Below are 70,726 nucleotides of genomic sequence, written 5' to 3' on the forward strand. Positions count from 1 at the left end.
AGCAAACTCAAGGGCTTATTTCAGGTTCCAGCACGTACCATCTTAAAGAGAAAGATCTGTCTCTAGGGCAGGAGGAAACCATTAAAAGCCACCTCCTCCTCTTCCTCCTCTGACTCTACCCTTTCTCCACCTGACTGTGGACCTCTGGCACCACCACACTCTTGTGGCTTGGAAAGGTCAGAGAAAAGAAAGCAAAAAGCAGTGTTTCCCCAAGTTTTACAGACTGCTGCTGCTGCTCCCTGGCCTGAGCCCTGCCTGGGGATGGTGGCAGCGGTGGGGACAGAGGAGCTGCCTGGGGGTGGCCGTGGTGGGACCACCAGCCCCCCGCATGGCCTGGTTCTGGTGTGAACCGCTAAGTGCAACCCCACCAAAAATGAGTTTGGCCTCTCTTTCCATTCATGGAGCTCAGCAGTATAGGAAAAAAGAGAAAGAAAGAGGGAAGAGCCAGGCTGTGCTTGAGAACAAGTTGTTTATCAGTATTTTCCATGAGGCATCAGCAGTTCTTTAAGGAGGACAAAACCAGAGGGACTTTACAGAGAAATCCTTGTAGGGGCTCCGGTGGTATAATTAGTTTCTATATTTGACCAATGTAAAAGTTTATCTTTAAGTCTCCTGTATTTTTTAAATATGACATCAATGTCTTTGGCTTTGTTTTGATTGTCCTTAACTACCAGGTTTTATTATTATTATTTTTTTAAACTATTCCAAAAAAATTGAGAATATTTATTCAGGGCATAAAAATACCCCTGAATTCTGATGTCTTTGGCAGAGAAGTGGCGGTCCCATTTGTTTTGCATGTGATAAATACTCCTGCTGCCACGTTACTCCCACCACAAATTCAACGATTGTTTAATTTTCAGCTCAATTTTTAAAAACCTAAATGTTCTGAGCCGAGTTAATGTTATATTAATTTTTCAAACCAACAAGGCAAACTGGCTCGTAACATAAATATTTTACCAACCATTTATAAATATCGTGGCTGCTAAAAAAAACAACACAGTTGGTCAAAAAGCTTCAGAGGCTCTGTGCTTGGTGCGAGCCGTGCCGGCGGCAGTGCAGTCCAGCAGGATGGAGGGATCCGGCGCGGGAGATGGCGGCGGTGACTCGGACCTGCTGGAAGGTTTTCAGATCTGGAGGAGTTTTGTTCCTGTTTCTCCCCAATCTCTCTGTTTCCTGGAGCTGAATGTGGGGAAATCTGTGTTGCAGCTGCTCCCAACTGCGGGGAAATCCGTTCTCGACTTGCTCCCATCCCTATCCTGCCTGGTCGTGGGCTGGATCTGTTGGCACCGCTGGGATGGGCATGCTGCTTGGCACAGAAAATAGTGAAGGCACCACATCTCTTTTCTGCAGGGGTCGGTCCTCCAACCCCGACCTGGGGACCGGACAAATTCTTCTCCTGTTGATGCTGGATTTCTTTTTGGTCAGATCAGCAGCGCTGACAGCCTGCAGGGCAGCGGCAGCCCCCTCCACGCCGTACTCACCCTGGGACCTTCCAGTACAACCAGTGATGGGCTGGGGAGGATGAACTGGGAACCTTGCACAAAATCAAATCAAATTCCTGATCTTGGTGTGGTGTTAAGACCAGTGTTTCCAGCAGGAAAAACTAAAGGTGATCAGGGCTTTTCCTGTCCTTGGTGGGAACCCGAAGGGCTGGAGCCAGGAGGAGACGCAGGGAGAGAAACAGACTATAAAATTCACTTTCAAACAAGTGAAAACAGCGTTAAACAAACATGTAGCCTTTTGTAAAGGAGGATAATCCCTCCATTCAGATGTTAACATTAAGGAGTTATAACAAGGCTTTAGCTGTTTTCTCTTCAGAGCGGCAACAGTAATTCCGTAAGTACATCTTGGGAAGGTTTCCAAAGGGTTGGGAAGTGACAGTAATAAAACCGGACAGGTACCTTTGAGAACAAGCGTGGGATGTAATGGCTGTGAGCCCGCGCAGACCTGGCCGAGCACCCATCCTGGGCATCGCTGGTGGGCTTCTCCTCTTGCTGCAGGAGGAGAGCAAGGGAGAGATGCTATGGGGTGGGAAAATAATAATAATAACAGAAAAGTGCGTGGGATGGGATGGGATGGGATGGGATGGGATGGGTTGGGATGGGATGGGATAGGAAGCTGCTTCTCCACCAGGCTGAGTTCTGAGTGGGCCTGTGGAAACAGTGGGAGGTATGGGATGCATGGTGGTGGCAGGAGCACAACAGAGGGAATGGGACAGAGCCTTTGGAGTTTGACTAGCTGGATCAAAGAAGCTAAACCTCTGTCCCTGGCCCTCTCACTGCTTTCCTTGAGCTGGAGGCTGAGCTGATACTTTGCTCCCTTATGAAAAGACACCAGGAAGGCAGAGTTATTTCCTCTTCAGATTGGGCAATTTTATGGCTGTTTGCACGTTTCCCAGCTCACTTCGGCCAGGAGCCAGCCTGGAAGAGATCCCCACCTTTCTGGGAACACATGGGATAAGCAAATACAAGGAAATCTCCCTTCCTTTCCCTCCTCTTGCCCCGTGGGCAGCTCCTGCCCATGCTGCTGCGCTGCCGGGTGGGCTGGTTTCACCCAGCACCGCTGCAAGCCATGCACGGGCGATCGGAGGCTCAGTTTTGCTGCAGAGAGCCGAGGGGATCACAGCACCCAGGCGTCCTGTGCTCCCACCACCCTGCCCGTCTGCACGCTCGCCCTGCCTGCCAGGGTCCTTGTGGCTGCCTGCAAGTTCACCTGCCTTCTATCCCCATCCCCGCTCTGTAAGCATTTTGTTGGACATTTTGCTCCCCAGGCTTGTCGGTGCAATGTCTTTGCCATCACTGGTTTCGCACAGATGACAGTCCTTTGCAGCCCCAAATAGAAGAAAATGCAGTAGCCAGCCTGGCAGCCCAGGGAGCCCCCCTGGGGTGAGCAGGAAAGTGTCCCTGTGCCTGGCATGGGAGAGCCCCATAGGCTTGCCCAGGCTGGGAGCGGGGCTGGCTGTGGCCAAGCTGGCCAGCAAGAGCCTCCTCTCTGGACCTGAGGCTGGGCATCGACTGCAAGAGCTGCCCGGTTGCTCCTGGGAGAGCTCCAGGGGAAAGGCTGTGGTGGAAATGGCATCACGAGGAAGATGTCAGCCGATGACGGGAAGCACTGGGAAGCTCCACGAGTGTGGTCGAGGAGGGACAGTATCCAGGCGTCCCGGGATGTAAACACCAAACACACGCGAGGTTGCCAGAGGAGATGGGATGAAATGAAAAACGCAGGCTCGGTGCCAGGTTCCCAGTGGCACAGGGCGTTCGGCTCTAGCAGAGTGTCTCAGGGGGACGGGGCATGCTTGGAGGGCTGGGGGGGGGACTGGGAAATGTGCTTTGGGCCACTCAGGCCCCCCAGCCTCTGCTGCCTTGCCCGGGGGGGGTCTCGACCGGCCCCTCCAACCTGAGCAGTGAATGCCGGGGCAGAGGATCCCTGCAAAGCTTCCTGCCAACGTGCTGACAGCAATCCGGGCTCCCTCCGAAATGTGGCAGCAGCCTCATCCAGAGCAGCCGGGGCAGGAGCGAGTTTTCTGCTTCCTGACAATAGCCGAGCGGGGGCCAGCCCGCGTCCCCCGGGGCGTTCTTCCACCCCGCTGTCCCCCAGACATGCTGGGATGGTGGGACACGAATCCAAGCCTGGATGTTTCCTCTCCGCCTCTCTCCTCCCCTCCCGTCCCCCCGGCCTGTCTTGTCTGCATCCGATGCTCCAGCGAGTATTAATAGAGTTGCAACGTCTGACGTCTCAAAGGAATCCCCTGTTGGGAAAAAAGCTGCTCCGGGAGCTGGTGGTGGGGCTGGCACATCCCTTCCATGGTGGTGGAGAGCTCCGGCGCTCCCCGGGCTGCTCCCGGCACAGGACCCGGGCTTTACAGGGCTCCTGAATTTAAACCTAAATTATAGATCCCCGTACACCGGATCCGTATATTTAAGCATTTAATGGGGTTTTACGCAGGCTATTTTTACAACTTTAATGCACTTAGCACTAATTTGGGGAAGTTTAATGCAAAACACATAAATGTTGGATGGGAGACGGCCGAGGTGTTTTACAGCCTCTGGGAATTACACAAAGTATGTGGGGCTCATTTCGACTTCTGATATCACTCAGCACAAAATTACCTTTGCCTGGCCAGGTGCCAGGGAGCCGCGGGCTGTGGCTGGCAGGCGTGATGTATTACAATGTCACTCTCAGAGTGGTGACCGTGGCCATATATAAACCCGAGACCCAGGCAAGGGCTCAAAGCCTTGTTAATGCCTTCCCTAATCTGGCAGGATCAGATTTGCCCGATGCGCTCGGAGCCGCTCCGACTCACATCCTCTGGTTTGTGTGGTTACGTTATTACGTGTTGTGGGGAAAGTGGAGACATCTTTGGTGCAAAGAAAACACCCTGCAGCGCTGGGTGGCTGGAAGGGGGGAACCCACCGAGAAAACTGAGTAGGACGTGACAGACCAGGGACCAACCAAGCCAGCATCGTGTCTCTGCCCATCCCTTCACACCTCTTCCATCTCCACAAGTCCGTTCTTCTGCATCTCACTGTCTGAAGGATGGAAATGGCTGTTTTCACTTATCTGTCCTCTATATGGTGGCATGTCTCCCACGGCATGAGGGATTGCTTCACTGTCAAGGCCAAAATGAGCCATAATTAGGCTAATGTTAAGACAAACTGGCTGGGTCCTGGGCACAGCATGCCTGGAGCAACAGGGAGACCAAGAGGTACAAATGCACTGGGCTGAAGGACATCCAAAACCTGGGGGCAGGAGAATGGACCCACTGCTAACCATGTCCTCAGGAGGAGTTTTGAAGGAGTCTTTAAAAGTTGCTGGCTCTTTTGATGAAAGGATTTGGCCATGGGTTTGAGCCCAACCTCACTCACCGGTCTCTGAAATCTGCCTCGCTTAAATCGTTGCAGCCCGAACGCCCTGGGAAGCTGCATGGTAAAGCCAGTGGGAAAAGAGAAGGCTTGAGAAAAAAGGCTCTTAGCAAAGACCCTGATGGGCGTCTGGGTGTGGATGCAGAGATGAGACTGAACCATGCTGGCCATGTCCTGAGAGCAGGCAGCTTCCCCGGCGTGGGGCTGGCACGTGGTGGGCAGCGCTTACAGGAGCAGCTCACGTCGTGGATTCTCCTGTCTCCTAGGAAAGGAGAGGACCTTCAGCCCTTCCTCCACGCGAGAGGGATCGCCGGCTCCTACGTGGCCCCTGCACAGTCACAGCACAGCTCCTGGGTTCTGCTGAGCTATGAAAACACCCTGCATGGCTTGACCTGAGCACAAGCAATTAGCAGGATAAGTACCGTGTATAACAAAGTGAGAAATTACACCCCCCAAAATTGGTTTCTCAGTTAGTGCTTTAATTTAGCAAATGAGCCACTTGTCCCCGGGATGAGCAGACTTTCCCTTCTCCAGCTAATCCCCAGGAAGCTGCTATGGCTGTAGAAAGTTTTGTGTGTTCTTCCCTTCCCAGATTCACTTATTATGAGTCAGAAAAGTCTCATCTTTTTCCAACCTTGGCCTTCAGGTAACTACCTTGAACAGTATCTACCAAGCAGACACCAAGCATTAACTGATCAGGTCATGTCCATTAGATCTGTAGTGCTACTTCCAGGACTCAGAGGATGAGCTAAGAGCCAAAAGCATTAAATGCTTTATCCAGGGCCAGCAGCAAAGCCAGATGGGTCACTCGGGCCACCGATTCACAGCCCTGCGCTTACTCCAGGCAGCTCTTGCTGCAAAGGCTGGGATAGCTCCAATAACGAGGAACCTTCAGCCACGAGGTGAGGTGAAACCTGGGAAGCAGTCAGTGAATACGTGGGGTCTCGGAAAGCGAGCGACTGAAGTTGGGCCAGCCACAGAGGGACTGAGCTGGGAGTGCTCAGCTGGGGGTGTGGGAGGAGGCAAGGCTGGGAGCCGGGCAGCCGGAGTCCCAGAAGTGATGGGGGGATGCTGGGGGCAATGGGAAAGGGCAAGAGCATCTGCAGTAGCAGAGGCACGGCCAGCTGGCAGGAGCCTCCTGCCCCAGGTAGGATCCGTGCTGGCTGGCAGGGTGGCTCTGCAGGCAGGGCTAGAGGGAATCCAAGCAGTGCTGCAATGCAAACACCGGCAGCGCTGGGGGAGAGCCAGCACAGCCGAGGGAAGCGACTGTGAGGAACTGGGATGGGCTGTGACACGGGGTGCTCAGGGTCGGCTGCTGTGGCTGAGCTGGGTACAGCTCAATTAACATCAGTGTAGCTGCAGATGCCTCATTGCACCCTCCCACACGGCACGGCTGCTGCTTGGGACTCTCTGGTGCAAAGGGTGGGCAAACCTGGATGCTCAGGAGGACCGTGCTATAGCCACCAGCTTGCCAGGGAAGGGGAGATGGGATGGGATGGGTTGGCATGGCATGACATGACGTGACATGACATGACATGGCATGGGTTACGTAGCCAACAACATCTCTCTGTCTTTGTGAGCTGTCACAGAAGGCGTCAGTCGGGTCCCTGGGTACGTGTGCTCCTCCTGACATTGCAACGAGGTTTTCCCACCTTTCTTTTTGCTCCAGGTCGAACCTGCTGCTTTATCATAACAGGCCAAGGGGCATATCAGACCCACATCTCTGGCTTAGCAGTCATGATCTGTTGTCCCCACACAGCCTGGTTAATCTAGTTATCCTATAACTAAAGAGCTTATCTATTCCTGGAGTGCAGCCAGGGTCTTCTGCTTCCTCAGCACACAACCCCAGGCAAGAGACGGGCCATAGACTGTGCAGTGACCCCAGCAGCACAACTTGTCTGAGCGATCCTGGCACTGATTTTCATCAAGACACATCTCAGACACTCGTCCAAGCAGGGCAACTTCCCTGTTCCGGGCAGCCCTGCCAAATTCCACCAAAGCAGCCAACCTCACCGTGCACGGTGGTCTGCCGCCCACCAGGACTGCTGTCTCAGCTTCCATCCTTGCTCCTCAGCTCCAGAGGGAGTCCTGGCTTCTTTCCTGCAGGTGGAATTTGCTCCCTCTCCCAGCGTGAGGAGAGGCACACAGAGCTCTGGCAATGCCTTGTGCCTGGTACCTTGGACAAACTCTGGTTATGCAGACCAGTGTAAAAGCCACTTCTGTTTAGAGAAGATTTTAAGCCTATTGCACTGGGGCTATGCTCTCCCTGGGGCATTCCCTCACAGTGCTGGTAATTCTTCCTTTAATTTTTCGCCTTTTCTTCCTTCATCTCTTTTAATTACTTAAAAAGCACCCCAAAATGAAATTACATCAAATAAATTCATGCTCCCAGGAGAGCCCCAAGAAGCCATGTGGCTGCAGGAATTTCAGAGGAAATACAGACCACATCTCCGAGATGCTCCAGAGGCTTTGGCAGGAGGTGGCCGTGAGCCTCAGTGCTCGTCTTCCATTTCCTTCACCTCCTGAGCATCTCATCTACGCTCCCCGGGCTGGGGTGAGGAGGAGGGGGCTGAGCGGAGGATGCCTTCCTCTGGTCGGCCGCGGCACAGACACGAGGAGGTCAGTCTGAGGGAGACCCTCTGCCTCCTGAGAGCTGGGGGAAGGAGAAAAACATGGGACCCCCCTCTTGGGACACGCTCTGGGCATCACGGCAGACAGGCTTTGCTCCGTGTTGCAAGCACATACCCCTGTGCATGACACACACCACGCTCACAGGAGGCCAGGCATGCACTGCAACGCTTTGCGTGCCTGCCTTGGCACCTCCGAAGCAAACACCTCTCTTCCCCAGTAGCTGGCAAAGCTTTTTTGTTGGAGGGGAAGCAGTTAACACCGAGTCTTGCCCTTCCTGCTCTGCTGCTGGCTGTGACTCACAGCTACAGCAAGAGGCAGCAGGACCAGGCTGCCGGAGCCCAGGGGCTGGACAGACCTGCTGCACGAAGCGGAGGGCAGGCAGGCACACACATGCATGCCCGGTGCCGAGCCAGCCTGAGTACGTGTCCGCAGACAAGAATCAAGCAGAAATAAAGTTCACGGCGATACACCCCCGCACGCACAGATTGGCGGTGGCACCGGGAGCCCTGCAGCATCCGTGCTGCTCATCCTTCCCAGCCCTGCCTCTGCTCCCTCGCTGCCTCCTTACGAGGTGGCTGCTCTGGGGCTGTCAGCGTGATCAGTGTTCCCCGTCTCATGTCACCGAGCCGCAGCGGTGGGGGGGGCTTCCCTGTTGTCACCCATTCTCTTTCAAACCTAATTCTCCCATCAGCCACCGTCCCCTGGGAGCGGAGGGGAAGGGACTCTGGGGACCCTGTCCTCCCAGGCCACCGCTCCAGCGCTGTGGCTCATCCCTGCTCCATCCAGCTTGGCAGCGCCGTCCTGGCAGCGAGTAAAGGGACCTGCTGTGAAGAAAGACTTGGAAAACCCAAGGGGACCTCTGCAAGGGAGGGCTTGACCGGCACGGCTGGTGGGACACGGAGCTGGGACCTCCAGGCAGCCAAGCCTTGTTGCTCTGCTCCGGGAGGTGGGAGCGTCCTGCTCCCACCCTGCCTCTGTCCCCTCGGATGTGTCACCCCCAAGGGTAGGGAGCTCCCCAACCTGCCCCAGCAGCTGGAAACGAGCAAGGACCTACGCGTGGGCACGTGCCCTGTGGGGCTGTGCGTGGTCTGGGCACCCCGTGGGGCTGCCCTGGCAGTGGGGTCCCTGCTCCACCAGTCCTCCCCCCCTTAGGGAGCCCACCCCGGCCCGAGCCAGGCGGGGGGGCTGTCACACAGACAGGCACCTTGACAATCCCTGTGACAAGTACCAAGAGCGATGTAGACAAATACCCGCCTTGGGGACCGCAGTGGATGGCAGACGTGTATTTTTCACTGCGGCTGAGCTGAATGTTAAAGCAGGCATCCCTCTGGGATGGAGAGGCTGCTGGCTTGGCTCCTGGCACCGCAGACCCCCCAGGTCTATGGGTTTTGGTGGGGCAGAGTAAAGCCAGTAAAGCTCCAGTAAAGCCAGTGCAGTGGGCTCGGCTCAGCGGCCAGCAGCGAGGGGCTCAGGGACAGCCCGCTGCTCCATCCAGCTCCCAGCCCTGCATCGCTCCAGTCTTCCCATGCCACCTGCATATGAATGAAGGGAAAATAGGACATCAATTACTCTGGTCAGAAATGGAAATGGTTTTTCAGATGGGCTGGGAGGGCCCCTGGGTGCCAGTTAGGCACACCTCTAATAGCCGGTTAGCGCAGGAGAGCAAAATGCTAATTGAAAGGGCCCAAAGTTACAGCCCTGCTCACTGCTGCTCCCGAGCTACTTGCCGGGAAACGAGCAGGTGTCTAATTGCTGTGACAGGAGGGGAAAGGCCACCAAATTGCCTCCGCCGCGGCAAGTCACCGTCCCCCCGGGACTCGGTGCCAAGCTGGGGAAAGCCCCTACCTGCCCAGCAGGTATCACTGCCACGGCACGGCGGCACGTCCCTGCTGAGAGCCGGGGTCAAAGCCAGCCTGCGAGGGACCGGGCAGTCCCAGGAGGGGGGACGGGGCAATAGATACAGGATGTGACACCATGGACCCCGAGCCAGCTGTTGCTCAAATATGCATCAGGCCGTAAGTCCTTCCTCAGCATCTCCACATCATGCTGGGCCGATGGTCAGGTTCACAGTAAAGCTGAAGCTGGGAAGCCCTGACACCTCTTTATTCACTCCCTGGGCGAAGAAGTTCGAATCTGGAAATTTCACCTGATCATAAAATCTAGAAAAAAATTAGATCTAATAAATACAGAAATTATCTTTGAAAAAGTTCCTCTTGTGAAGTTTGGAAGTGTTTTTTGAAGCAGTTGGAGCATTTTGTTTTGATTTTGATGTTTCAACTAACAGGAAAAATGCTAAAATCGAAATTAAACTCCTGGACCTTGTAGTATGTTTTCATAATTATTCACAAAACACATTGATGAAATATATATGTTTCCACAAAGTCCTTCTGATGCCTTGAATCAGCATTTCCTGACAACAGCTTTCCATCGGAAAGTTTTCGGTCACCTCTCAAAAATGCCTGCGCTCCTCCGAGGCGAACATGCCCACCCTGCCCACGCTCACCCCTTCCCTGCACCCACCATCCTGGCAGGGTGCAGTCCCTGGATGCTGCAGCTCTGTGCAGAGCAGGGCTGGGACGGGCATCTCGCGGGCAAGTCTGGCAGCAGAAACCCCTCGGCTCTTTCCCTCCTGCCAGGCACGCTGCGAGGGCCGGGCTGGGGTGATTTTCCTCTCTTTGGGGTTTTTAGGGGCAAGGAGGGTGAGCGGGTGGGCTTTAGCCTAAGAGCGCAATGGGAAATAGTGGAGAAGCTCGAGGTAATGGTTTTTATTTCTTTCACTGCCAGGGAGCAGGAGGCTTGGGGGTCATCCCCAGGACGGGAGCCCTGTGTCTCGCCCAGCCGTGCGTGTTCAGGCTCCCCAGGCGCTGCCTTTCAGAGCCCGCAGACCATTGCGCCAGACGGAGCCTCCTGGGGCCGTGTTAGCACAGGCTGGGGCAGGAGCCCGGGCAGGAGTGGCCAGGGCAGGCTGATGTCGGGATGTCGGAAGGGATGAGCCCTCTTTTCTCCTCGTTCCAGGCTGGCACCTTTGGGCAGCTGCTCATCCATCCCTCCCACGCAGAGGTGCCCCCCATCCGCCCAGGATGCCTCGGGGCTGGGGGGCAGCAGCTACTCCACAGCTTAGTTAGCTAGGACAGGAGTTGGGAGCCTCCTTCCTTGCTGGTCTCTTGGATGGGAGAAAGGATCGGCTTGACTTTAGCCAAGGACACAGGCTGCCCACGCTCTCCAAGGGCAGGGATGGGTGGCTGTGCGCTGTGCCAGGGCTGGTCCTCGCTCTGCTCCTCAGGTGATGAGGTTGGAGGCAGCTTCACGTACGGCTCGGAGAGCAGCAGGAGAGGAGATGGGTGTGGGTCCACGCGGATCCCCTCTCCCGAACACCACGGCCAGGCGGAGGGAGCTGTTCCGCGACGTGCCCCAAATGCATCGTGCTCCTCCTTGGCAGCCGGGGAAGGGCCATGGTTACTGTAGCCAGGCAGCGTGTTTGTTTGGATTTAGTGCTTGCACGGGATGGGAAAAGGATGTGAGCTAATGTAGGATTGCAGGGTATCTCCATGGCCATTTCCAGCAGAGCTGTACCAAATGCAACTCTTGAGTTAACAAAAGCTCTTGCTCACTTGGATACAAAACACACTGAAACAAGACGACGGTAAAATTTCCAAGCAGAGGAGCTGAGACTGGGGCCTACAAGCCCTGCTCCTGGAAGGGCTTTTTTCTGGGACTGGAAGGACAACCTTGTAATTAAGTGGCTGGATGTCTCAGATGTTCTGGAAGGATAGTGCTTGCTGCTTGGGAGAAGCTGCATCCGGAGCTGTTCAACTCCGCACTGTCTGCACCAGACCCCCCTGCAGCCCCCAGAGGACCAGCATCAGGAAATGTCCCTCCCCAGCCCACCCTCCACCGCTCTCTGTTGGGGTGAGTTCACTGTTTCCTGGAACAGGTGCCCCAACGTTTTCCTTCCCTTCAGAGACTTCTCAGCCTCTTTACCTGGACCATTACCATAACTGGTTTGGGGATGTTAAGAGGTTTTTCAAATTACATTCTCCAACAGAGAGATGCAGTGGTGAAAGTCGGGCGTTTGGCACACTGTGCTGGTCTCAGCCTGCTGAGGGGACATGGAGGAAATTTGGGGTGACCCTGACAGTTGAGTTGAGTGGAGGAGAACACACAGCAAGAGATGGATGCATTCCATGCCAGCCTCCGCAGAGCTGCTTGGGAAGGATGCTTCTGATGCGGTGGGGGACCTGGCATGGAGGTGCAGTGTCCTGTGCTCCACAGGCGTGTGGCTCTGCCCAGGGCACGGCAGACACCCCAAAGCCCCACGCCAGCTCCCCAGGCCGCTCTCAGGGCTGGCGGTGGCCGGTGCCCTGCGAGGTCCGGCAGCCAGGAGCGTGCACTGGCACAGGGAGCTGGGGCATCTCACCTCTGGTGATTAATTATCCCCTGAGCCTGCTGACTCCTTCACCTCCAGACATAATTCAAAGTCTCTTAAAAAAATCTGTGTTTTTCTTCTCCCTGTACCATTTAATTAGTTACACATGTCCCCGGGACAATATTTTTTTGTGGTGCATTTGGAAAATTAAAAGAAAACGGTGATAAGGCTTCCTCATTACCTGCTGCTCTTTGTTCTGAGCTGCTGCTGGGTGTTCATCCCCTCGGTCCCGGGGAGCCGGGGGACCTGCGAGGATACCCGACCAGGCAAGGTCTCTGCAGAGCAGTTTGCCCCGGAGAGGGGGGACAGGACCCCGATCTCTGCCCTCAGCGAGGGGCGCGGGGGCCTGTCCCGCTGCACGAAGCGGGGGGCTCTGCCGGGGGTTCTGCAGGGTGGGTGGGATGCTCGAGGGCTGCCCGCAGCCCCTCTGCCCGCTCTGCGTTGCCAGGGCGACGGCAGGTAAAGCATTTGCATAACCTGCTCCTTCCCCATCTGTACCACGCCTTTGGAAAGAAAAGGAGGAAAAAAAAAAAACCAAACCCCAAACCCCAAACAAGCTAGAAGAAACGAAGACCGAAGCCATCTGGTCCTATCCTGCTCCTGCGGACGGTGCCAACATTTTCTCCTGTTGCTTTACACAGCAGCAGGATCCAACGCTGCTCCCAGTGAAAAGGAGGGGTCCCGTCTCCCCTGTATAAGTCCTTATGGCTTCAGTGGGTTTCCCGTGGGGGAACGTAACGCGGGGGCTGACCGGTGACAGAGCAGCCCCTGCGCCCATGCGCGCCGGTGGAGCGGAGAGCCCAGGGCACCCGAGGGATTTGGAGTCTTTTCTGGCTGTAAGTGCTGTCTCAGTGTCAGGTTAGGTCAGGATTATTGCTGGCATAAGAGACTGGGAGGGGGGGCAGAGGAAGGCTGGTCACCACTGCACTCCTCTCCCCCGATGGCAGCCCTCCTCGCTCGTCCCATCCCAGCCCATACCGACCCGGGGCAGGCTGTGAATTCAGCCTTCACCTCTGCTGCATCCGCACCTGCCCTCCTGCAGGACTTTTCCTATCTCACACTGGAATATATTTTTCCACAAACCTCCAGATCAAAACACATCCAACGCCTCCATCGATGCTGCCACTGTGATGAAAGGACGGCGAGGTGTCAAAGCCCGCACTGGCCTGAGTCCGCTGGCCCGGCTGGGGCACCGGCAGCCCGGGGCACAGCGCCTATGCGGTGGGTCGGGGCCGTGTGTGGTGGTGAGGGGGCTGCAAACCTCGGCCCCCACCCCACTGCAGCATGCAGCTCTACTGGTCCTGACTGGCAGCTGCTCCCAGCACTGGTGTTTCTACGTGCCCTCTTGGAAATTCGTCCTGCCTTGGTCTTCCTCCCAGGTCCACAGGTGGGACTGTGTGCTCCCACCATCTCTGATTACACTGTACCCCTCAGGACCAGCCGCAGAGGGCACGTTTGCCATCCCTAAGGAAGGCAGGATTCTGCTGACAGCCACGCTGGCTGCCCCGTCAGCCCCAAATCGCCCTTCCTTGGCTGTCACCAGGTGATGGAGACCCTCTCCCTTGAGGGCCCGTGACTGCTCCCCCTGATCCTGGCCAGAGCGTTTGGACCCAGCCCAGGCTCTGCTTGTTCAGGATATTCTGTTCTTTGCCAGTGCTCCAAAGACTTCTATTTCCATCCAAAAACACAAGACAAAATACAAACACGGGGGAAAGCGCAGACTGCCTCGCAGCCCGGCACTGGTGCGGGTGCCACGAATTCCTCCAGAGTGAAATCTCTGTTTGGAGCTTTTCTTGCAGATCATAAATGCAGGAATTCAGCCTATCAGGATGAGGAGTTTGCAAAGTCCCTGCAAGGAAATATTTGCTTTAAAGGAGGAGATCAAGGTCCCCCAGCCTGGATCTCTCCTTGTTGCCACCGACATGACCAGCTTATGCCAAGTGGCCTGCATGCTGCTGCTGGCATGTGGCACAGAGGACAGCGGGGTGGGTGGCCAGCTTTCTGCATGGCCCCCCCACTGCACACTCCCTCCCCACTTGGCAGCAACCTCTGTAACATGGTGCCACTTGCACCCTGTGCCGGGCATCCCCCAAACCTGCAGCCCTGGGGCGAGGGGACCCCGGTGCCGGTCACGCCGCACCGCTGCCGTCTCCCTCAGGGTCTTGCAGCTCCCAGCGTGGTGACGGGTTGCAGTGGGCGATGTTTCAGATGCTCATGGCTGTATCTGCTGCCTTGAGGCACCCCCAAAGCCATGCCTGCCTGGGAACCCAGCCTGGAAAGCCACGGAGGGATGAGCTCTGCCGTGCCCCCCTGCCTGGTGAGCTCTGGGTAAGGCTGGTTGCGGGGTCTGGCTGGGGAACCAGACCTCGCTGAAGCCCACCCAGTCCCGCTCCATGTGCTGCTCAGCTCCGGCAGAGCAAGGCTGGGTGCTCGCTCCCGGGAGGGCCACCACACCACTCCCCATCACTTGCCAGCCTGCAGCGGGAGAAAGGCAAGAAAAGGGGGAGGGAGAGAAAGGCCCCCACGAAATGGGGATTTATGGTCACCGGCGACAAGTGCGAAGGACTCGCAGAGACCTCCAGGTTTTATGAGCAGTGGTTTAGAGTTGACAGGCTGCTTAAATAAGTCTCTGCTAATCCCTGGCACAGTGTATCCAGCTCAAATTGGAAAAGAAAAAGGTTTAGCAGGAAGACAGGGGCAAAATGGGAGCATAAAATATATTTTACATCGTGTCAGAGGAATATGTAATTTACAGCAATATTATGTTAAACAAACACTAGAGGCAGCCAGAAAAGTGGGGGACGGAGCAGAGGAGCTTCCTTTTGAGAAGCAAAGGTGTGTTCTTCTCTGGTGCATGGAGAAAGGGCACGGCTGAGAGCGGTGCTTCTCCTGCACCTCTCCAGAGAGGTGCTGCCACCAGGACCGCTGCGTCCGGCCGTGCCAGGGCAAGGAGAGGGGACAGCCAGTGCCACCACATCTGTGGGAAGGCAGCACAGGAGGAGATCTCCCAGGCAGCCACGGGCTCTTCTTCATTTTTACCCTCCTGTACGACTCTGCCCTTCTCACCCGGCAAAGGAGGCAGAGCTTGCCGGACCCGGACCCCTCCTCGCTGGGCTCTGTGTCTCTGCCTCAGCCCCTCTTGCGCTGTCACGGCGGGGTGCATGGGACACAGCACCCCGTGGGACCCTGGGCGTCCTGCTTCGCAGCCCCACGCAGAGCCCAGGCAAGCGCAGGCAGGTCGCTGTGCTGGGGTACGTGCTCCCCTCGGGGCCAGCCGGCAGCGGCCCCGCAGCAGCGGCAGCAGCTCACACAGCTGCTCCCATCTCACCCACCCGTGGGAGGAGGTGGAAACCCTCCCCGGTGCAGCTGGGGGACCAGGCTTGGCGGCGGCGGCAGAGGCTTTGCTGCAGGGGCTCTCGGAAGTTGGGTTTGCTGGAGAAAGGGAGCTCCCTTCTCCAGCATCTTCTCTGTTGGCGTTGCTGAAGCAAAGGTAGGGTGTGTTTGGGTCCCTGGTTAGAAGAAGAGCAGCTCTGGCAGGATGGCGAGGCTGCAGGCGAGGCTATGCCTTCCAAGGGGTGTAGGAGCTTGGGGGTGATCCTGCTTGGTGGGGGAAAGCTTCCCCTCCCAGGGCCGCTCTGCCCTGTGTTCCCCCCAGGTGCTTACTGCTTTGGTGCCAACACCTCTGTAACCTCTCTGCCGTGACCCCTTTTCTAGCGGTGCTGCGTGAAGCGCAATTAAGATGCTCTTTTCTCGCCGTCTCCAGCAGCGAGCAGCCAGCTGCTTCCCTCCACACTGCTGGCACTGACCTTCCTCTTCTCCTCTGCCACCGACCAGCCCTGAAGCCGTCGCAGATGGGCAGAGCGAGGAGCGGGATGCAGGACAACCAGGGTCATCGCTGCCGGCTGCGCGCTGGCCTGCCGATGCGGTCCCGGTGCGGCACGAGGGATGCGGCTTCTCCGTCCCCACCGCTCAGCCCAGACGCAGAGCGGGCAGAGGCAGCAGGAGGGGGGTCAGACGAGTCAGTTCCCCGGCAGACAGACCCGTGTTGTGCCGGTGTGGCTTCCTGTCTTGAGAAATGCTTGCTTTCATTCACCGAAGTCTCTCGCCTGGCTCTCGCACGGCAGCCCAGCAGCCGGAGGCTACCAGGAAATTTATTAGACTTGTAAAACTTCAGGGCTCAAATCTAATTGTCTCCTTCTCCCCCAGATCCCTTGAGGGAAGCTCTTTGATTTAAGCCCCAATTCCAAACTGAGCCAGCAAGTCAGCACTCAACGCTTGAAGTCAAACGAGCAATTTGTGCGAGGGCCAAAGGATAATTACAGCCCCCGTTGTTTGGAGGTCGGGAACCAGTGAGCAGCTGGTGTCCTGGTGGAGGTGTACCCCTCGCTCAAGGACACCGGTCCATCTCACCTGCCCCAGACTGGGACACGGCTAAGAGAGATCCCAGTTCACCGTGGCAGCAGCCAAGGGCAGAAACGCGGTGCTTGTTCTCCAGCACAAGCATCACCCTGAAGGTGAACAAAAAGTCCATCTGACATGGACTCTGCTTGCATGGCTGCGAGCCCCAGGATTTTCAGAGGATCACAGAAACTATTGTAATGGGAGTGAAGTTGTTTTAATCTCATAAGGGCTTCCAGCTGAGCGGGGTTTTGCTCAGCCATACAAAGCAGCACCTGCTGGGTGGGAAATGGAGAAGTGGCCAAGTGCTGGGAGGTTGGATGAGAACAGAAGGTGCCTCAGAAATGAAGGGGCTGGAGGTTTGTTTCTTCCTTTTTGCAGGGAGAGATGGAGGTCAGGATCTGCAGGTGAGTTGAGGACCTTTCCCTTACGGAAGAAGAATGGTTTTGGAAGAGCTCTGCCTGGGACTGATGCTCTACCCATCGTGATGGAGGAGCTTCAGGAGCTGGCTGGGGGGGCTGGAGAGAGGATGAGCTGCTGCCAGGAGGAAAGTTTTGTCAGACTCAGGATCCCACAAAAGAAGGGGATGAAAAAGCAATCACTGCAGTGAGGGTTAATGGTTCTTATATGGAGAAGATAGACAAGCTTGACTGGCCAAAAATGAAAATACTGAGAAGGCTGAGATAGAAGCAGCCCCAAACTAGTGCTCAGCCCCCTGTGATGCTGTGCTGGTGGCGATGGTCTCCTTGCTGAAGGATCATCCCTTAATCCTGCTCAGCCCCTACGACAAACTGTCGGTGCTCAGGGCTTGGCATGCCCTCTGCAGCAGTGCTGGGTGACATCCCCTTGGGCACCGGTGCGAGGAAGGAAGAGACACGGGGAGACACGGGGGGGTCTGCTCAGTGGATGTTTCCTACCTATTAAACCAAAACAGATCTAATAAGCTGACGGCCTGCTCCTCTGTGAGCTGAGCGATCGGACGTGACAGGCAGGCAGTGCTTGTCTGGGCACAGCCGCCACCGACACCTCGGGTGGGATTGCTGTCACGCTCCGGCCGAGGCAGCAAAGCGTGAGCCACCCAAGGAGCCTCATCATCGGCACAACGTGCCCTGCCTGCCACGCAGGGAGCGGGCAGCACCTGGCTCTGCGCCTCTGCCAGTGGCCATTGGCCACCGGGGGACGTGGGGTGGCCAGTTGTCATCCCCCGGTGACTTCAAGGTAATCGTCCCTTCCGCTAACCTTTTTGGGGAGCGGGGATCGCCCCTGTGCATGAGCCTGGGGTGATGGCTGCCTGTGGAGGTGAGGGCTGTAGGGCTCAGGGAAGAGGAGAGCTGGGATGGATGTGGGATGTCTGAGATGCTCTCACATAGGGGAGGTTTCCAGCTGGACAAAAGCTGGTCGAGCCCTGGAGGGGAGGATGCTCCGTTGCAGCCTTGGGGTTGGCCCAAATGCTTTTGCCGCTGTAACTCTCTCTCAAATTCCCATGCAGCCGCCCTTGCTGACCCTCCCGAGCCTGTCGTGCCTCATGCCGCACTGACCAGCGGACTGAACCCTGCCTCTGACCCTGCCTGCTGTTGTGTCCCCATGGGAATAGGTGGCTGCTGATGGAGTGGCTTTTTTTTTTTTTGTGTGTGGGTAAAGTGCATTCGTCTGATCTGTTGACTGGAAAAACCATCCTGAGCTCACTAAATCCCTGCAGCCTTTCCAATGGCTCACAGCGGCTTCGCACAGGCTATTTAATCAGTCATTTTTTGTGATTATCTCGTGGGTTATCCTGGCGGGGGATAGGACTCAATGGACAGGCTGTAATCCCGGTGCTCCATGTCACCAGCTCCATCAGCTGTGGCCTCTGGGGGTTTGTTGCCTGAAGCAGCTTCATTACAGCAAATTATAAACCCGAGTAGATTTTGCAGCTCTGCTTGTGGCCCGCCTGGCACTAGCAAACATGCTTCCCTCAGCAGTCTCTTTCTTCCCTCTTTTATTCTCTGTTTAAAGACGAACTTTGTTTTCCCGTTCAACAACCAAACTTTGCATGAGCAGCGCTGGCCGCGGCAGAGCTGCCGGGCTGCGCACGTTCCTTCCCCGCATGCAGCGGGGTTCTCCATCCATCCCTGTCCCGGCTTGCAAGCGCTCGGTCCCGGAGAGGGAGGAGAAGGTGGGGAGCGATGCTACGAGGGTGCTGCAGGGCAAGGGCCAGCCCTGTAGCTCAGCCAGTCCTCTCCCCACCTGGGTCTCGCACGCTCTGGGCGCTTGCTCTGCAGCATATTGGCATGCCCGCGGCAACGGCTGAGCTCGAGGAGAGGCTGGAGGACGGTTGCCAAATGGGGATGTTGAGCGTGGAGGCCTGGGGAACGGGGCTGCTGCTCCTGATGGCTCTGGGCTTACCAGACCAAGGAAGGCTCCCACGTGGTGTATGCATCCAAACCTAAACTTGCAACCTTCCCTGACTTCTGGTTTCCTGATACTTGCAAGCTGCTCACAGGCAATTTGCAAATAAGAAAGGATGTTTAAATTCAGTCACCAGAAACAGCTTATTTCTGGGTTTGCAAGTTGTCTGGGAGCTGCTCACAATTTTGTCATTTGCAGTTGGGAGAAGGGAAAAAAAAAAAAAAGAAGGAGGAAAAAAAAAAAGAAGAAGAAAACATGAAATCCAAAGAGGGCAGAATTCTGGCTGCAGCCCAAAGCCATTTATTATAATAGGTGCCCAGGAGATGCTCTGAGCAGTCTAATGCACTTCTGAGCCATGGTCCCCAAGCACCATGCCATGGAGGGAGGTGACAACAGCCCCGTCCTGGACAACTCTGCCATGACCATCCGCCACAGTGCACTCTGCTGTGCCTCTCATTAACAGAAATAAATGAATACAGTGCAGGGAGTGCATCAGGGTAGATTTATGGGGAGGGATTAAAAGAACTAAATATACGTAGTTTGGTGGAGAGACGTTTAAAGGAAAGGGCATGTGTGTATAGGGAGGGAGTGAAAAGTATAATAACAGTCTATAAATATTTGAAGGTGTAGGCACCAAGAAGCAGATTGATTTATTCATGGCAATGTAAATGGGATGCAGGAGAGGGAGAGAGACATGACGGAGAGAAGCTGTAGATGTTTCCCTGCAGAAGGAGCAAGGATCCCATCGCCGGGACTCAGTACCCGGAGGGGGTACCGAGCGGGCAGGGGGAACGCTTGCTGCTCGGCTTTGGCCCGAGTGGCATCTTGTGCTCCGTTTCGCTGCCGATACGGCTGCAGACGTTGCCTGCTGAGATGGTCTGGGGCCTGGCCCTGTGGAACCCATCGAACTCGGCACCGTGAGACTTTTCCATTTTGTTTCTTCCCTAACGGAGCTCAGACGATGCCTGCGCTGCTCCTCCTCCTCCTCCTTCCCCCTGCCCCTCGTGGTGCCAAGCTGTTCATGTGTAAGGCGAACATCTTGGGCAGGACGCGAGCTCCAAGTCCTGCCCAGTTTCGCGGTGGACCCCCCCTCCTCATCCCACCACGATGTCACGTTCTCCCGCCTGAGCGTGCCACGCTGGGTGGCAGAGCCTGGCTGGCATCGCCGCCGCCGCGCTCGGCGCGAACGCGACAGATGGGAGCGAGGAAGGCTCGCTCTGCCTGTGCCAGGGTGAAAATGGCTCAGCTGCAAATGAATATTTCCAGAAACCTCTTCTTCCTTGGTTTATAATTATGAGCAGATTTTCTTGTGGATAAAAGGGAGGCTGGTTTCAAAAAAGAAATGACCCTGTGTGGGAAGAACTGATTCTTCTTGGAAAAATATGGTGCCTTGAGCAAGTTTAACTCTTCTGCTTCCTCCAGGCAGGAACAGATTTGCTGCATCTGAATTCCTGTCAGCCAGCTCTGAGCCTGAGGCTTGGCACCAGCAACCTCCTGGTGCAGGAACCGGAGTCTATTTTAAAATGAGTTCCTCTTCACAGGCTGCGGGGATGGGGGGCTGCCATCCCGGATGAAGCCCCTCCTGGAGCATCCGTGGCAAGCAGGATTCCACGCACCAAGGTCTCTGGCACCGTGACTGGGATGCACTGGTGGGAGGTGTGAGACGGTGGCGTTGCCTGTCTGGCGCTGGCCATGGGTGTCCCTGCTCGGCACGTGAGGGGCTAGCGGTGATGCACGCTGTAGCTATTCGATGGGGAATTTCTGCTGGGGAAACCACCATGAATTGGATTTGGTGTATTTAAACCCAAACCGTTATTTTCTGGAGGGCTGCTGGTGCTGCTCGCTGCTGCCCAGTGGGTACTGGGGGTGAGCACTGGCCCCGTCCCAGGCGCGGGTGCCTCTGCCCACACTCGCTCCCCAGGGAGAGCCGCTTTCGCAGCCCTCGGCGGGGAGGCAGCCGGGGACGAGCCAAGCGATGTCTGTGGTCATATCACCCGACCGTCCGTCCCATCCCTCCGCTAGCCGGAGCATCACCGTTGTGCGTTACGACTTCAGCAGCATCAAGTCGGGAGGGCTGGGAGACAGGATTCCCTTCCCTGTACAAATTATCTTCGAGATGTCAGAAATGGCAAGGAAAATTTGTGCAACAGACGTGAAAGGCAAAAGGGTCCTTGGAAGTTTTCCCCAGCGTGAGAGAAGCTCTTGAAGTTTATTCATATAACAACCATCTTATTAAAGAGCTTCTCAGAGAACTTTGAACAGCTTTCTATATGGAAACAAATCTGCCTCTATAGCAGCAGTTTTCTGTGTTTCTTTTGATAATGATAATGATCTTACATTTCTGTACAGCCTTTCATCTTGCCGGATCTTAATGAGCTTTACAGACAAATGTGCAAGCTATATGCAAAGATCAATTCACCCAACAATGCCAGGCAGCCGCTGCTGGGGTGGATGTGGCAGGTGTCTGCGCAGCCCACTGCAAAAGCAGTTCAGGCAGGAATGGGAGAGATTGGGTTTTGTTTTGATTTTTGTTATTTATTGAAAATGCAGGCAGCATTTTAGAGAAGCGGAATTTGGCAGGCTAGAATTTGGCCAGGACAACAAAGTTGTCTCTCTGTCTTTCCTTTTGGAGCCGTTCCTCTCCTCAATACATATTTCACCCTTCTCAGTGCCAGGGAAGGGATCGCTTCCCAATGGCTGAAACTCCTGCCTGGCGCGGAGGCGGACAGCTTCAGCGCTCTGCTCCACTAAATATTTAATGTATTTTATAGGAAGGGTGACGATGCCAAGAAGAGAGAGCTGTGCCAGAATAGCCGATGGCCCGTGCCCGCGGTGCTCAGCTGAGCAGAGAGCCTTGGATGGAGGTGCTTCATCCATCACAGCCATCCTCGCTGCCGGCTGCCCGGGGGTTGTGCTCCCATTTGTTCTCACTATTTCTTGCCGATGCCCCAAAAAATGAGGTGGGCCAGGACCTTGTCCCTCATCGGCAGCCTCTGTCCTAGCAGGATATTTCTAGCAACTGTTGTGTTCAAGGGTAGAGGCATCACCTTGAAAGCAAGGCTCTACGTCCCTGGAGCCTCATCTGTTCCCAGTCCATCAGGCCAAATTTAGCATTGCCGTGAGGAGCAGCGGTCCCTGAGCAGAGCACATCTCCTCCCCATCCATCTAGGGCACCATTTATTTCCTCCCCATAGCAACAAGCTGAGGAGTCGACCTTAAGTGGAGAGGAAAAGGCAGGAGCTGGGAGCATCCTAAATGTCCTCAGTTCCCGTTTTGAGCCAATATACTGAGTAATGATCACAGGCCAAGGAGAAAGCTGCCGCTGCTATTGCTCAGATGTCACTGGAGCCTTCTGCCTCCTGCAGACCTGCTCTGCCTCATCGCTGAGGCTGGCCTCCTCCTCCTCCTCCTCCTGTTTAAGCATCTTTTGCCAGGAAATAAGCTGCACCCACCCCTCCAGAGCTGCGCCTGGGTGACACAGTCACTGTGCCTCCCGGGGACGTGCCACCTGAGGCAGGTTGTGCCCCTTCCTTTTGGCCCTTCAGTTCACAAATTCTTTCAACCCTTTGGGGTTTCTGTGGAAGCAAATTCCTTTTCTCTCCTCTGTTTCTCTTCCTCTCAAGCTGACCCCTCCTGAGAGCCCTTTTATCCTCCTGTATCTCCATTTCCACCTTTTTTTTTTGGCTGCGGTTGGGTTAACCCTTCGTCTGCTGTTTGCAGTTCGTAAAAAAATTATGCTGGCTCAGGATGTTTTATTTTTAAAGCAAAACCCCTGTGTGCTGGTTGGCTGCCTCAGCGTAATGCCCATTGTTAAATAGTGCCACGTCTCTGCCGGGAGACCCGCTGCAGGCTGCCCACGGGGGGCTGACGTGGGACACCCCAGCCCGGAGGTTTCCCTCCCTTCCTCACCCCCGAGGATCCAAATCGCTGCAGAGCGGATGAACGGCTCTGAGTTTAGAGACAGCGCGAGATACCCGCTGTGCATTGCGGCAACGTGTCAAAGCGGCGGGAGGCCAGAGGTGCCCTGGGGTGTCTTCAGGACTGGCTCTTGCTGCTGCGCAAGGCAGGTCCTGCTCCCCTGCCCCAGCTTTGGCGGTGTGGAGCTGGGCACTGTGCGGAGGCATCGCGGCTGCTGGTGAGACTGGTGCGCGGCTCGGGTGCTCCTGCCTCCAGCTCATCTGCTGGCTGGCGAGGCATCGCGTGTCTCCTCTCCCTCTCCTCTCCCCTCCCTGGGGCGGTGATGCTGGCACTGCACCGTTTCCCATATTTATGGCAGTAAAGCTGTAATCTCCCTTGATCCTCAGAAACCTCCAGGAGAGATTGATGGAAGCCCAGGTCAGCCATTAGTGACCGCTGCATAAATCACCCTTATTAGCCAAGCTCCCTTGGCAAGGCGTGCTGATATATGGACCTGAGAAGTCTGCGAAGCATTAAGAAATCATGACTACATACCTGGGACAGCTGAGGATCCCTGCTGCGCGAGCACCTTATCTGGACAAGGGCAGGCTGGATTCTCCTTCTGGCCCTTCTTTTTGTTGTCTGCAAGCTTTTATCCCTGCCCTGAACCACTTGGTATTTTTTAATCAATCCCAGAGTGTGCTGTGGGCTGGTTGCTGAGATGATGAACAGAAGCGGAGGGGAACCCACCCGGGGTGGTGGCTCTCAAAGAGAGGAAATGCCCTGAGCCTGAGCAGACATCCCTCCGAGGAGCCCAAGGCGTCGGAGTAACTCGTTGGGAGAGCATTTCCCAGTGCCGGAGCTGTGGGTAGTCTCTGGCTTTCAGTCCTGTCTGCTCATCTGGAAGCCTGAAACAGCAAATGCTACCAAACCCCAACATACCTGCCCACGTGCACAGGCTGCTCCCATCCCCTGGTTTGATTTGAGACCGAGTTGGAAGAAAATCCAGGTCTTGCTCTGTGAGTGAGGTTGAGACTGAGACTCAATGTAGTGCATGGCTGAGGCTGGAGGGCTTTTTTGACACTGCAGCGGTCCTGGCTGGCAGCCTGGGAGATGTGCTGGCATCACCGGCTTCGGCTCCTGTGAAATTTTGCCAGTGAAACCCTGGAAACCCCTGCGTGTGCCCGGAGCTCATCTGGGAACCTCCGTCCTGCTACCCGGCACGTGCAAGGGCTTGAACGTAGCAGGCAGAGCCTGGCTTTGGATTAAAGCAGCGAGGGAAGGGCTGTGGAGATGGCACGTGGAAGAGGATGCTTTGTGGCCACCAGGGAGAGGAAGGCCTGTGGAGAAATGTCCATGCCCTCTGTGGACATTTGCCCTAACAGAAATTCATCCGTCAACGTGGATCGACAGTAAAGGACATGAACACTGCTCTCCTGAATGCTTATTTAGGATGGGAATGCTGGAGTAGTTATCCAGAGAGTGCCTGTGGATTTGGGAATCATCTGGTCCAAGACCATCAGGTTCACGTGACTGTTCGTACAGCATTTGGTGTGACTGCTATGGGAAGAGCTGCCGCGGCCCTATAGCTTCTATGGATTTCCCGTGTTTACAGCCGCTGACTCACTCTGAATAATGGGCAATGGCATAAAATCAAGCAGTTTGCAGATAATTTAGGCACAGCCAAAAGCACTATATTCACAGGATGAACTGTCTGCTGTGCTAAACATATATATTTGGGAGAGTGCGTGTAGCATTTTCAATTGCAATGCCTTTCTAATTAGGGCCTTGAGTATTTACTCAGGCAAATCTCCCGTGGGGTTTGTGGGGAGCTGGGGCTGGCGGAGGCTGTGGGGTGCTGCCTGCGATGCCGGGCTCGGGGTGAGCAAGGCTGGCTCCTGTGCACACGTATGCACACCCTGGGCACACCATGGGCACGCAAGAAATAGCGGTCATATTCCCTTTCTGCTCATTTGCATGGAGACTATTGCTGCTACATTTGGGTTTCAAGCACCGTGGGGAAAGCTGAAATCTTTCAAAACCAGTTTTTCTCTGAGAATTAAAAAAAAAACAAACAAAAAAAACCCAAACGAAAAACCCAACCCAGACCCAGGAGAAAAGCTAGCAAAAAAGACAAACAGAACTAGATCGGGGAATGGTTTTATTCATGCCAGCTCCTCTCTCCTCCTGTTCCTTCACCCACCCAACCCGAGCACTGGTCCCCAGCGACCATCCCTCAGGGTGAGAATCGTCTGTAGAAAGATGGGGTGCAATCGGGGCGTATCTGCTTACAGCCAAGGGCACGTTAGAGGAGCCTGCAGCTGAGAAGTGAATCTTTCTTTCCTCTCTTCAGCTACAGCACAAGGCCTCCTGTGCCAGCTTTGGGTTAAATGTCCAATTAGTCTCTCGCACTTCGCAGTTAATCGCTGCTGTTTGTTGCTGAGTGAGAGCCGGTGGGATCCATTAACTCCTCTTCCTCCTCTGGCTGGCCAGCTGTCTTGGGCCAGCTCCAGGTATACTTTTTGGGGTCTGCCACGGTAGAGAAATCTGGCCTTTTTTCTCTTGGGAAGTTGTGTGATGCTTTTGCTGCCACCAGGCTGATCCATAACCCCGTTTTTTGGCTGGAGGGGGAGGCACAAAGGGAACCGTCGGGACAGAATTACAAAAGCCTAATCATGTTTCACAACACGGCAACTTGCAGGCAGAGATGTAAAGCTTTATATAGGAATATAATTAATAATCTAGTAAAAAGCTGCCTTCTAGCTAGTGCTGTAATGCAAAACAAGGCTCAAGGGGCAAGAGGCTTTACAAGTGTTGGGTCTGAGTTCACGGCTTGTCCTGCACAGTAAAGAGCTGTCTGGGTGATGACTGTTTTATAATTAACCATGGCAGCTCTTCTGGAGACTGCCTTGTCCCGGTCGGTGCTCAAAGGTTGCTGGATGGGTGCAGGGGAGCTCCCCCATGCCTCGCCGGCCCTGCGGCTGGGGGTGGGAGAAGGGCTCCTCTCCCTCCCTACACCCCCGAGATGTAGCCCCACAGGTGAAATAACCCGTTAAAAGCCAGCATGGGGTGTTGCAAGGTTAGCAGCGGCAGCCCATTTGGCAAGCGGGGCCAGGAGAATTTGGTGCTGTGCAAAGGACAGAGTCACAGCGGCTTGGAAAGTGTGCCGGGTGTGCTGCTGGCATCCCTGCGGGACCCGCGCCAGGGCGGCACGGCACCGGTCGGCATCGTGCCTTCCAGGCAGCTTGCCGAGTAGGAGCACGCTTGCCCAGCAGGTCTCTGCAGATGGGATGGTACATTGCATGGTGGAAAAAAAACCCCAAACCCTGAGCGGAGCAATCCTGGCTGGAAACACCGCAGCGTGCCGCACGCTCCCTCCTTTGGGGCGATGCTCCTACAGGGATGGCAGAGAGTTGGGGCTGGACCGTGCCACCAGCTGCCTGCTCTGCCAGGGAGGACCAGACCCCTGGGGACGGGCGGTCTCCCTTGGGAAGGAGAAAAGCCATGGGGAGGGAGGCGGTGTGGGAGCAGCGGCCGAGGGCAGAGACCCGGGGCGCAGCAGCAGCCCGTGCACGGCGGCATGGCGAGCAGAGAAGGAAGGGCTGGTGGAGCCCGCGGGGATGAGGAGTCAGCCGGGAGATAACCTGCTGTGCTATCTAGGATGAGACGCGGTTTTAGGTGACTTAGTCCAGAGGCAGACCCGAGGCAAGGGGCCAGAGGTAAGGAAAGCCTCGGATGCCTACAACCGCTCGCTGAGGTTCTCGGTGTTGTGTGTCCGGCTGCGGTGTGGTATGGGAGAGGTGTCAAAACGCCGGAGCTGCCCTCCCTGCCGTGAGTCCTGCACGGGGTCCAGCCCCTCTGGGAAGGGCACAGTGCATCCCTCCTGCTCCAGCCTGGCGTGCAGCAGTTCCCACAGTTCCCTGGGAGGTGGGAAGGAGCTGAACCCAGCTTTCCTCTCCTCTTTAGCACCAAGTATGAAAGAGCAGTATTCATCACCTCTTGCAACTTTCTTTGAAGGGAAAAAAGCAAGTGCCGGGGTGTTTTGCTGGCTCCTCATCCTCACTGGCATGGGAGCAGTGCTGTGACTCATGCAGCCCCGCAGGGATCAGATGTGTAAATCGAGGTTAGGCTGAATTTAGCCAAATACTTTAGACCTCTGAAAGCAGAGAATCCTCCCTTCTGCCTTGGGCTTCACGGTCGGTGTCTGTATCATGCACTAGAGGTGGCCCAAAGGCACGTGAGCGTTGTCCACCCCAGATGTGCTCACAGTAGGAGCACTTATAATGCACCTCTTCCCCTGACCATTGCACTTGCAGTGCCACCTGGTAAAAAAGTGCTTTTTGTCTAAGATGGCTAATGCACCCTCTCACCTCCTCCATCAGCCAGGTGAATATTATCATCCCCATTTTACAGGCAGAGAGGGGGCACTCGGCCTGCGGTGAGTCAATGTCAAAGCGAGGGTTATAGCCTCGAGAGCCAGCCCGTCCTCTCCTCCCCGCAGCCAGCAGCATCTATTTCTCTCCAAGCAACATCCACCCTGTGTGAGACCGGTGCTATAAAGAACAAATAAAATGCTGTGCAAGCCAAAGGAAATGGCATCATTTAAAAATATGCACAAGGTTAACAGGCACAGGGAGGACACAGCGCATGTGGATGGATGGTGGGAGAGCTAACAGATGAGGCCCGAAGGGCTGCAGAATGTAAGGCAGTACAAAAGCAAAATCATCCAAGTGCGTAAGTCATGAGGAAATCTGGCTTCTCACCCTGCTTAAGGACTGTCCCCGGCAGGTGCCCAGGGATGCAGATTGACGCCGTGTTCCCGCGGGACCGATTGATTGATCGGTTTTTGCAGCACCATCCTGTAGCCCTGCACACTGATTCATCACAAGCAATTAGCTGGGAGTGATGTGCAGCTCCGAGCGACAGCCCGGCTGGCTCCCTTCAGACTGCTCCGACCCGTCCCCGTGCTGCGGCACATCCCCAGCTGGATGAGGTGGATCACGGGAAGCACTCGGAGACACTCCTGGGGCTTTGAGTCTCCTGGGGCGAGGGAGCAGAATTGAGGGATTTTTCGAACATTTAGAAACCTTTGCTTTCCCGGCCCTGCAGGCACGGCCTGGGGCGTGTTGCCTATCCAAATTAGGCCACTGTCAGGTTTGTCGGCTGAGGTTTCATTTCATTTTCTTCACCACACTCACAGCAGCCCCGTGTGGATACCCAGGCCAGGATGCAAAGCATCTGGGTAGACCTTTGTCAGGCTCCCTGGCTGAGGTGTTAACACTGATTTCCCATGAATATTCAGGCGTGTGAGATGCATCCAGGATGCTCTTGCAGTCAAGGCTCATGGGATCTCGACTCAAACCTTAGCTCTGCCATTGGCTTCCTACAGCTTCTTGGGCAAAACAGCCTTTGGCTTCCTCGGACAAATCTTTTCATTTCCCTGCACCTCAGCCTCCAGGTGAATAACTGGGCGGATGGGTGAGCAGATGACTTGCTGCTCTGCATAACTCAGTGCATAGAACACCAGTTCAGGGCTTGGCAGGGGTACTAGCATCACTTTTCTCTAGCAGTTGCTGGCTGACTTTGCTTGGGTCAAGCTTACCTCTCTCCATCTCTGCTACCCTATCTGTAAAATAGGGGCCATGATAGCCAGGTGGTTTCCAAAAGAGCTGTTGTGCTAGAAATAAGGGAACTCAAAAAGGACTGTGGGTCTAAAGGTCTCTTTGTGAGTGTCAGGACTGCTTGTCAGAAATATTTTGCCATGGCCATGCTTACAAAGATGAGTTTTCTGAGATGGGAACAGCACACGTGCGTGAAGGTGCAGGTGAGCACTGTGGGGGAAAAGGATCATCCAGCAAGGGAAGAATGGTAGTGGGAATGAGTTCAGATAAGTTTCCATCACCAGTGGTATTTGTTTCCCAGAGAGATTAGAAAGGGCAGCATCCAGCCCGAGTCATTTGACACTAAGGCTGGAGCTTGGCTGGAGCAGGGTGTCCATAATGAGCCCCCCCGAGAGCCGTCGCTGCCTTTGCTGCAGCATGGGGGAGATTTCAGCCCTAAACCCCCAGCCCAGGCAGGGGCCACGGCGGGCTCCTCTCTGATGCTGACTCTCGGCTCCAAGAGCCTCAGTTTGCAGCCGCAAGCTTGGCAAGAAGGGAGACCTGGGGGCAGGGAAGGTCCCGAGCAGTGATTGATGGGTTTTGCTCCCCAGCTTGTCATTCCCTGGCCTTCTGCTCCATTGCAGCCCAGCCAGCCCTGGTTTCCCACCTCACCCCCGCTCCCAGTGCTTGGGAACAGCTGGATGGAACCAAATTTTCACTTGCCTTTGAAGAGCCAGCGGGTCCCGTAGCCAGCAAAAACATTTACTGAAAAAATAGTAATAGATCTGTTTCCCTTTCATCAGGGTGAGGAAGGCAGCTCTGCTGTTGACGTTTCTTACCCGAGGTTCAGGAATCGCTGTCTTCAAAATGAGAGCCCGGTGTGTTTGCAAACGGGACGGGCATCTGACACCCATCAGCCCCTTGGAAGCAGCCCAGGGCTTGCGGGGAAGGCCTTTGGCTTCCTTGGCTGTGGTGGGCTTTGAATGGTTATTTCTCTGAAACCAGTGCTTCTGTTTAGTGGTTTTCCCTTAATAAAAGAGATTTGCCTGCTGCAAGGACGTCACTACTGAGGAGTTACTGCTGGGCCTGGTCTTTGCATCTTTCAAAACTTGTCTGTCCTGAAAGGCTGTTTACATGAGCTCCCGAGTTCAGCCTCTCCAGGGCAGCTGCAGTCGCTGGGTCCTTCCCGAGCCTCAGATTCACCCCGGCTGAGAAGCCGCTTCTGCATGTGCGGGCTCTTCCCTCGCCGGAGCTGGATCCTGGCTAGAGACCGACCTCCACCAAACCCTGTTCGTGGCTCCTGTTTGTCTCCTCTGAAGGCGCTGGTCCTCGCTGGTTGCTGGGGACCCTCCCGCAGCCAGGCTGGGGTGGCACAGGGGCTCGCTGGGTCTGGGGAGCCATGGGGGAGAGAGGCTTTCACATGCATCTCCCTGAACCCACCGGAGCTGCTGCTTCGGGGGAAAACCAGAACGTCTTGTCCCATCGGTGCTCCCTTTCCTCTGGGGGACCCCAGGGTCCGTCATACCCGGTGACACAGGCTCCATCCCCAGCCTTAGGGAGAAGTTCCTACATCCCACCTCAACCACGCTATTTGCCCTCTCCCTGTCCACGCACAGATGCGCACACATTCTGAGCTCCTTTTAGATGAAGTTATGCGTTATGCCCATTGTTATTCCTGCTAAGCGAGATTCTTGGCTCTGTTCCTGCCAGCCTTAAACCACTCCATTCCCCTTCCTGCTGGGCTCGGGGTCAGCCAAGCCCCGGGGCAGGAGGGCCGGCAGGTTCCCGAGCCGCGGTGGGAAAGGGCTTGGGGAGTGTCCCGTGGTTTGGATGACGTCCGCCTGTCTGTCTGCCTCGCTCCAGGCCTCCATGCTGCTGGATTAGTAGCTACACCTCTCCAAGTGCGTTGACTCAGGCATGGCTGTCATCTCCAGCAGCCACTGGGCACTGTCAGTGGAAGTGGATTTCAGAGCTCATTAATCCCTGGCCAGATTTGCCTCCCTCCTTCAGCTGGTTTTTCCAGGAGCCTCGTCCAAGTATAATCTTGTCACTGGGTTTGCAGTGGTTTGGCAATGGCTTATAACCTCCTTGTTCCCCAGCCTCCCTCCCCTTGCCCACTCTTTGCCCTTTCATTTGTTGGAGCTGCCCTAATTCCTTTATTTTTCTCCTTCTCTGCTTTTCCTTAGTTTTCATGTGACCAGGCACACTGGAAGGGAAATTGGCTTCTTTCCCATTTCTGACCCTGCTGTGCAGAAGTGGGGGATGAGCACATTGCTCATAGGAGTCGCAGCTCAGAGGAGGAGGAGATCCAAAACACAACCCAGAAATGCTCGTGTGTGTCTCCTGGCATGCGTAGGGCTGCAGCCCCATTGCTCACCCCGTGGCACACAGCTTTCCCCCTGCTCGAGCACTGCTCAGCCCTGATGCAAGTGTTTTGGTGGTATCGGCTCTGCCGGCTCATCATGCCAGGTCTTGTTCAGCTGTGGAGAAACCCTGTGCTGCACAGCAATGTCCAGATTCCTGAGGTGCAGGAAAAGTTCCTCCACCCCCTTGGCTGAGGGAATGTTTTGGCTGGATCTTAGTTTGGATTAAGCCATGGGCTGGAAGCAAGGGCTAAGCTGGGTTCATGTAGCTCTGGGCAGTGTCTTGATTTCCATGGCAGAGAATGCTTCTTTCAGATAAAATGCCCTTCTCCGGCATTGCCATATTTGTTGACCAGAGATGATGATCAAGGAAGAGGACTAGAAAATGGGGTGTTGAAATGAAAAGTGCAACAAAAATGATTAGTTGGCATCACAGCTGAGGAGAGATGGAGAACGAAGGCAGGTATTTCTAATGAGTCAAATGCCCTTCCCTTGCCCTAGGCTAAAAGCAAGGTAGCTTGGCAAATTTTAAAGCAAAGCACAGGGAGGGGGCACCCCCCCCCCCCCCAACTCAAACAGAACATTTATTTTTTGTTTTAGGTGGTGGCATTTTTGCTTTGGCCCCCTTCCCTCTCCGGAGAAGAATTAATCTCAGGAGGAAAAGTCCAAGCACTTTGTGCTGAAAATGCCCAGCTCAGTTAAGTCTGGTCTTAGCCCAAATTTGCAAATAGTTTCCATCTCCCTGGAACTGCTGTTTCCAGTCAATGGGGTTTTCACTCCAGTTACACAGTCCTCAAACTGGTTAAAGGAAGAAACTTCCCCCCCCTCTTCCCTGGTGCTGTTCTGCAGTGCATCCACCCTCCCTGGAAAAGTTTAAGTCAAGAGTGAATATTTTTCTGCAAGCCTTGCCTAGTTTAAACAATGAATTCTGGGAAGTGCCATGGCATATGTTCTGCAGAAAATCAGCGTAAATGACCACAATGATTCCCTCTGGCTTCATGCTCTGTGAAGCTATTGTTTGCAATGTGTTGCAGGGGTGTTTAGCTTGGCCCAGTGTGTCATCCTCTCTCCGGTCTTTGAATAGACTCTGCTGGAGAAAATGACTGGAATAAGCCTGTTCTGTATTTGCTTTTGGCATTAATTTTTTTGTTTGTTTGTTTATTTCTTTGGGATTATTTTAAGGACCTCAAGGTCCCCACAGCTAGAGAGGCAGGCCCAACACATGTGTTGCACGGCTGTTCCTCTCACCGACAGCTGAGAGCCACAGCTCTGATGGCAGAGAAACGGGGGAGTTCATATCCCCCTTTCTCCCGCTACCTGCAGGGTGAAGGTAGCCTACCTTGCTCGCCAAGGATACCTGCTGCTCCCTTCTGCTCTGAGGGAGCAAGGGCTCTCAGCATGTCTGCAGTCGCATTGCCACTGGAGAAAGCATCGCCGATTAAACGATGCTCGCCGCATCCCTTGGTTGGTGCAGCTGCCTTGGGACCTGCTGTGCTGCCGTGACCTGGGTGCTCCGGGCCATGTCCCAAGAGTAAAGGCTGGAAACCTGCCTGGAGCCAGGGCCGAGGGGTCCCTGTGAGCCCAGCAGTGTGCCCTGGGGCGGCCCCTCCACCCGCCCCCTTCCTTTGGGGTCCTCCCTCTGGGCTCACCTCCAGCTCCTGGGGACCTCGCTCCCGTACGTGCCTCTGCTTCCATCTTGCCTTTGCTCAGGAAGCTGATTTTGGGAACCAGCCCCAGGTTCCGTCTCACCAGCCTTCCCCAGAGGCACGGACTCAGGGCTGTGTCCTGGGGGTGGGCAGGGGTCCCTCCGTCCTGTCCCGCTCCTCTCTCCCAGGCAGGACCAGCTCCTCCTAGTTGGTTCCCAACAGCTATTTGTCTGAGCTCCCACAAGATCTGAGTGCTGGGGAGTCTGGCACTGCCCCAGGCAATCTGCTCCAGCGATTTGCTATCCTTAGAAAGGCTTTTGTAAACACCAATCTGGATCTTTTTTGCTGCAATTTAAGACTATTGTCATTTGTCCCATCGACACAGCCACAGCTTGTTTGTTGTAATGTCTGAAGTGCTGTGAGAAACCTCAGGTCTGAACAATATCTGGTCCTGCCCAGACCCCCACGGGCACCCATGGGAGGTCACCTCCCGAGGAGCTCCTTCCCTCCCCTGCTGCCACCCCAAAGAAACCGGGCGATTCCTCAGCTCTGCCTTGAGGAAGAGGAAACCTCGGGTCGAACAGCCAAAAAGAAGGTTTGGATGTGTCAGCTAGTCCGTGTGCTCCCAAAGGGACTCAAGAGGTTTCCAAACCTCAGTCAATGGTGGTCACTTCCATCCCGACTGGCGTTAGCCAAGCTGGACCTAAAGCACGTGCTCCGGAGGGCAGGAGCGGTGCTGGCGGTGAGCAGGGAGTCCCTCCGTAAATAGCAGAGGGGAAGGAAGGAGCAGATGGGGGAAAGGAGGAGCGAGACAGAGAGAGTGACAAGCGAGCAAGTGGGTATGTATGAAGGAGCTGGGAGGAGTGGAAGAGGAGAGGGAGCTGTAATTAGGGCAGGTTTAGTATGCATGAATTTTGCTGGGTTTGCAGCAGGAGGCTTGCCCAGCAGCTGCAGAAATTATTTATTACATGCTCACTACATTTGCCCTGTAGGAAGGTAAATAAAATGTACACACTGTCCCATTTACTCAGACAAACAAGGGGATATGACCCAATTTCTATTTTACTAAAACGTTTTCCTCCCCAGGATTGGACCCCTGGGAGGTGCGGAACGCCGCGGGTCCCCCGTGGAGCGGCAGCGCTGCACGGGAGCCGCGTTTATCTCATCTGCCCTTGTTGTCAGAAGGATCTTTGAAGGCGCAGTTAGCATTTACACCCGCTCACGGTACCTCGCACCTCCGGCGCGGCCCCTCCTGCCTCCCCCCAAGCGCCGGTGACCTGTGACAAGGCAGAGATCACGGGAGGTGCCAGGCCAAGCGCAGGGGAAATCCGCCCGCACCATCTGCGTGTCGGATTAGGCGATGCTTTTCCTCTGACGGCGAGATGAGAGAGAGACAAGGAGCCGGGAGCATCATCTGGCTTTCTCATCTGCTGGCGCTGCTGGGGCTCGGCACAGCTGGCTGCACCGCGCTGTGCCGGGGATGGGGGCTCGGACCCGGCTTCAGAGGAGAAAGTCCTGCCTGCGCGGTGGGGTTCTGGATGCGGGGAGGACCTCGCTTCTCCGGGGGGGAGCGGGGGCCCATGTTTGTTCAGTCACTCACCAGGTCTGGGGGAGATAAGGGGCCTCCTGCACCCTGGGATCTGCCTTGCCCGGCACAATCCGGGCTGTGATTACTTTTGCTGATATCCCAGATACAGCATTTGCTGAGCGTGCATGTTTTGGCAGCACGGTTTCTGACTGTTTCTGGGGTTTTTTTCCACCCTTGCTTGTTAAGTCTCCTCCAGCCTCCCCAGCAGGCAGCCCCGGGCAGCGAGGAGCCTGCGGCCGCTGTCTGTAGCTCTCTGCAGCCGTGGGGACTTATTGTAGATGTTGGGCAGCGAGGAGCCGGGGAAGCGGCACGTGGCCAGCCTGGCCCGCAAACACCGAGGCCGTGGGCAATGAAAGGGGCATAAAGCAGGCATTGAGCTAAAACCCCTCTTTTGGGGATTCATGTTCAAGGATTTTGCTGTGCAAAGGAAGAGTCAGTGGGTCGTGGGTGTTTCTGATTCCAAATTTCACATGACTTTAAGCAAATAGTCACAGGAAGCATGTTCTGCTCCGTGTTTGGCTCTATCTGCCGGGTTTATCCTGCTGCATGCAGGCTGGCGCTCTGAAAAACACAGCCTTGTTGTGTTTGGAAAAGCCTGTCTGGAGGAATGAGGAGAGGCGCAACCCCTCGCGTGACAGGCGTTTATGACAGCAGGAGCAGCTCAGCCCCAGGCGCTCTGGGACGCTCTCACCAGTTCCTTCCCAGTGGGCCCCTCCGCTCCCCCCTGCACAGGGGGAGATGCTCACCCCAGCTGGGGAGGGAGGAGCGGTTCCCCCCCCAGACGGGTGATGCTGAGGACAGGACACTGTTACTTAGCAACTGCCGAAGGATGCGGCTTTAACCCCACCCGGTACCCAGCACCATCCTCCCCTGCGAGTTTTCCGGAGGAATGGGCGCAGTTCCCATCAGAGCTAGGCTTCAGCTGGGGGATTTTTTTTTCCCCCCTCTTTTATCATTCTTCTGGTCCATACTTTTGGGCTGCTTTAGACCCACTTGCTGCCCAGCGAGCGGGTCAGTCCTGAGCTGGGATGAATCCTGGCTCTGCCATCCCATGGGCAAGGCTGCCGGCTCTCTGGGGTGAGCAGAGGCACACATGCCGGAGCCGCTGCCCCTTCTCCGTCTGTTTGCCAAGCTCAGGGCTCCTTCCCCTGCTCGGCACTCACACTCCCTCCCAGAGCCTGCAGACAAAAACCTAATTGCATGACATAAATTATAGCAACTCTCCAAATAAAAGCCCAGGGAAAAAAAGGCTGTGGCTGGATGGACACTTGAGGGCTATTAGAAGATGCATAAATTCTTTTCCTTAGGTTTTTCATTTTTACATGTCTAATTACAGTGAAAGGAGCCTTTCAAGGGTTGCTCAACTGCCAGGGCACTCAGCAGCCCCTGGCAACTGGAGTGGGAAGAGGTGGCAGGGTCGGGCAGCCCCGTTTACCTTGGATAGAGCCTGGGGCTAAACAAATGCCAAGGGCTTGGGAAGGAGATGGGGGAGAAACCGCTGCATTCCCCTGGGTCTCCCCCGGGAACCTGCCTTGGTTCCCCAGGCACCCATCACTCCTAGGAATACTTCTATGCCATTGTGGTTCCTCTTTATTTATCTGACACTCTTCAAGCATCTTGCAAACTTTAATTAAACATGCCTCCTAAGGGTATCCTTTACCTCCCATTTTAAAGATGGACTGGCTGAAGACAAAGAAAATGAGCAGCGTGTCTGACGACTGGGAATAAAACCCAGGAGGGGGGGAGGTGGTACTTTAATGGTCTGGCTTCCCCCCCACACCCCTGTGCTCTGCCTGGCAGGGGCTGTGCCATTGGCAGCATCGCTGGCACCATCCTCGGCAGCCCCAGATATGCCGGGGAGGCTCGGAGGGAGAGGGAAGGACCCGGGAGTGGCTGCGGATAGCCCAGGCAGGGGAATCGCAGGCTGGGACAGGGCGAAAAGCCCTTAAACCAAGAGAAATGCAGTGGGGTCAGAGGGCAGGACGGCTCCCAGCTCGGGGCCCCGGTCAAAGCACCCAGCGCATGACGAGCCACTGTGATAATTAGGGGCAATTTATACTTCCAGGTCAGGGGTTCACTCTGGCTTGTCATCGATTTTTAGGTGGGTGATAAACTGCCTGGAAACCAGAGCTGTCGGGATAACACGGGAAATGTCCTATTAGAAGGGGAGCTTCTGGAGCAAGGGCTGCCATCCTCACCCCCTGAAACCCCCCATGGCCACAGCCTGGGTAGGGGACCCCCATGGTTTGCTGCCGGCTGTCCCCCCGTCCCTGGGGCTGGCCACACAGCACCCTTGGGTGCTGCACTCCTGCCCCGAGCCCTCCCCGAGCTCTGTGCTGGACCCCGCTGTGCCCGAGGGCACCGGCTGGTCTCCTCTGCCTGGGGTGAAGGGGAAGGTGTGCTGGAGGTCGGTGCCCCCCCTGAGCTGTCCTTTTTGGGGAACAGGCTCGAGAAGGCAGCCACGGAGTCGTGCCTCAGAAAGTGCCTGGGGCTGCTGATTTTCCTGCCTGTGAACCTGAAAAGAAATCCAGGGAAATTTTGTGCCTTCCGTTCTTATACTTGTCACTGCTTTTCCAGCACCGGGGAACAGCCTTTGGCTCCTGGCCCTGGATCCACTGGGCAAGGTGATTCACACGGCAGTCCTGGCTGCAGGCTGAGGTACCGAAAGCAGCAGCCCAACGTACAGGTGCTGGGGTGTGCAAGGCATTGCTTCGTTGTCAGCTTATCCTGCTGCCCTGTTTGCTCTGCTCCAGCACCGGCTGCTGTGCTGATGCAACGTGCGAAGCACAGCAGGGCCCCATCCCAGCCGAGGCGAGCGGAGCGAGGTGGACCTCCCGGCATTCCTGCCTGGGAAGGGTTTTGTCCCTCGGTTTGCAGAGCTCTGCTTGCAGAGGCTGATTCTGCTGCTCCCGGCGAGCCCAGCGAGAGCTTAAATATGTTTGCTCCATCCCTTTTTTTTTGCAAACTGCGCTAGCAGGTAGAACTGTTCCCAGATTTATTCCTCAAGCCAAAAGAAAGCAACTGCAGGAGGCAGCTAAATGTGTGCAGCAGCTCGAGGTCTCGCTCCGGCTGCAGGGCAGAGCGAGCTCAGCTGCTCCTCTGCTAAACACGCACCCTGCCCGGCCGGCCCGTGGGTGCTCTCTTGGCGGATTCGATTGCGCTGATAGGATCTCACTCCAGATATGCTGCTGTATCTGGAGCCTAGCTCTGCTTCCTGTAATTGAAGGTGTCAAGTTATGCCACGGACTGAATTCAGCGGTAGCAGCTAAGTTCTTCCCAAGTACATTAAATTGTCTAGACCTTGGAGTGTCATGAAATTACAGCCTCTGCAGGGTGAGGGTGTGATGGTGCCCTGAACTTCTTGGGCTGAGAAGTGCCCTTTTCTCATAAACAGGTCTAAAACAAATTAAAAGTGACCTGGCTGAGGACACTCATTAGGATCAGCGTTAAAATTGCTCGATCTCTGGCTCAGGACCATCTGCAGCCCTTGCACCTTGTCCTCTCTGGATATGTCCCCGGACGGTAGCCGGAGGGCTGCTGTGTGCACGCGTGTGCTGCATCCCGGGGCTGGAAACACGGGTGGGCACTGCAGGGGCCGTGGCCGGCCACCGTCACAGCCTTCCTGGCACCTCTCCGTGTCGCTTTAGTGACATCTCCACCTTTCAGAAACGATCCCTTGTGCTGATGGAGACACAAACAGAAGGATCTGACCCAACCGCTGCTGACCAGCGGCTGCAGCCAACAGCCCGCGGGCAGGGTCGCAGGAAACGGGCATTTCCAACAACAAAGAATTTCATTTAAAGAAATCCGCGCTCACAAATGGGAAACGCAAAATTCATCAGATAAATTGTTTGCTCGAGCTGCGAGTGAGGCGCCCGGGGAGCTCCAGCGTCCGTGCCCACCGAAACGCAGGGCTCAGCAGATCCCCCTTGCCGAGCTCTCGGCTAATCTCCTCTGCCGTGGCATATTTGTGAGGATGTTCCTGTCATGTCATTAAAAAAGAAAATAAAGGAGGGGGAAGGGCAGCTGTGTGGGTGATGGAAAAGTGACTCTGCACCATGGAAAGCCACCTCCAAGCTCAGGCACGGCCGCTCCTTGCTCGGAGAAGCCCCTCTCAGCAGCCAGTCGCTGGGTGGTCTGCCTCTTAATTACAGGGTTAATGCGATGTTACTATCAGGAGAAGTTTCTTAACCTGATAATGAGTAGGAAGCAGCTGTAGCTTGGAAAATGTAATAATTGCAGAGTGGAGCAATGTAATTATAAGGTGTGTATCAACTGCCTCCATGTTTACTTAGAGAAGACTAAATCCCCTCGAAAGCAGCAGCCGTGGCAGCAGCCGGCTCTGTTTCTTGCAGGGGGGGTGTAACTGCGAAGGGAAGGGGTAGCGAAGGGAAGGGGGAGCAGGGACAAGTCCTGGCCTGCTCCTCTCCGCTGCTGACGTGCCGGCGCTTGAGCCGAGGCTTTGGTGGACTCAGCCCGGCAGCACCCGGCACGTGCCGTGCTGGGTTAGCATCGCTCCAGCTCCCTGGTGGGAGCATTTCCAGGGAGCATCGGGATGCCAAGCTCACCCTGCCTGGCTGCAGGAGCTCATCCTGTGCATGGGACATCACCGGTCCCGGTGGGCAGCGGATGGAGAGGTGTCCCCTGGCCTCTCCGGGAGGCAAACGGTGGTAGCAAGGCTGCCGGGGGAGAGGGAGAGTTTTGGGCTGAGGCAGAGAAATGCTGCTGCTGATCTCTGCCCTTCTCCTGTAAGAGCTCCTCTCTTCTGAAGAGGCTGTGGCCCCAAGAGCATGTCCCTGGTGGGGACATGGACTTGTCACGACCGAGCCCTTTATTTTCCCTCCCTGATGTATTTGTCTGTCTCAGGTTGAATTGTGCCCTGAGCTCCTCCCTGCAACCTCAGACTGCTCTCCTTCAGTTCCTTCTCCACTTACCTGCACACGAGGCAGTTTTTACTCTGTGGTCTCCACGCCAAAGAAAATTTCTATTAGGTGAAAAAAATTGCTTCCCTTTCATGCCCTGAAGGTAAAATAGCCAGATGAGTGGAGGTGCACATCCCATACAGAAAAAGCAGCACTCTGCTGAGTCTTTCTCCCACTGAACACGGCTCATTACTCCTCTTTTGTCGTCGCTGGTGCAGACAATGGTGAAGGTGTGCCCCAACACAAGTGTGCAATAAATCCCTTATCACAAGCAGGAGCTCGTCGAAGGCACAGGGACACAGCAAGGCCATCGCTTCCTCCTGCCACTCCGGCTGCCCAGCAATGCCCGTTCATCTGCCGTACGATCTGGTTGTATAATTTCTGTCGAGCAGTCACCAAATCAGGACAAAACTCACTCCTGCGCAGGTCTCCTTCTCTCAGCGAGAGGCAGAAGAAGGACCCTGGAGCCCGAGAGGCTGCTCCCCACGCTGCGTGGGCACAGCTGGCTCGCTGGCACCCTGGGTTTGGGCAGATCCCTGCCGTGAGCGCGCACACACACACACACACGCCCGCGCTCACGTGTTGGCATGCACATCCTCGTTCTCCCTCATCCTCATTCCAGGGAATAAACTTTTGCCGACTGCTTTGTCCCTGAAAAATACAGATTGGGCTCAAACAAAACATTTGTTGCAATTTTGCTGGGTATGCTCAATTATTCTCCACTTTAAAAAAAAAAAAAGAAGATAAAATATGCCAATATGGAAAATAAAAGTGGGTCAAGTTTTAAATGAATCACAGTAATACCGACACCGAAGCACAGTCAAACTGTTTCATCAGTCCTTTACAATGCTCTCCTTGAGATCCCGGCACAAAGGCACAGCCTCTCTCAAAGTGTATTTCTGGGCTTCATTGCCTGCGCAACCTTTGCAAATGTCTTCCTTTGATCTTTAATAATTACCCTGTGCTAATGCGTTTGTGATGTGATAAATGAGATGGAGAGGAGCAGAGAAGGGTGAGAAGAACCCTTACCTTTCCCTTGTCAAGGTCCTTTACTTGGGGCCTGTGATCTGCTCCTGCCACCGCCCCAGTCATCATCCGTGTCGCAAAATGGCTCATGCCTCAATTAGGGAGTAGGACCAAGGTCCGTGATGCCTCGTCTTGAGAGACGATCAACCTTCCCCATGAGCTAATTAACCAGAGGAAATTCTTCATGGCCTTGCACACTTCCCAAACGCTCCCCTCCTTTTGGGGGGGGGACACACACAAGAGGGGCACGCTGCTTTCCCCCATGGCGTTGTCTAGAGGTGTTGGCAGATGTCCGGCTGGTCATCGCTCTCCACCACACACCCGCTCCAGCTGCGGGTCCCATCCCTCAGCAGCATCTCCTGCCGGCACTGCCGGAGGGACAGCCACAGCCCGGCTGGGCTGGTGGTCTGCACCGCCGGGGCATTGCTCCTCTCCTTGTGTCCCATCTCCCCTGAGGACAAGCCTGAAAATGTTATTTTTGATCCTGACCCCTGTGCGCCGGGAGGATGTATGTACAGAGTGCTTGGATGGAGCTCATGCGGTAGAAAACTGATGGCAGCTAAAAATTCGGCTTCCCATCCCTCCTGGCTTCGCTCTGAAAACCCCAGGGAGTATGTAGGACCCCGTGCCTCCTTTGTGTCCCCTCTCATACTGATATAAATACAAGCACCAGGTTCTTCCTCCTTGCAAAGTCCCCGTCTGAAGCCTTTGCCCTGCGGCAGGTGACACCGGTGCTCTTTGTGAGCAGCTCTGAGCCAGCGCAGGTATTTTCTCTGGCTAAAGGGGATGCTGAGTGGCAACTGCATGCAATCACCAAGCAGCTGTGAGGGTGCAGGTCTGGCTAACAAAATCCAGTATCTCTGCAAAGGCCCTCAGCTTGTGCAAAGTGGGGTCTTCCTCAGCCCGGCTTCCGCTGAAAAATTTTTATTTGAGCATCCTCATTTTCCGGTCTCTTTAGTTGAGCTCAGGCCCTGCACGCTGGAAATCAGCAACGGAGATTAAAGCTGTGTTTGCAAACGGTTGGTACTGCTAAATCAAAGCAAGCGGATTAGCGAAACCATTTGGCTTCTCAGTTCTGCTTTTCTGCCATGACCGCGACACATAGTCCAACAACTCCACTAATCCGCAAGCCAACCAACCCCTTTCCTGGGGAAATCCACCTCCTCCGCAAGGATGCGCGGGAGGTCGGGTGCGGGATGCTCGCTGCGTTGCTGGCTCGGGGAGCACACACCCGGCGGGCACCGCGCCGGGCACGGGGCCGCAGCTGGCTGCTGGTGGATGATGCGGCGAGCAAAGCATTCATCCCAGCAGAAACCCCTGGGAATTCCCTCCCTTCCTGGTGCCATCCACCATGGAGGTCAGTCCTGGACACATCTCCCAGCTCTTCAGCTGTCCTGCTCCATGCTGTGAGCACGGACTTCAAGTTAAAGAAAAGCAACGAACAATTACTCAAGGTTTACCCAGAGCTTTCTTTCCCTTTGCTTTATTAAAATAATTCATATAAACAGTGGGAGCTGCTTTGTAACCACCTGATTTTCACATGTGGCAAAGGGAATACGAGCAGCGAGTCCTTCAGTTATGATGGCTTACTGTTTCCCATTGCGTGGTTCTGTTTTTAAAGGCTTAAAGCAGTGCTCACCACATTCTCGCTATCCAGGGTGAACTATTCTGGGCTGAAGTTTGCTTCCAGCTGTTCTGATTCTTGGAAATTTCAATGGAAAAACAGTTAATTTGGTTTCTGAAGGAAACAAGCTGGGAGGACAACATCTTTGTTTTTCTCATACTGAAACCAACAAGAACAAAACTGGTGACACTATTTCAGTGACAAAGACCTGGCTGAATGCAGTGCCCTCTGAGGGGCAGAGGGCATCCGAAGGCACCTTTTGCCAAGCCAGTCAAAATCCACCCAAGTTAACCAAACTATAAACTTTTAAAGAAATCCGAGTTTGCTCCTACACAGTTTGGTGAACAGATTTGGTGTTGATTCTGTCCAGGATGAAAATGCTCCCAGGACCCCAGGTTTCTCCATGCCAGTGGGATGGGCTGAAAGCAGAGCCCCCCCCCACCAGCAGCTCCGGCAGCTGAGCTCCGCTGCAGAGAGGCTCCTGGACAGGCTGAGCAAGAGGAGAAATAAGTGTGATCCTGCCTTGGGAAAGTGCACCACAAGAAGAGGCACCAAAGACTTCACAAACACCCCCCGTGCTGTTTTTCCCATGTCCAAATGCCCGATTTTACCATGTTAGCTTGCTTTTAGCAGAGCACCTCTTTGCGTGTAATGGAAATGGGCTCTGCGACCTCATCGGCTGAGGGAATTTGTCTTCATCGCAGCCTTGACATGGGCTGCTTCCAGAGAGCTGCGACTCTCAGGCACAGCTCCCCGGCTGATTGCTCCCCATGGGTGCTGCAAGGGGGGGCACCCCGAGCCCCGCTAGCCACTCTGGCCAGGTGACTGCAGCAGCCTGGGGCACACACAGCTCCCCTGGAGCTGGTGAGAAGTCATGAGCCCACAGCAGCTCTGAAAATACTGTCTGCGTGCCCCTGAGACCAGGACTTTGGAAAAAAAACCCCACTTCTGTATGACAGAGGCACAGGTCTTTCTTTGAGGCGGTTGTGGAAATGCCTCCTGAAGTGCCTGATTTTGACTTACCAGCCCTGGAAGAAGGTCCCGGTGAGCTCCCTCATGGTGAGCCTTTACATAGTGCTGTGAATCAAACTGTACCGCCCAGCTAAAAAAATGGGAGTAAATTGATGGAGAATGGAGAAACTGAGGCAAACTACGTAACTGGGCTGCAGTCATGGGGCATATCAGAAATGTGGAGTCCCAAATCCATTTTATGGATCCAGTCTCCCCATAATAGGGCTCCTGACTCCCAGATACTTGCTTCGGCCCCCTCCTCCATCGCTGAAACCTTGAGAGAGGTTTCAAAACATCGTCTGCTGAAGAATGACAGGCTGGTCCCTAGCCAGGTCCCAACCAGCACCCAGGCACCCCGCACACTTTGCTGATCTTCCAAAGGCCATGAAAGCACTGGTAATCCTTGCAGTATAGGGCATTTTAAAAAGAAACTACTCTCTCATCTCAGATTCAAGCCAGCCCAGCAGCTACCCCTTGTCCTTTACCTCGGGTACGCCCCAAGGAAAGGCCCCTTCCTTCATGAGTGACTGCTTATGAAACTGCTCTTGCACGTGGCCTCTCTGTTTTCGTACTGGCAAGGATGCTCCTGTTCCCCAGGGGTAACAGCAATCAGCCTCCAGTACCCTCCACCTACGGGAACCACTTGCTGGATATCAATATATATATCAATATATGCGTGCATTCTTGTGTGCATATGTGTATTTTTATGTATATATGTAGAATCAATAAAAAATAACATTTAAGGAGCTGTAATACAATCTGCGTCATTGTCGGGAAATGCAGCAAGTGTTAAAAGCTTAATGGACAGTGGAGGAACGGATTTGAGTGAGTTGTTTGCAGACTTCAGCATGCAGGACAAGAGGGAAATCAAGGAGAGAGAGAACAGGAATTTAGAGGGATTTGGAGACACTGCCTCCAGAGCTGGTGATGAGTAAGAATGAACAGGCTGCACCACCGGGCTGCCTCCAGAACACAGCCCTGGCACGCGCTCTGGCACCTGCTTTATTTTTATGCTGTAGTTACCTGCTCCAACCTCAGATAAAACAACAATTCTGATGGGAATGTTGCATTAAATCAGCTGCTCAGCTCCCCGACACGGGCACTTGCCTCCTCCTGGTTTTCTTACCCTGGAGACTTTAACAGCGCAATTTAAACCTTTGCAGCAACTCTGGGAACTGGAGTGGGTTCCCTGGGGAGGAGGGAGCTGGAGGATGTCAGACACGGATGGCGAGGGGAGGTGTGTGCGGCGGGGCTGAGCACGCTGCTGCCTGGCAGGATTAGGCTTTTGCAGCATCTCAGCGACCCTGCTGCCGTCACACACTCTCTTTTTTTTGGCCCCAAGGTCCAGCGTGGGAGTGCAGGAGGCTCCTGCGCCTCGAGGAGGCGGGGAGGGATGCAGGGGGTTGGGTGCTCGTGGACCACAGCTCCCACATTTCGTGGGAGGGGGGTGGCACCTGGGAGGACGGTGCCAGGGGATCAGTCAGCGGGGAGGGAGGGACATTGGAAATTCGGCTGCTGGAGGCCTTTTGCACTGCTCTGATCCTAAATCCACCGATGGGGAGCCTGCAGAGAGCTGCTCACACATCTTCTCGGTCTCTGGGAGGTCCTGCCCTGCTCAGGGTCTGTGCTTCCAGACCCGGCACGGGAGCCGGGGATTGCTGTAGGACCGGGGACGTGGCCATGCCTGCTGTGACTGCAGCTTGTGACATTGCTACGGGGCTGCACGAAGATGCAGTTACATTGATGCAGTTGTTTCACATCTCTGCTTAGTGTCAGGAGGGAGGAGAGATGGCAGCAGGCTAGGTTTTTCTGAGAATGACCCATTTAGAGAGCAATGGCTCGTCCAGTCTGGTCCTTTGGGAAAACCCTGGGGACCAGCATGCAGCCACAAATATTATCGAGACTTTCAACTTTGACACCAGCTTACATCCATCATAGTCTGCCTTGCCTTTCCGCTGACCCTCCTTCTCCTCCCCCAAACATTTCCCTCTGCAAACTCAACTGACCCTCAAAAGGTCCCTTTTCACCTGTTGTTCGACATGCTCCAGGGCTCATCCTCCCTACACTGCTGGCGTGGGAAGGGTTAAAGCCTGCCTCCCCCGGAGGCTACGCTTCACTTGATAATATCATCAGCTTGTGACAGTGTTAATGCAGGGATCAGGTGCACGAGGCAGCCTGCATTACCCTGGAGAGAGATGAGTTGTGTCCGGAAGAGCCAGAACTGGATACGGGGCATAATTGCACCAGGGCTTGATGACGCCTTCCTGACCCCTTCCCTCTTAATAAACCATTAACCGCCCCTCTGACGATGAGCATCCTCTTGCCTCTTGTTGCATGAACCTCTCCTTCTCCTCTGTGGCCGCATCCACGCATGTCTGCCTGCCTCCGTGATGCTCCCTCCGGCTGGCCGGGCTGCTGCTCCCTCCATCCCGGGAAATGCAGCATCTCCTGGATGGTTCCTCTCCTGCAGAGGTGGCAGCGGTGCTAAGCCAGTGTCACCTTTCCCGCTGCCCCAGCTGCACCGCTCGGCCCTCCCGCGCCGTCTCCCTGCCACCCTCCTGCCTATTTAACGCACTGGGAAATTTTTCAATATATATTCAAATCACTGCGGCTCCCTGGGAGCTGAAGGCTGCCATCCACTGCTTACTCCTCCCAGTCACCTCGGTGCTCCCAGCTTGGGAGGGGAGTGCTGGGGCAGGGGAACTCTGCTGGGACCTGCTGGTCTCCCCGGTGCCAGGTGCTGGGTGAAAGCGCTGTGTGTCTCTTCCATCCAGCCTTGCTCATCCAGGTGGAAGATGCATATCGATGCTGGTGACTCCCGGCATTCCTTTGGGAGCTGAACAAGGCTGAGAGTTCACTGAGGCGGAAAGCAGGACCTGGTCAGGGAGCGGCAGGAGGCAGGGAGCAGGGCTCGCTCCTCTTGGGCTCCGCTGGGCAGCAGTGAAGCAGCAGCTCACCCATCTCTTACTCAGTATTTCCAGAACCACCCGAAAGCCCCACGTACACTGCATGAGAGATGAGAGACGGCCCCGGTGCTGCCCCAGGGCCCGAGCCTGTGTCAGACACCACGGCAAGCCTCCTGCAGAGACCTGCCAGCAGCACTGCCGGAGGGATGCTGCTCCATTAGCCGGAGAGCAGAGAAAGAGCAGCAGCAGCAGCAGGAATGGTTTCCCAGTTGAAACTGGGGCAGGCTGGATCCGTCACAGCAGAAGCCTTGTACCCACCCTGAGAAACCCTGCAGAGGCTTGGAGGATGGGGAGAGGGCAGAGCGGGGCGGCCCAGAGGCAGGAGAGACCATTTCTGCAAAGCCTTGCTTTTAAATAAGCAAGCAGCAGGCAAAGAGGGGTGGGTTTGAAGGGGAACTCTTTCAGATGCATTTTCCCTGAGTGCTTGAGTACACAAAGCAGACCAGCACAAGGAGTTAGCCCCTATCTTCCTTGTTCTGCATTTTGCCAATAAAAATATCTACGATGGCTGTGCTGGGTAGCATCCTTCAGCAGGGCTCTGTCAAACTTTTACAACAGCAACTTATCTTCTCTGGTTGTTATTGGTTATTTGCATTCCACTGGTGCCAGGAGCGGATTTGCTGCAGGGTATGGCAAGATACCTCCCTTGCCTCAAACTGGAGTTATCGAAGGAAAAATAAGCTTTTCCACACAGGGCCGTGCCACATGATTTAAATACCCACAGCAGCAGAGCCTATGCGGTAAGTGCCTGCGATGGCCTCGTGACATCTCCTGCTCTCTCCAGCTGTTGGCTGTGCCACGTGCATCCCTTACGAGCCGGTGGCAATTAGGATACTGTGGCTTTCCCTCCTCTCCTTCCTCTATGCATCATTAGGATTTTACTCACTGACTTTCTCCTCCTTATCAGGACGTCCTACTGCTCCAGTCCCATTCCTTATCTTCTCACCCTCTCCTTTTGCTGGCTTGATTCTGTCATCCCTCCCTGGGTTTGGACGATGTTTTCCTGGTCTGGGGGTCCTGAGAAGCTTGTGGCAATGTGCAGTGACCCCGATATCCCCCTGCCCAAAGCAGCCGGTGACACTGCGACAGGGGGTTAGAGAATAAGAGCGGAGGGGCAGGAACTGAGCTTCCAAGGCTGGGAAGTGCTTCCTGTTCAAGGCAGGCTGCCCTGCCAGCCAAACACAAGTTATTGAAGGTTCATGGCTCTTTTCACCCCTGCCCATTAATGTAGATGTATCCCAGTTCCACTGACGTGAGGGGATTTTTGCTCAGGGAGCAGGACAGCTGGACTTCAAATGAGATATATGTCTGCCCGGTCTCCCCTTCCCTTGCCATGCTGCTGCTCCCAGGACGTGCTCTCTGCACAAGCATGTCTTATTTTTATCATCTGTTCACCACCACCTTACCCCCATCTTTGCCCCTCGTGATTTATTTACAAACCAGCTTAGAAAACTCAAGCTCCGAGTCAGCTCCTCTTTTTTAATTCAAGTTTCTACTTTTACACCTGGATCTGCAGCAGGAGGACAGAGCTTTGCTGATACTCTCAGCATCCCAAAGAGCCTCGAGAAGCAGCTTCAACCCCTGCAGTCCCCTACTGAGGAGCGAGCCTTGCCCAGCTGCCCGTCCGCTCCCTTCCCTCCCCGCGCAGCCCTTGCTGCCCCGGTTCCCACACTCCCCAACACCTCCGGATCCTTCAGGGCTCCCGGTTTGCGTTTGCCCCCTCACTCCCGGCTTCTCCAGGCACCGCTCTCAGACAGCTGTGATGTATCGGTGACAAGCTCCCTTTGTGTCCTGCTCTTGCACAACAATAGATACTCCTGTCTGTTTATACAAGTTTGAATTTGTCCCTATAAATACGGTGTGGAAGAAACAGTAGACTATAGATTGCACGCTGACAGCTGAAAGATTAAGGGAATCCATTAACTAAACCAACTGCCTGGAAATCTTATGCAGAACATACACCTGAAAGCTATTATTGCTGTCCTGTCATACTACTTTATCTCTTTATTTAGGACCCTTTTTGTTTGGTTGAGGGTTTGGTGGGGGTTTTTTTTCCCCCTCTCTCTAATAATGTAAACTTGTTCTGGAGTAACAGAGGAGCCCTTGATTAAGTATCTAAGTATTTTCTGCTGAAGAATTTATGAACTCTGAGCCAGCACTGTCCTTGCCAGATCCCATGGAGTGTAAGGGGAGGGGGCACTTGCCTGTCTCTGGGTTTGTGCTGTGAATGGCCTTGGATCAGGTTTCCTTGCAATGAACTGTTTGCATTGCTCTCATGGGCGACTCCGTCTCACTTAAATATCTGGCTGCACTTAACCTTTTTTCACCTGAATTCTCTCCATCGCTCCAGCTCTCCCTGCCCCTACCTCCTCTGCCAGCTCCCCCTTTACAATAGCAGCCCACCCTCAAGTTTACAAGTGCAGGCAGTGGCTCGGCTCTCCCGGAGCCACGCTGGATCCTGGCTGCGATACTGTTGAAAGTTTTTTTCTATTCTGGTCTATTCAGGTCTCTACACAATGCTCGTCACCATAGTATCTGTGCAAGCTCCTTGTTCTCCACCGAGCACCACGCCTGCTCCTCTCTGGTTGTCCTCCCCTCCTCTCTCCGGGTCTGCAGGGGGGTTGGAGGGGAGGGGGGGTTTATGCACCTTGCTGTGCGCTAGTGTTAGAGAAGGCAAAAGCAGAGACGTGTGGCTCTTCTAAAGTAAAAGTCTTTGAGTCTGAAGAGGACTGCTCTCTTGTTAACACAGACCTGACCTGCGGTCTCTCCGGGCGGCAGGTTGCCATCCAACACGAGAGCTTCAGCTGGAGGAGTTCGCAAAAATCACTGGTCTGCTTTGAGAAGCTGATTGCCTGGGAAAACACCCACAGGCCGAACCCTCAGTGTTCCCCCTTTTCCTCATCCCTGCTTTCCCGCTGCCCTCCTCCCTCAGCTGAGCCTTGCCAGCGGCACCTCAGCGTACCTTGATTTGATTTTGCAGTTACTCAAATTCTATTTGCACCTGTGTGCTCAGGCTGTGCTACGCGCCTCGGACGGTAGTTTTGAGCATACGATTCCTTCCACTGTCATTACGGATGGTTTTCTCCTTCGTTTGAAATCCCAGGGTGGGGCGGCGTGTGAAAAAAGTAAATATCATGGTTAGCGAAAATGCAATCTGCATGACCGTCAAACATTTCCACAACCGAGACTGCAAGGGCGGCAGTTTTCTGCAGCACTCAGCTCTCTCTGGGGCGGGAGGGCGAATGTTCCCTCTGCCAGAGCCCCCTCTCTCCGGTGATGTGTGAGTGATTAATGCTGTCCCGAGCGAAGAATAAAGTTTCAGTCGCTGCTATTGTCAGGGGAACAGGAGAGGTTCCCGTCCCGGCTGTACAGATAGTAACCATGGCATCTGCTGCTGCACAAATACAGCCCGCTGAAAGGGCTAGCGGTGGTTTGATGGGCTACGGGACGGGGGGTAAATCACATTCAAGCCCATCTCCGCACCCGAGGATGTTACTGTGTTACTGAGACGTGAGGAATTTGGAAAGAGGTTTATAAAAGTTAGCGCAGCTGCTCTGCTGCAAACTCACCCGAGCCAGCGTATTTTCATTTCTCTCTTCCTCTAGTAAATACCCGCAGGATTTTCCCACCTTCTGAACTAATCAGTTCGCTTGTAACATGTCAGTGGAACAAAACCGGCTGCTTGTGAGCATCAGGAGACCCAAGACAGAAGAGGGCTCGAGGTCTCTGGAAACACCGGCGCTTGTCCAAATTCCCACCCGATGTCACAGCTGGGCCGGATCCTGCCTCGCTGCATCGAGGATCGTGCCTGTCGGGACTCCTCCAGGACAGAGCTTGTTTTAGCTTTAGCAAGCTCTCCCATCCTAGAGGAGTCCCGGTGGGCATGATCCTCGCAGGGCAGCCCTGCTGTGCACCAGCTTTGGGGACCTGGGAGCAATTGGGAAGCTGCAGGAAGGAGTTTAGGGATGGTGAGTTAGGAGCGAGGGATGGAAGGATGTGGGTGAAGCAGCTGCAGCTGTGGAAAATCCTGGATGCTTATGTAGAAGAAAACCCACCCATTTCAGGAGGCTCTCCAGTGCAAGAAGGATCCCTCTCTCTGCTCCACGGCTCTGCATGAAGGACTGAAAAGGTCCCGGAGCATCTCCACCAAGTGCTGTGGAGAACTTTAAGCACCACAGAGCAGAGCCTGGATGAACATCCATGGATGCACCATCAGTGGCTTCTGCTTGAAAGTTGTCTGTGGGGCTTTTGCCATAGGACGGCTGTGTTTGAAGGCGTAGGTGCTGTCCGAAGTTTGTTGGTGAGCTCCGGGAGCAACTCAGCCTCACGGCCAGGCTCTCCAGCACGGAGATGCCCCAGTGAAGAAGCGGTGGTGGTCCTCCCTCCAAACCAGCCAGCAGCTGCCCTGAGCCATGTCCCTCCCTGGGAGGCATTTGCCACCAGAGAGAAGAAAGGAAGAGCTGGAGATTGAGAGATGAGCAATGCGCTTTCGGAGGACTCACCAAGCCCATGTAAATCAGCTGGTGATTGTGCCGGAGAAGGCTCCATGCGGTTCGAGTTCATTTGGGCTGTGCTGGGGGGAGATGGCAGAGGTCGGGAGAGCCAGTGTTGCCAGGCAACACTCCCCGTATATTAGGAAGATAAATCCTATAATAATGGAAAGATCGGATACTTTCTGCGCCTGTTGTTTATTTCTTTCTTCCTCAGCGGTTCTGCTCGCTTGGATCCCAGCTGCGGCATCAGGGAGCAAAATGACCTTTTAATGCCCCGAAGGACCAAGGGGTTTTATCCTCACTGATGAAAACGGTGTGATACAGAGCTTTTTGGATCTGCTGGGACTAGGGCTGTGTCACTGCGGGTACAGCCCTGGGCAGGAGGGGGGGCAGGAGGGCTGGCAGGGACAGGCACGCCTGGTTTTTCGGAGGAAAAGGGATAGTAGGAAAGGCCAATTCCTTATCTCCAGACACATCCCACTCATGTACCACTCGCTTTTTGCAAACAGTTTTGTGTTTGCTCTTTACCTATCTCAAAGAAAGCGTGTTTCGGTCCCTCCGCCAAAGCGGCTGCTGAAGCTGGTGTTTGACTTTGCATGGGTTGAGGTTCCTCGGCAGCCAACCCCCAGCACCAGGTGACTGATCCGATCAGTTGTGATTCCAGCTAAAACACAGCTTGAATACTGAGCACCCGCGGCGAGCTGTTTGCAATCAAGCCAAAAAAAAAAAAGAAAATCTCCCTCCCAAAGATGTTAAATACTTCCAAACAACAAGAAAAACTGGAGGAAATTGCAATGATTAAAGCGAACAGAATCATAGGCTTAATTTGTCACATATATCATTTGCACCGACTTGTTCAGCTGGCTCTGCTATTTTCCATTAGTGCACTTCAGGGTTGCAACTGGGATGAGAAGGAGAAGTGACAAAGTATGATGAGACTCCAGCTTGACGAGCATTTGCTGAGCATGCAGTCTGCTGCAGCTAACGCCTTCGGACACACAAGCGGACATGCACCCAGGCCTCGAGATAACAGCCGTCCTGTTGGTCCTCGCTGCCCCGGGGCTGTGTCCTACCATCACCAGGAGATGAGGAGGAAACCTCAAAGGCTGGTGGCTTGTCTTGTCCCACCATCACTCCCCTCTCCAGCCCATCGGGCAGAGGAACCAGCGCAGCAGCAATGGGCCGCAGCCATCGGATGCCGGTGGTGCCACTTAGCCTATAGCCCAGGCACTTCGTCGTTTCCGTATGCAATTAGCTTACAGCAGCATGGTAAATATTTCATACCTTATAGCAAAGGTTGTTTAATTTTTTATTATTTTAAAGCTGCTCATGAATGTTTTACAGAGATGATCTCCTCTGGTGGAATGGGAAAGTGCAAAGAAAGTTTCCTGAAGTTTGAGTTTTGGAGATTGTACTCCAGTCACCCAGCACCCATGGTAGCAGTTACTTTAGTCTGCTAATGGGTATGACTGAGGTAGGATGTTGAGCAAAGCATGTTTACGGAGTATGTTGCTGCGTGAAATAAATGCCTATAATATGCCTCTACAATCCTATTTATTACTACAGTAATTAAGCTGTCCTTTATTCCATGGACTCAGCTACACTGACTCAAAAAAGGACAACCCCCCCAGCTCATATGTCATGGCACCTTTCGCTTTTGGATACTCACTTCAAGTTCTACCATTGCAAAAAAAGCTGTTGCAAAAAGGTCTTGTGTTTGTCCCCTCAGAACATCTGTTCTACCACTGACTTTGAGAGACAACTGAATCTCTCTCTGCCATCTGAAAGTTAGGTGGCTGTTCTAAAGTTAGGTGAGATGATTTTCTTTCCTGGTATCATGACATGAAATGGCATCAAATTTCATTTCACATGAAATGAATGTCCACTGGATAAGATACAGACAGAGCCAAAAAGAAAGTGGCTTCTTCTATGCTTGTTCTGGTGCAAAGCCTCCAAAAGTCCTTTGGGGACTGGCTAATCCCATGTCCTTTTCTCTCAGGTATTGCATTAGTGATCTTCCTGCAAATGTTTTGGGGATGACCACCTGGTTTCTTCTCTATTTCTACATGAAAAGAAAGCAAAGAGCATCTTTGCTTGTGACATTTGCCACCCTGGCTTTTAATTCTGCGTACCTTGGGATTCCCCTTTGACTCAGATACTTGTCTGCCTCCCTGCAGAGCAAACTGAGGGCAAAGTTGGTTGTCTGAGCCCAGATTAAGTCTTCAGGAAAGGACTTGGGACTTTAATCACAGCCAGTAACTCAACCATGCAGGATACACTCACAGGGCAGTGTCACTTCGATGTCTGCTCCTGCTCTCCCGCTCCTGCCCACATCCTTTGGCAGTTTAATAGAAATAGATTTCCCAAAGCCTTAATCGTCTGTGAGCTAGATCAGCTCCTTCTACTTGTGTTTTGCCGCTCTGTTATTTGCTGCACAGCCAGGCTTGAATGCACAGTGTCATGGCAGGTAGTTGGTTTTTTGGAAGACTTCCCTGGAAAAAATACCTCCTTTCCTCTCTTCCTTCCCCGCCACTCGCCACAGCTCTGCAAAGAGCAAGGATGCTAAGGGAGTCCTCCAAAACCGCTGGCCTTTCTCTGTGTCTCCCTCTCCTTGCTGAGCTGCCCCACAGCACCTGGCTGAGAGGGCACTGCTCTTTGGAGTACCCTCAGCTGTACACATCGGAAAATCCCTTTCCTCTACAAAAAGAGAGGAATACACCTGCTAAAGGGCACAAAAAGGGAGGAATACACATGATAATAGGCCCCCAAAGGAAGGAATACACATGATTAAGGGCACAAAAAGGAAGGAATACACATGATAAAGAGCAATTACTGGGACCGCCCAACTGGGGAAGCGCCTGGGATCTGTTTATTAGAGGTTATCGCCTTTCTCCTTCACTTTTCGCTTGCTCTGTATTCCAACTCACACAGTGATGATCCGCACGGCTGCTGCAAGCGCCCAGGGCAGCGTTTGTCCCACGGGCGGTTTGCTGTGCTGTGGCAGCCTTTGGCCAGGTTTGGGTTTCCCATTGTACTCCAGTAGTCTGGACACCAGGGGGTAACTGAGTTACTGGTCTGAGGTCGACTTCTGCACTAACCAGCAATTCAGATCTGCTGTTGCCATGTGCTTGGTGCAAGCCATGGTCTTAGCAAAGAACCACGAGCAAAATCCTCATGGAAATGATATCAAGTAAATGCTGCAGCTGTGATGCACTTTGCTGACCTTCCCCTGGGTCCTTGGAAACAGCATTTGATTGTCCTGTAACAGAAGGACTTTGGAGAGAGTTTTGTGGTGGCCTCTCCCCAAGCGCTTGACTCTCACATGGGATGAAGGTGACAGCCGGAGGGACGGAGGGATCACCTTCCCCTCCTGCCCCCCCAGCCTGAGCCCCTCAGGATCTTCCTCCGAAATACGGCATCCCCCTGAGTTGCCTCAGGGTCGGAGAAGAGATTCTTTGAGATGTTCGCCATCTGCCACCCCGCCATACCCAAACACCACACGCCTGCGCTCCACGGGGCCAGCCCCGTCCGCATGCCCCCATTTCACAGGCAGGCAACTTCACACTTGCTCTTTTATGTTTCCAGAACTGCCATTTATGCCCCATTCAAAGAAAGCCATGGCATAAGTTTGCACTTAGTCTTAGATTTCCACTCTTTTCCCTGGGGCAGGAGCAGGTAATGAGCCCCGAAACTCTCACGCGCTCAGAGCTGCTGCTGCGTTTGGCAGGGAGGTTCTGCTCTTCTTCTGGAGCTAATTTGGGGGTTTGGGATGCGGGATTTTGGGGACAGTCAGGGCAGCCGGGTCTGCACCCAGGGTGGCACAAGCACCAGGGAGCCCGGGGGTGGACAAGGTGAGGAGCGCCAGCCTGTCCTAACAGCCCTTCCTCTTACACCACTGATGGGCAAACAGAGTTGAGTCAGGTGTGGATGGCAGAAACATCGGTGCTTTGGGGAGACTGTGACCAGAAATTCATAAATAATGAAATCGCCATGTTCCACCTGTTTTTCTATCTGCAACCTGCGTTGTGTGTGGTTTTCATGAATACATTAATTAGGGGCTATGAGTCTGTGAACAATATTAACAAATCATCACTATGCATTTGTCCATACTTCCTCTAAACGTTCAGTATTTGAAAATCTGATTAGGATTGGTTAATTTTAATCAGACAGCTGAGGAACACAGTATACCTCTCCTTCCTAGCTGGCTGAGTGATGCAGGCACATGTGCTTGAATTCAAATTCAGCTCTCTGTAGCCATTTCCTGGAAACTCATAAGAATCAGGGGTGTGAATTTGGGCTCCCCAGCCCATCTCCTGGGAAGAGAGGGGCATGTCATCCAAAAATCCTAGGGAGAAGTTTTGGAAGCATTCAGCTCATGCTGGTCTTGAGCAGCAAGCGGTGAAAAAGGAGACTGAGACAACAAACACGAGGACAAAATCCTCTCCCAGGCGGTGAGTCAGATACAGCCGATGATCTAGTGCAAGCTGGTATCTCTAACAAACAGCTCCAGCTACAGGGAGAGGTTTTCCACCATGTGTTTTCTATAGGTGCTTGTTGCAAATCGCCTTTATCTAAAATGGCATCGCAGAGTCCATCTGACAGGGTACAAGCACACTGATCCAGACCAGATTTTTCACTTCACCTCCCCTGCCTGAAAATCTGCTGCTACCGAAGTGTCAGACAGGGAAGAGACTCCCCTTTGTCTCTTCATTCACCGGGAAGAATCCATCATCCAACACTTTTCACCTGCCTCAGTCGCAGGTAAATCCCAGGGCAGATTTTTTTTACACTCAAACCCTTCACGCTTCCTCTCACCTCCCTCAATGGGACAAATAAAGCCCAATAATATGCAAACCCCCTGATTTCTCGAATTCCTTCCACTCCAAGATGTCTTCTGGCAAGGAGCCTCCCGCAGAAGGGATGAGCCCCATCTGTGCCAAAACGCAACTCAACCCCTCGCTTTCAGCTCTGTGTCGGATTTTTATCATAACTTCGCTTTGAATACATATATGCATTAAAAAAAAAAAAAAGAAAAAGAAAAAGGACATTCAATTTAAAAACAACAGCTTTGAAATGTGAGCTAGGCTTGGGCACCACACCGCACGCCGAGCTCCCGGCGTTCCCCGGCCGCCGCCGGCCCCGCTGCCCCGCCGAGAAAGGCTTTTGTCTTCCCAGCACGCTGGGGCTGAGCGATGGAGGGCCGCTTCCCAGAGAGAAGGCAGCTTGTTTGCAAGAAAAAGGGGAGTTTTCTTTGGCTTTTTTTGAAAAATAATCTGCCATTTATTTTTTTTTTTTATATCTGCATAAATGCTGCAATTCTTTGTGGGATTTTTTTTTTCCCCCTCTCTCCTCTAACAAATGCTCCACTGTCTTTACCAGGATCAAAGGGTGGGGGAGGGAGAGGCACAACCCCCTCCTCCCCAAACCAAACCAGCAACATATTTGCACTATTTAATTTAATAGGGAATTAATACCATTAGCGGATTAAATATGCCAGCATCCATTCCAGCGAAGCAGACGGGTGTGTGTGTATCTATCACACGCTGACAGTGAAGTGGGAAGGAGCCAGGCTGGGCAACGTGACACACACTGGCATGGTGGAGCCTGGTGTCCTCTTGCAACCCTGCATTGTGCAAGGATGTGCGCGGCCCAGGGACAAGGTCAAACCAGTATGCACGGGCTGGGTGGTGCCATACCAGGGTGGCCATGGGACAGAGGCTGGACGGAGCCTCGAGAGAAATGATTTTGGGTGCATTGCTTTTGCCAAGCCTCAGTTTCCTCATCTGTAAGATGGGCACAAAGACATCGGTCCATCATCTGCTGAAAGCTCCTGATGAGATTTCTCCAGGAGAGCAGGATAGCAATGATGTTATCCGTAAGAGCCAGTGGGCACATGCTGGAAGAGGGAACTGGGGGGGAACAAGGGGACTCTCACTCCCATTAGCACTGCCTGCATTGATGCCCCATCCAGGTGACCACAGCAGCAGTGTGACTGTGCCTCGGTGATGTGACTGCATGTCTACCACGTAGTGGGAAGCAGCTTTTTCTTTGCAGTCGCTGCCCCTTACTGCTCATTTTCTGATGACAAACTCAAGCTTGTGGCAACCTGTTCCCCTCTGTCACCAGTGGAAAACACAGCTGCTTGCTCTCCTCTGCTCTCCTATCCCAGAACGATAGCCAAGCCTGGGGCATCGTCTCACCTTGCTGGCCCCTGCGGCAGGTCCTCCTCTTCACCCTTGCGGTGGCAAAGGGCTCCCAGCCCCTGCCTCCAGCACCCTCCACTCCAGTCCGGAGGAACAGGAGAAACCAGAGGCTGGGCAGGGAGAAGGGGCAGGGGTTTCTGGTGAGGCGCTTTGAGGAAGATGTCATCAGGACAAGTGGGGTCGCATGGAAAAAGGAGCAAAAGGGAAATTCTGCGCATCAAGAAGTGCCTCCGTGTGCAGGTGCTGCTCGGGGGCTGCACTGGGGAGCGATGGGGCACAGCAGAAGCCAAGAGGAGCCGGGAGGGATGGGTAGGCTGCAGGGGCAGGAGGAGCGGGAGGTGACGTGAAAGAAGCATAGTGTGAGTGAGGGACTTTGAAGCATAAGGAGAGAGAAAGGAAGGGAAAGAGGCCAATAGAAGCGTCACTGGGGCCGGTCAAACATTTCATTTTTGGCAGCTGTGCTCCAAAACGTTCAAGGAGCCAAAAGAAAAAGAAATAAAGAGAAACCACTTCAATAAACACTAAAAATTACAAGAGCCTTTTATTTTAATATGATTTGCACAGTATTTTTGTTAGCGATTGACAGGATTCCCTCCCTCTCTGGCGAGGCACCTGGGAGGAGAGGAGGGATGAATAGAGGAAGGACTAAATGAACAATGCGGGGACGCTGGCCCGTGCCGCTGGCAGTGCTCCACCGGCTCCAGTGGGCTGAGCCAGCAGAGGATTTGGCCCATTGCTGACAGTCTGCAGAGAGATGAAGGAGCGGAGCAGAGCGTGGGGGGCATCTGGGGTTCCTATCCAGGGAAGATACCCTTTGCTGTGTGCTTCATGACACCTCCATCACACCAATCCCGTTTCATGGCCTCTTAGCACGATGCTGGGGAAAGAGCATCCTCTGCTACCGAGGACATTGCTCTCGGTTTCCATCTGCACGTGGAAGAGAGGGGTGAAACCGTCTGGCCTTCACCAGACCTAGCGACACATCGCCTCACTTCATGGCCCATGGTGGTGCCTGGCACCCCTCAGGCCACCCACAAGCCAGGACCCCGGGATTGGGGGTGTCTCCCCATGGAGCCACCAGCCCACCTAAGCCCTTGCCCTCAAAGGGATGATGAAGGTGGTGAAACATTGGACCAGGTTGCCCAGAGAGGTGGTCGATGCCCCATCCCTGGAAACATTCAAGGTCAGGCTGGACGGGGCTCTGAGCAACCTGATCTATTTGAAGACGTCCCTGCTTATGGCAGGGGGGGTGGACTAGATGACCTTCAAAGGTCCCTTCCGACCCCAACCATTCTGCGATGCTATGGAAACTGCCCAGCAGCCAAATTCCTGCTGGCATCAGTGAACACCCAGACCTGCAGGTCCTGACTACAAGAGTCGTTTCATACCTGGCTGCATCCCTGCAGGCTGGCTTGCTCCCCCTCCGCAGCCTGCCCACAGGAGGGATGCAGAAAGTCCCGTGATGGGTGCTGAGGACGAAGGGCTTGGTGCAGCCAACAGCACCCTGACACCTCTGAGCACGGCACTGCAGCCGGGTACCACGTGCACTTCTCCCGCCTGCATCCCCCTTCCCGGAGTCCTCAGCCATCCTGTTTTACATTATGTACATTAACTTTTGGACTCTTAATCCCCTTCATTGAATAAATCACTCCTTCTAGCCTGATAACTTTTCTTCCCCTTAAGCTATCATCCTGGTCTTTCATTCCGTGCAGGATTTGAGACTCTCCCTGCTGTCTGCAATCAAGCTGCATTCTTTCAGCAATTATTTTGTGTTGCTGCTCTCCCCTCTAAAATTTCTGGGGCTAGCATCTTTTTTTGCTTGCAGGCTTCCTGTTGCTGCTTATCTCCAGTGTCTCCAGCCAAGAGGTCCTTTCATTCCACCTCTGCTGTCTGACACTAGCCCTGGATATGGAACTTGGTCAAAAATGCTTTCTCAACACATGTTTGTCAGGACGGAGAGCTTGCATCTGTGCTTGGCGGTGCAGTGTCATGTTCCCTGTCAGTGGGGGGACATCAGGGGAGCAGGGCTGAGCTAATGGACTGGATCAGGTTCTCTTTGCTGACAAAGATAACAGAAGGAAGCTGGGCGTGTGTGAGAGAAATGGGGGGGCAGAAAGGAGAGGGGGTGAGTGCTGGGGGAATTCATTAGGGGAAGGGCAAAGATGCACAAAGGATCTCTTGCTTCCCCGGGCTGTAGGGCCAAGGACGAACTTGCTGCGATTCCTTTGAACTGAGCAGCCGCAGCGTGCAGTTCAGCCCCGTGCCACGGGACACGACGCTTGCGTGGCTCACAGCATCAGAGATGATTGCCTTCCCTCTCCTGATGGAGAAGAGTCAGGAGACAGGACCACAGGCTGACGGGAGGAGGGATGCCGTCAGTGTGGTTATTCGGGAGGCTCCGCTGGCGTGACAGCCGGGTTGGGTGATGGAGACCTGGAATGTGCTGGCTGCATCGCTCCTGGACTGCAGACCACAGCAGGAGTGATCGGATGTCATGATACAGAGAATGAGGTGATTTACTCAGAGGTCAGGGAAGAGGTCATCCTCCACGGTGCATGATTTATCTATTTATTTATTGCATGCTTCTAAGTGCTGGGCAAGGCTTCCATGGGGCCTCGGCAGGAGCTGATGGGGCCAGGGGGGCCGATGTGACGGGGCAGAGCCTGTGCCCGCTCAGCCCATCCATCCCCTCTGCGATGTCCCTGTCACCACGGCGCTTGCCCAGTGACTCTCTGTGGCAAGAGATCCTGAACATGATGCTGGTTTAAAAAAAAAAATAAACTCAAAGGACAAACCCTTCCATTTTCCTTTGTTTTTGTTTTGGGGTTGGATCCATCCCCTCTCTCAGAAAGGATTTTGATAGTAATCATCCTCATAAGCCACCCACGGTGTTGGTTCCCCTGCCACAGCCCTTTCCACACACTTACAGTGAGATGGACCCTCTCAGCCACATGTACTGCAACTACTCAAACCACAGTGCTGGTTTGGGGTTGGGTTTTTTTTGCTCTTCCAGATGGTGGCAAAGGAAGAAGGAGGCTAATTTTATGTTGATTTGTTATTTTGAATATTGGGTGGATGGTTAGGTACCAATGGGGATGAGGGACAGGTCTTAGGGTGCAGGTGGGTCTGGTTTCAGCTACTGGAATGGTCCCGAGGTGCATGGAGGGACCATCCCCATGATGTTAACAGCTGTCTTGTGAGGATAAATCATACGGTGAACTTCACGGTGCCTCCAGGAACTGGGACATAGAGGAGGGAGCTGGTTGCGGGGGATGGAGAGATGCCTCAGAAGGCTGCAGGGACACCAGCAGTCCCCCAGCCCGGCTGTGCACCAGCCGCTGCTCCCAGGAGCAGGTTTAAGGAACCTTAAACTTGGGGCTGGAGCAAGAGGTTGGGACATGAAATACAGAAGGCTAAGTGCGACGAAGGTGTCCTGATAACCAAAGCCAGATGATTGGTCTGTGGGCTCATACTACATTTCCTAAGGAAGGATTTCTAGGGAAAAGGTCCCTACAGCTACAAACTTGAAGGGTTTTTGGCTGGTCCTGAGTGGCCCCACGCAGCCATCCAGCTTGGGGAGCACAAACGGCAATCGATGCTATGCAGGAGCGAGGAGCTGAAGTTCAGATCTGGAGCAGGAGCCCAAGCGGGGGTAAGGAGGTGCTGGACTCTGCCCGCCTGACGGCTGTGGCTCATTAAAGGATAAACTGAGATTTGTGCCTCCTTCCAAGAAGGGCAGGGAGTCTCACCCCAGCTTGGGGCTCACTCAGTAAAGGCTGCAGTTAAAACCTGAAGGGACATGCCATGGTGCTGCCGGCCACGCTGTGCCGGGGCTGACCGGCGTCTGCCAGGGTCCCTGCCGCCCCAGCTGAGCTTGCTGCAAGGAGCCCAGGCTTAGCACAACCACCCCTTCAGTCAGTCCCCGAGGAACGCGGTGATTAGCAGGCTTGGTGCTTGAATAAATCTGCCTCTCCCAAACTACAGGGCACCGGAGTTAAACGCGGGAGGACAAAAATCTCTTTTGGAAGAAGCACCTGGCAGTAGAGTAAACCCACTCTCCAGCAGATTTACTGTGCATGGCTGTTATTTGTTTAAGATGTGTCCTGAGTGCTCCCCCCATATTGTGAAGCCTACTTAAGTAAACACTTCACCTGAAGCATTAAGTGGTTACCACCGTGCGCAGTATTCCTCAGGCGAGTGTCCCTGCTGCTCCGCAGCCTCCCTCTCCCCTTCCCGCTCGTGCGCGCTCGCACACACGCACGGCCGGGTAATGCATCCATTAAATTCAGCCACATTCCTGAGACTACACAGATAACAAGAAGCATAAAAAAAGGAGCCCCTTTGTTCAGCCATTTCTCTGCTGCTGTGTGTGAATAAAACCATCTCAGACAAGTGCCTGACAGAAGAATTAAACCTGAAAGGAGGAAAAACATTTCCCATGAGCTCTGAGTCTCCCAGTTTTGTGCCTTGACAAATGCTGTCCAACACCAGTGCCCAGTGCTCTGGTGCCTCTGCCGCTCTAGAGCAGCCCTCTGCTGTCACGGCGTGTGTCGACGTCCCAGGTCCCTGTCTCTCCGGCGGGGTACGGATGGAGCCAAGGGAGTGTCAGGAGCTGCAGAGCTGTCCTGTCTGGGCATGCCGCGCCTGCGAGGATCTCCAAGCCCCGTGCTGGCTCCAGGGTCTGCAGAAAGCTGCCGCACCAGGGCAATTAGGTGAGGCGAGTATGTGACACAAATTTGGTTCTGTCTCATCAAGTTAAAGGAAACTTTTCAGCTCACCTGGTGGGGGTTTGGCCTTTGAACAAAAGCTCTCCCCTGGAGCCCCAGCCCCGGGATGCCAAAGATGCAGCAGAGCTGGAGCCGTTCCTGCATCCCCGTGGGGCCGACCCGGTGCTCTCCCCATCACCCACCGCTCTCCCCATCACCCACCGCCCTGCAGCAGCCCGGCCAGGCAGGACTTGTCTGGGTGTGGGAGCTGCCGCTGTCTGGCCATCCCTGGAAACCGGCAGGAATTTGAGCACTGCAGGCTTTACCTTAGCCTTTACTGCTCCCTTTGCCTGCTGCGGGCAGTGGGTCCAGCGGCTGCAGTGCAGGGGCTGCCTGCCTGCCAGGAAATATTTAGGATGCACGGAAGCAGGCAGGAGCTGCAGGGGATCCCCCTCTGCCCTGCTGCCAGCCCCGGTCCAAGCCACAGCTCCTGCTCCTGGGGATGCTGCTGCGAAGCTGGGGATGTTTAAATAATTTGGGGAAGCGCTTTTGCCGGGGCCCGGAGCCCCAGGACCTGGCATGGGGAAGTTTGGGGTGACGTGGCACTCCCCTACACACACCCCGAGGGATGGCATGGGTGCCCACCGTGGGCACGGGTGGCAGCGACTCACCCTCCTGCTCCCAGCACCGGCTCCCATCCCAAGTCCTCTTGGCCGTGGCAGTCCGTACTGAGGCAGCGACCCAGGATTTCAGCAGCCAGCCCCCAGCCAAACGGCGCTGACACTGTCTATGCTGTTCATTACGGTAATGGTGCAGAAAATCCCTACAGAAAGCAGGTAAGATATGAGCTTTCCCTACTGGACTTTTAAATAAACAACTGCACGGAGCCAGGGCCAGGAGCAGGAACGAAAGTAAAGGGAAGTTGGAATGAAATCCTCCTCTTCCCTCCATCCTTCTCTGCTTTTTTTCACTGATGACATTTACTCTGCTTAATAAAAGGAGAATTTATGTTTGACTCCCATAATGGTGCCTTTTAATCTCTGAGACCTCGATACTTCAGGACCGCATGTGCACACACGTGTGCCCAAAAAAGCAAGTTTGAGTCCCAGGCAAGGGGAGGAGGGGGCAGGAGGGGCAGTGGTGGGGTGGTGGGGGATTGGGGCTGTGAAGCCCAGCATTGCAAAGGGCTTTAGGAGCTGCGTTAACCCCTTGCAGCCAGTCGCCTGCACCACTAATTATAAGGGGCTGGGAGGGCTCAGCGCATCTTGAGGATCTCTGTGTCTGAGCATTGCAGATGGCTTCAGAGAGCCGCTACTGCTGAGGGATGGCTGGGGCCGCCCTGCAGCCTCTCTGCAAAGCGGTTATCGCTTCTGGAAGGAGGAAGCGACAGAAGCCCCTGGAAATAAAACACTGAAGTTTCCATTAGCGACATCTCTTGAGTTAGCCGGTGCTGATCGGCTCCAGATGGGATGTCAGGCTCCAATTATTGCTTCTTGCCCAGATGAGGGTGAGGGACTGGGGGGCTGTGCTGAGGATGGTCTTGGGGCTTGTGGGGAGTCTGAGCTGGGCTGGTGGATGAAGGGGTGCTGCAGGCGGAGGGCAGGCAGGTGGTGGTGGGATGGTAGGGCAGTGGGACGATGGGGTGGTGGGATGGTGCAGTAAGGCAATGGTGGGATGGTGGAGTGATGGGATGGTGGCATGGCGGGCAGGGAGCCCATCTGCAGTCCCCAGGGTGCTCGCACAGGCTGGGTGACGGGAGAGAGGAGAGGAATGGCAAAGCCAGGTGGCAGAGCAGCATGCCAGCCCTCCCATAGGGCTCTCCACAGCTTTGTCTAAGTAAAAAAATAAAGAAAACCCCAATTTAGTGAGGATGCCAGTCCCAAGGATGCAGATCCATCCCTGTTTTAAAGACTAAGAAATGGGGCAAGAAGGGGATTATCAGCCTGTGATCACACCGTGAGGCAAAGAGCAGCCTGCAGCTGCTGCCAGCACCTCTCCATTCCCACCCGCCTGTCCCCTGCCCGGGGGTCTTCACAGAGGCACGTTTCAGTCTGGGGCTTGATCTCCTCCCAGTTTGCCCTGGATGAGGTGAGCGGGGCCGCGGGGTGGGCTGGCAGCCGCAGGCACTGGGGGGGTCCCAGTTTCAGGGGCGCCGGGACACGTCCCGGTGGGACCCGCGTGGCTCCGGGGCTCCCCGCTCCCCTGCTGATTAATGGCTCCTTACGCAGAGCTGAAGCTCCCTGTGGAAAAGAGTTTCCGTTTGCCCAATTAGAACTAAAGACGTTATCTCATTTATTCTGGAGGCGGCAACATGTAAGAATTAATTTTTCAGGGTATTTCCCGGGACATTTTTCTCCCAAGGCTGCTTTTGGAGCTGCTCTTGTCAGCCAGGACGTATGGTCTCCGGTGCACGTCGCTTTTGAGGCAAGCAAGCAGGTCTGGCATTTCTTGTGTAGGTCCCACGCATGGTGTTTTCTTTGGCTCTGCAAACCATCCCCTTCAAGTGGATCACGGCTGAAGAATGACAGGGGCCCAATGACAAATTTTAAACATTATTTAGAAATCAGGGCAGAAAGCAAAAAGGTCAGACCCTAACGCCGGCGATGAGGGAAGCAGCGAGGGGGGGCTGTGTGTGTTTCTTCTCACATGTGCTCAGGGGCTGAAAACTGGGAAGAAAAATCACACCCAAGTTCCTCAGCTCCCTCTGGAGCCTCTAATGGGATAAATTAATGAGCCGGAATGTCATGCCAGAGACGGGCGCGGGGGGGACCCGACAGCACCAGCGGCTGTGGGGTGACGAGTCGTGGTCACCTTCGAGGGATGGGTTGGCATCAGGGAGATGGTGGTGCACACATGCTGGCTGTGCCCAGCTCTGTGCATGGTGCCAAGGGGATTTTTCTGGCTCCTGCCTTCTCCCCCTGCCTGATCTGCTCTGCCTGGCTGCCAGGGCAGCCTGAGGTGGGCAGGAAAGGGGGGAAGGGACGGTGGTTGAAGCTGTAAACCTGCTTGTGGGTGGGAGATAAGAAAAAAGCACGAGGTCTGAGCATGCAAAAAGAACGGCTTGGCTCCACAGCCTCCACCGGGTTTCAATTCTGCTGCTTTTCCCACAGCCTACCCCAACTTCTGGGGCTTGTCGTGACATACCCTCGCTGGCAGCATCCTCCTGGCTGGGCTGCCCTACCCTGCCCTGCTTCTGCTGCACCGGGTACAGCCGTGCAAAGGAGCCCTCAGGCTGCCAGCACCCATCCTGACCTTCAGCACCCTCCATGTGCTTTAAACAACCCCACCGGCCGGGGATATGCAATCCCCCAAAATAACCCTGCTGCCCAGGGATACGCGACGCCATCAGAAACCTCGTCAGAGATGCAGCACACATTGCACATCGCTTTTGCACAGGGTGCAAGCGTTCCACCGCTGGGAGCAGGGCCGTGAAGGTGACCCCTCGTCCCCGGTTTGCTGCATCCACGCGAGCGGCCGTGGCAGCAGAAAGGGAGCACGGAGGCAGCGGCACAGCGCGGCACGGCGCGGGGTGCAACCCCTGGCCGATCTGCACGGGGCATCTCGGCGGGGCTGTCACGTCGTCGCGAAAGGTCGGAGGAGTTTGGGGGAGTCATCAGCCAAATAAAAAATAAATCAGTGTGGATCACTATCAAATTTTTGTTTTCTTTGTGCTTGCTGTTGTCCAGTTATTTCATCCTTTTAAATTGTTTTTCTTCCTTCTGAGATGTGCCCTGAAATTTTACTTGAAAAATGTGACCTGCAAGACAAAGGCTTCCAAGTTTTCTGAAAAGCAGAGCTTTTTTCGGAAAGGGCAAAGCAAGCTGTTGGGTCTTTTTTTTCCACTCTCATCTACCCTTCAGTTTTTTGTTGTTGTTGTTTTTCTGGACATAGTCCCCTCTCGAAACTCCGGTTTCCGGCTGATTTTCCGTTCATTAAATTTCAAACGCGCCGGCTCTGCCCTTGCCTTCAGCAGGTGCCAGATCTGCTGAGCTGGCAGCGCGAGCACCGCCCGGCCGAGCAGAGCTCCCCGCCAGCAGCCTGCCTCGCTCCGCTGAGATGCTCCCCGCAGCGGGATGTGTTCCCGGAGCGTGGCCGTCCCCCCCTCGCAGGAGCGTGCATCCCGAAGGACCCCCGGGGATGTGCATCCTCCCTTGGACGAGGAAGACCTTCTCGCCCGCAGTGGGCAGGCGCTTCCCAGCCAGCGCATCGCAGCCGGGGTGCCGACCCCGGGCTCCAACGTGCCATGGGGTGTCACACCGGCATCACCACTGCCAGGAATTGACTGGCAGCAGCCGGGCAGGGTTCACCTTTGAAAGGGTTGCTAATAAATAACCAGCTCCAGCCTCCTCTCAGGCTCCTGGGAAAGTTAAAACAAACTTTGTGGTGCTCGGTGAACTAATCCCCCCTCTCGCATACACGAGCTCCCTTCCCTGCTGCCTTCACCAGCTTTTCTGCTTTTCATGACATGCCCTTCTTTCAACCAACAAACCCAAGCAGCTCCTCCAAGAACTCCTGCCAAATCTAACTAACCGGTTTGCATCCAAGTGCCATGGTTTAGACCCACCCATGTTTCCATCCCTTTCGGCTTTATCTCCCTTTCTATCTATGGATACCAAACGAGCTGCCTCCTTTTCAGGTTGAGCTCCCCTGGACCAGGGGGGCTGCGCTTTTCCTCCAGCACTGGCAGTCGGGATTAAAAATGTTTTCCTTGACACCTTTAATTCAGAGCGCACAGACAAAGCCGGTCTGATGAGCCCAGATGAGGTATTCAGGAAGGCTCCCAGGATCCCAGTGAAAACACTGTGCTGAAAATTTCCATCCTCTCCACCTCCTGATGGAAAGATGAGAGGAGTAAAAAAGGAGGTAGGTTGTTTCAGCTCCCCCCCAACAGAAGACCATCAGAGAAGACCAGTGTTTCTAACATCTTTTTTCTGGCAAAGTCCAGGCTCTAGTCCTTTCAACATGCTTTCCTCCTTTGCAGTGATGAGAGGGGAATAAACCTGCAAAAGACAGTTACTGAGTGTCTGTGCTTCCCCGGAAAAGCCAGCAGCATGGCTTGTCCCCAGTTCCTGCTCCCCACCTAGCCTTGCTCCCCCCAGCTCCCTCCTCCTCCCCGCACCCCGAACCTCACCGGTTCCCTGCACCTCACACCTGATGGGGGAAACCCAGACCCAACAGTGATGCTAGGGGTTGGTGCAGTGGCAATTTGATCAGGGGAATGAATGGCTTGGCAAAAGGTCACTTCAGAGGCTCAGATTGTTTTGCATCACATGCAGCGGGTGAGCACCCTCCCGTACTGGGCTACCTGGAGCGATGCCGCGGCACGAGCTGTGCCCACCGGCAGCAGCCCCATGGGATGCAGCTGCCCCGCAGTGGTACCCGGTGGGTACCCCAGGACAGGATCGAGCATCCCCTCGTAGCCACAGCAGCGCAGGTACACGCACGGAGAAACAAACACGCAGAACGAACCGGGAGTGAGTCTGCATGCACAAATGCTTCCACAGACACATTTCTAGGTAATAATCCCCCACCCCCACTGGTTTTTTTTTTCCTTGATCAAAGCCCAGACGTGAGGGAAGTCCATCTGTGAAAGATTGAGCCATGCGTTCTTCGCAAAGGTATATGGGCTGGCAGCGAAATTTCTCTGACAAGTCCAACAGGGAAAAATGGCAAAATGAAAGCCTTTAACATGTGTGCATTTCCCAGATGACTGGTGATGTGTGTGGGTAACATATGGGCAGTCTGTGCCCACTGTCCCACAAAACATGCTGATTTTACACTTGGATTTCTCAGATTCCCTGACAGCTTTGCAGACCGACTCCGACAGCCTGCTATTAAATGCCGTTTGGTTATATTGCTGCCTGTGCCCGGTGCAGCACTGGCGAAGGGCAGGGGACGTCCCTAACAGCAGGGCTGCGGCCGCAGCCGGTGCACGGTGCATGCTCCAGCCAGGCATCCAGCTTTCCAAGAGATGTGGAAATGGGTAAGCAATGTGGCCAGCCACAGGCATCAAACCCAGGCTTGAAACAGCTTGCAGAAATGTGAGGTTTTCTTCTTGCTGTCAAGTATTTTGATTTTTCATGAATTTTGCAGCTCTTGCTGGGACTGAAATAGCACAAAAGTTGCTGCTTCCCCTCCAACTGCCAGCCTGGCTCTGCGGGCTGCCAGTCAGCTTCAGGACCAGAGGGGGTTGTTCTGTGCTGTGCTGCTCCCAGTCCCACCCCAGCGCTCGGTGCTGGGAGGGCTGGGGAATAAAGATATTGCCACACAGCAGAACATGGGTCTTTCTTTGTCCCCTGCTGAGAGGCTGGGAACCAGCCCTGATGTGCCCCAGGAACACCTCCATACATCGTGCCTTGCTTTTTCTTTTCCCAGGATGACAAGACCAGGAAAATCCTGTTGCTGGGTCGGTCCATGGGCCCCCTTCGCCCACCCCCTGTCTACCACGCAGCCCAAGGACCAATTTGGAGATAACACAGAAATCAGAGAGAATAGGACCAGCTTCGCTCTTTCACCTTCTGATTTAGGGACTCCCTGAGCAGAGAGAGCATCCGGGTTGGTACACATAACAGCCTGGGATGGACTGCTTTTCCATGAGTTTATCTAGCACCTATTTGAGCCTGTCTGTAGCCATGCTGCTGCTAAACCCTGTGGCGATAAATCCCAAAGGATAATCTTGCCTTTGTGAGAAAAGCCAATTTATTAATCTTAATGGACTCTAGGGGAACCTGGGGGTTCCAGCTCAGTCCTGACAGAGGGAAAAGGTGAGTGTTGTGCAGCTCCCTCGCTGTCCTCGTACCACAGCTTCTTCCTCTGTGAAACAAGATTGCTTCTAACCCAGGAAAGGCAAAATAGAGGAATGGGGTGTGTGGCTTTTGACACCACCCCCCCCAAACCAGTACTCTATAGGGAACCACAAAAGTGCCCATGTAGAAACAGACCTGTTAGGTTACCCACATGAAAGGGAGGGAAAGTAAAATGAAATAAATTGCCCAAACTCATATTCCAGCTCAGAGTCTAAGCCAGGACCAGCTGCCTGCACCTGGCTCTGACCTTAGGAAGAGCCATTCAGACTGAACGCTTGCCCGGTGCCTCGGTGCCTGCTTGCTTTTAAAACCTTGGAGATTTGATTCATGGTGTCTGAAAGGACTCCAGTGACAGATCACAGCATCTCTCTGTTTAGCGATGCTCCTCTTTTGATGGGGTCTGTGATCTTCACCTCTGTGACCGTAAAACATGCAGGTCTTGGAGGTGTGAAGCAGTTCTGCCTGGCGATATCAAAGTTTGGCATGATCAAGGGAAGTGCTGATTCTCCTCCGATTGCTTGGGAGCACAGAAGCAAAAACCTTGCAGTCAAATTACTAAGAAAGTATCTTACAGAGACACTCTCAAATGGTTCCCTTGAGTGCATCCATCAGAGAATGAAAATTTTGAGAATGGGGAAATAATAGTCGCATACTCTATTCTTACATTAACTCGCTAATTCTGGGTATTTGCAGGGCCCTAGGTGGAACTAATGCATGTTCTCCCTATATTTATTATTATCTGCATTGTTAAAATATGTATACTAATCCTGTGAGTAAGCCTAATTGGGGCTGGCTTTAAAAAGATTCTGCTCAGCTGCAAGTCTCATTTGCTTGTGTGCTCGCTGGGATGGAGGGAGCAAACCAGGTAAAGCAGAGGGTGAAGGCAGCTGAGAGGCCTCTCAAATGCACATTTGTCCACTTATGCGCCCAAATGCCATCGCCGGGCTTACAAATTTAACTTGTGGATACCCATAGCTTGGTCTAAAAGGTCAGTGTTCCCATGGTTTGGTCTCTGAGGGAAGAGCCTTGGACCATCTCGTAGTGGTCCTGGACTCCATGCCCGGGGACTGAGCTGATGGACGAGGCTGAGCAGTGCCGCTTGCTTCCAGAAAGCTTCTCCCACTTTGCATCCCTCTGCTGTCTGAGCTGCCGGTGGAGATGCTGAGTCTGGGAGAAGAGATGCTGCATTTCTGTGGGGAAGCAGTGACTGCGCGCACTGTCAACGTGTGAAAAGTGCTTTGGGATCCTCCTGACGGGAAATGCAGCAGAAATGCAAACTGTTGCTATTAGTGTGATAAGAAGCTGGACATTTTCTCGGTGATCAGCATGCAATGTATGCGGTACAGCCCCATACTGTGTATTCAAACTCTATTTCTATATAGAAATATGTTTTTAATACTCCAATGATGGTATCTAATATTCAATAATTATTGTGGCTCAGTTTTTAAGATGCACTTTAGATTTCCCAGACCAGTTATTGAATGTGAGTGAGATGCAAACTAAACATTAAAAACATATTTATGGAGGGGTTAGCAGCAGCTACATAATGTTACATACAGAGCAGGCCACAAGAATCAACTAGCCACCTGGGAGACCTTGGGGAGGATTTGTTGTAAAAGCAATTGGCACATCATTAGCCTAGAATGCAAATTCTGTTCGATGTGAAGGAAGTCCATGATGAGGCAGACTTTTCCCATGCTGGATCCTAAGGGCAGGTACCATCTCTGAGCAGGACACGTGAAGGTGATGCTGAGAAGGTGGAGCTGAGAAGTGGGACTGAGCTGTTGGCTGCCTTCTTGGTTCGTGCAGAGGCAGGTAAAACCCCCTTGGAGGGGTTGGTGGTGTTACTTAGCCCTGATGTTTCACCTTGGCCTCCGAGCCGTAGTATGCTACTTCAGAGCTAAGGAGAGGGCTGGGGGAGAAGGCAGTGGGTGTAAGATGGAGCATGAGGTAATCTGAATAATTTTGGTCTTCACAGAGCTCAGCATTAACAGTGGGCATTAACAGGTAGAATTTGGAAATTCAGGCCTAAATTTTGTTGAGCTATAAAGCCAAAACATGGATCCACCGTGCTGGGCAGGAGAGCAGAGGCAGAGCACCAGCCATGAGGGCACGTATCGCTCAACCTCTCACTCCCTAAAACCTTTCTTTCTCCTGGTCCCAGAGCTGTTCTCAGCCACCCTGGGACTGCAGCTTCCCAGAAGGCACCCAGCAGATCTGCCAAGGCACTGGTTTCTCTGCTGGAGTGCGAAACTGTTGGGGTGGGAAGGGGAAGGCGGGCGGCACCAGGAGATCGGTCTGAGCTCTTAGGGCAGCTCTGGGAACTCAGGGCCACCTCCACAAGCACATGGAGCAAGGCACAGCCCACCACACTCAGTACAGATGTCCTGAAGGGCCATCCTTACCCGGGCAGCAGGAGGAGGAAGAGTGGTTCAGTGAGGACAGATCAGCTCAGTTGTCCTTCCAACAGCATCTCTGTAGGCGTGGAGGAGCCTTTCTGAAGAGAGCAGTGGAGGACAACTATGGGGAGCTCTCATCTCCCCAAGGTGCAGACCCACAACAGACTTTGCATCCCCACCTCCTGGTTCGCCAACAGGATCCTGCCCCTTTGTGCAACATGACAGAGCTCTCTTCTTCCCCGGTCCTACTCATTTTCTCTGGTCACTGTGGCCTGACTGAAGGCTGGTGGGGAGAAAGGACCCTGAGGACGAGCCAGCCCGTCCCTGCTGGGACAAGGGTGCTCTGGGGCTCAGCAGACCATGACCCACGGCAGAGACTTGGAAAGATGCCGTCCCACGGGGCTGAACACCAGCTGCAGCACGGCAGTACGGCACTGCTCAGGGTTTCCTTTCCTCAGGGCCACCTTCTCGGCAGCTGCGTATGCCAGAGCTGCTGAAATCTGCTGAGCGGGCACAGCCGGGAGGCCACACGGGGTAGGGAGCAACATCTCATCTGGCAGCGCTGGTGCCTCAGGTGTGAGCTGAAGTCCTATTGATTTCTAATCAGTGAGCTCATATTCCCCACGGCTGCAGCGGGAGAGGGTCAGCAGCAGAGAGGAGGGTGGAGGAAATCAGCAGTTCGGGTGGTCCCGGGGTGGGACTGATGGAGCCGCTGACAGAGGCTGAGTTATGGCTCCGCATGCGCGGCGCTCGGGAGATGGTTTTGGAGGG

This window comes from Buteo buteo, chromosome 22 (assembly GCF_964188355.1).
Source record: "Buteo buteo chromosome 22, bButBut1.hap1.1, whole genome shotgun sequence".
Classification (NCBI taxonomy): domain Eukaryota; kingdom Metazoa; phylum Chordata; class Aves; order Accipitriformes; family Accipitridae; genus Buteo; species Buteo buteo.